Below are 72,089 nucleotides of genomic sequence, written 5' to 3'. Positions count from 1 at the left end.
TGCGCTACCAATAAGCAGAACCACATTTACTTTTCAAACCACGACCAATCAAACAGGCACCGTTCTGCGTACGCTCCTTCTCTACTTCTTATGTTTCTGACTTGTTTAATTTGTACTGCTCACATGTAAAGGGAAATCTTGGGCGCTTATTTGATCACATATTCGTCCTGTAGAGCTACATAACTGGCCTACTCCATTCCTGTTTCATTCGTAGGCGTGGCACCTCGTCTCTGAAGAGTAGACGCCGCAACGCGTGCGGGGCGCTAGCCGCGGCACTCACAAGGACAACTGCGCTTCAACATGTTAAAAAGACGCTGAAAGTATACTTACTATACGTCGTCGTCTGACTGCTAGGTGAAAATTTCGGAAATCCATGATATAGGCGCGTGATGATGATACCAATGCGTCTTCGTTCGGGGATAGAGAGGAACTCTTATGCTGACTTCTTTTATGTCCGAACCCTTTTGTTGCGAACCGGTTACCGCTATTATTTTTTACGGTTCTGCTCCGGTTCGGGTTCAACAGTGTCATGAAAATTTCGGTTCGGGTTTGGGTTCGGTTCCGGCAAAAATAACGGTTCGGGTACGGTTTTCGGTTCGGGTTCGGGTTCGGTTCGACACCCTGGGTTAGGGTGACCGCTTTCCACGCCGAGTCTGGGAGGTGACATGGGTTCGAATCCTGTCACCGGCTGTGCTGTCTGAGGTTTTCCCTGGGTTTTTCGAAGCCTTTCCAGACGAATGTCGGCACAGTTCCCCCTGAAGTCGGCCCAGGACGCGTATTAGCCCCACTGTCCCCCTCTCCTTCCTGCTGTCCTCTCTCCGTCTGTACGCCGCTCATAGCCACAGTTGCTTCGCGGCGCTAACACGGAATTAAAAAAATATAGATAATGTGTACGATAGGTGTGCCTGTTGATTGCTGAACAGGCCGTCTAAACATCGGGCACAAGGGACTGCGACTACAAGAGAACTTAGTTTCTGGAACAACAATGACGAAGTGAGTATGGTTTTTAAAAGACGCATGATTAAGCTGACCAGACGTGCCGGTTTAGGCGTGACGGGTCCCACCTGTGCGGTCGTAGTCCCGCTTATATCATCAGTCTGTTTCTGAGGGGGCGTTTTGTCCCGCTTCGCATGCAACGAATTCCGAATGGCTAGTCCCATTATCCAAACTTCGTCGAAAGCAAATCTCGCTTGTGCACGCTTTGCTAATCAAGGTGCCTCATGCAGTGAACCTGGTATTGGTTTAATGATTAATCATCGTGGCGCCGACGATAATAATGAAATGGCAATGTAAGTTCATCAAGTTCATCCATCATCGTTAGTCGTTGCCGACAAAGTGGCGCTCCTCAAGGTACCGTAATCGCGGAGGCTGAACGAACAGTTTAGAACACAGAGAGAGAGAGATTATGCGTTTAATGGCACAAAGGCAGCAAAGGCCATAGAGCGCCAAAACTATGGTGAGTGTGTGGAAGATGATTATGGGAGAGATGACGTGAGAGAGAGTGTGTGGTAGTTAAAAGCTATCTACAGGTATGGGGGGGGGGGCGATGAGATGGTCCAGGATAAGAGAGAGGAGGATGACGATAACAAGTTAGTATGGCAGTTAAAAGCTATCTACAAGTGTGAGCGATGAGGTGATTCAGGATGAGATATTTACATGAGGAGTTCGGTGATTAAGGATAAAAGCGGAGCAATACTGAACTTCTACATCTGACTAAGTAACCTACACATGGTCAAAAATTGGATGACATTATCAAACGGCACAAGAAGAGCGTCACCCAGTAGAAGGGCTGGGTGGAATGGGACATGGTATCTGTATCTGTAGAATGCGATGAGATACTGTTGGCGTTGATGCTTGTGTTGTATTCGTCCTTCTATGTTTAATTACGTCATCTATACTACTACGTTACAACATATAAGCCCCGCAGATTTTTCCTCAACTGACTCAGGATACAACCCCTTCCAGTTCAGTTTATAATATAATTCGGTGCCTACGCTCTCCCCACTCCCCAATTTCTGAGCTCGGAAGCGCAGAAAGGGCTCCTGCATAACCGACATTACCTACACATGACCTGCAGGGGCCTTCACATTCAAATCGCTTCTACAGGGGCCGTACCTCGGTTCACAATTAACCGTCCGTCGCTACGACATTCCCTCATTGACAAAGCTGGTGTTATGCTCGCGTGCTCGCTTTTCTTTTCTTCTTTGTCTTCTCTTTTCTTCTCTTTTCCTTTTCTTTTCTTCCCTCTTTTTCCTTTTTTTTTTGGAATAGCAAGCCGATCTCCGTCTGGCTGACCTTTCCATTCTTTTTTCTGAATAAACATTTTCCTCCCCTCGTGTTATGAATGTCTGTCTAGGGCATATCCGACAAGGCTGATGAGCTTAAGGGCGTTCGGGTGTCGTTCACTACATCATGGACGCGTTGTACTACACGCCAGAATCCTGAAGAAAAAAACAGTTCTTCCTCTACGTGTCTCACTTAGCGAGATACAAGCCCTCGAACACACTCCCGAGTAAAGCGCCGACATCAGAGAGCTCAGAGTTGCGTCCATCCCCATTGGCAGCCGTAAACACGTGACTTCTTGTACGCTGCCCCACTGGCGGCGGCATGCGCTGTGACGTCAGAGCCGCGTCAGTTTCGGTATTCGCGGAGCCCATTTTCTCTGCTTCTATTACTTTTTTCGCTGCGAAACTTTCAATGCAGGTTCACACTGGTGCAAAGAACCGTCTTTTACGTTCATCTGGGATAACGTGGGATGACCTTTCTCGAGCCCTTTAAATTCCAAGGATTGAGACCTTAGGAAGTGTCTCCATGCATGGAAGAAAACAGACTATTAGAAGGATGCGTGCTACACGCAGTGCAGAATAACACCACATGACGTTAGTTAAACAGCTTGCACTTGCGGCATGCGATTGATCTGAAAATAGCTAGACTTTCTCGGAGCGGCAAACAGAAAGACATTCTTAGGTGTGGAATGTGGTTTTCGTCAGTGTGCTAGTGACGGTTACGAGCGAACAGGTTTTGCCAAATAAACTATTTCCCTTGCCTCGAAAGAAGGTTACCTGCTGTAGGCGAAACTCATATACAAGCGAAGATCGCCACGTCTAGAGAAATCTACCTCGTAAAACCGGATACAGACAACCTGCCGGATGTCAATGCATAAGGCACTCGTACCCTGAACTTGGGCACTGAACCGCCTCCCTTGAACCCACGCTCCAACGCCCCAGGTGTTTTAGACGACTCCGTCACTTGCGCCAACCACATGGATACTTGGGATAAACGTGGCTTGGCAAAGAAAATCATCACGACTTCCGATGTGCCGTGCTCCTGGCACTGCTACATGTAGCTGCTGCGGTACAGGTCAGTGGGACAACCAAGGTAATTATTCGCGTTGATCCTGAAAGTGCAGCATCCATTAACGCGTTGCGTTGAATCTGAAGATGGTGAACCCAGCATAAATTAATCGAAGGCATTCCCTGCAATGAATCGGCGCCTCCAACGTTGGTATCAGAGGCACGACAACGCGGACCAATTAGCATCTGCAGCCCAAGATTGCAAACCCCGGGAGACAGTGACAGCGCGTTCGTAATGAGGTAGTAGAAGCGCGGCGCTTTGGGACAAGGGGAGTTCTGCGGAATCATGGACCAGATTTTCCCGTGACAGAACTTGCCTCGAAATAAACAAAGATGTTATAGTCTACGAACGGGAGCTGAATCCACTAAGTTGCATTTACAGAAGATTGTCCCTCGGGACAACACCGATGGCAGACACTGTCAGCGAACCCAAGCTACCAAAAGGGACTGTCGCCCATACAATGTGGTGTGGGAGAAATACACTGCGCATTCTGGAAGTTGTACACTGGCTGACATCTCATACCCAGTGTTAATCCGCCCAAAGATGCACTAAAGGCTGGTTTACAGTCCGACGCAAAGTTTCGTCAGTCACCGTCGTGTTCCGCGCCACGCCCTCACCGTCGTCGCTTCATCATATAGCCCGACGAGATAGAGCAGAGCGAAGCGACGCGACTGCACGATATCATTTGATGCATTCGTACCACTTTATTTGTCAATGCGTCCATCGCTTTCAAATCGTTGAATAATCTGTTCCGAAGATCCTTGCAATACTTCTTGCATCCGTAGTTGGGGTTGGAATTGGAATTAGAAAAGAAAAATGTGGAAATGGTGGCTCCTACAAAACACAAGAGCCGGCTACTCGAAAACACTTGAAGATAAAAAACCAGTAAGTTTAAAAAGTTAGAGGCGCTGCAATGTCCACAAGAAATGTCATCAAAGCAGATGTCGCACGCTGTCTAAGATCCCTCGGACATTCTCCGAGGAGCTTCCCCAAGTCTAGAGGACGGTGGTGCAGTCTTTCCAAGGCGGCTCTGAGGTCATTACGTTGGACACTGTATCTGGAACAGCTAATTAAAATATATATATATATGTTCAGTGTTCTCCACTTCATCACACGTTAGGCAGTTCGCCGAGTTTACCTTCCCGATCTTGAACAACAGCGGACGGCTGAAAGGTCGAAGGTCGCTGAAATGTAGTCGAAGGCGGTGCAGTAATGATTCAGTGGCACGCGGCGTGCGACACTATGCCAGCCCTGAAGTGTGAAAGGTGAGTTTCCCGCATAGTATGGTATGCGCGCCATTCTGTCATGATATGTTCGATAGTTTCCGGATGATGACAGTGGCTGCAACTGGAATCCTCCCTGGAGCCGATCTTGAACAGTTGCGAGTTCGTGAACGCACATCCCATACGTATCCGATGGAGCATTTTCTGCATGACTCGGGAAAGTCTTCCGCGACACATCAGCAACGACACAGGGCTGTACGTGAACCCAAAGAAGATGGAGGTATGCATGATGGTATGCGCGCATGGCATCGTGAAGAAGGAAGCTTAGCTCCCGTAGTTGCTGCGACGATGGCATTTCACGCCGAGACTGGGAGGTGACCTGGGTTCGAATCTGGGAGCCGGATATGCTGTCTCGGTGCTTTCCCTGGGATTTCGTCAGACGCTTTAAGACGAGTGTCGGCACAGTTCGCTGTGAAGTGAGCCCAGGACAAACGATTCCCCCGAGCAACATCGCTGGCAGATCGCTCGGAAATAGCACACACACACAACTCCATCCCACAAACACACACACCGAAGGAAGAACTGAAGCTGTGGTTCCTATGTCACTGTACCCTTTTTACCGATAAAACCCACAGCGCGTACAGGAAGTGTTATCGATTGCGTCTTCGTCAGGGGCATAGACAAGCTACTGATAGCCAATTCCGCCAGCCACTTCCTCCACAGACCTCTATTGTCCATCGACAGAGAACACCCGCGATGAGCTCATAAATGATATCGCATTTCACTGACAATCTGCACAGCGATGTCTGCCGTAATTCTTTTTAATACAATGGGAAATTCGGGAAGCACCAAACTGCGTCAGTTCTCCAAAGTGTACTCACCGTGAGTATTAGACACCGCTGCCCTCGCTGTGGCAACTCTTCGATGCCATTGGCGTAGAAAGCAGGTGGCTGCTGTCGTGGCCACTGCAGGACACATTTCTGGAAGGCTTCATCTGTGTGGAAAGTCTTTCCTCCAAGGTGCTCTTTAAGGGGTCCAAACAAATGGTAATCGCTTGCGGCTAAATCTGGGCTGTACGGGGCATCACAGGACAAAACCTCCCAGCGCATTTCGACCAGGGTTGCCACCGTCAAATTCCCCGTCTGAGGCCGGGCACTGTCATGAAGGGGAATGACCCTTCCGGACAAAATCCCAGGCCTTTTCTCGCGAATTACGTTTCGCACGGCTCTCTTTATCAGGGTGGAGGAGTACTCGTGGGACGAGATTTCCACTGTATTAATCGTGACCCCTTGCTCCAAGAAGTTCACATGGATGGCACCCTACATGTCCTAAACAGACAGCTCCCATGGACTTCCCAGCAGACTGCTGAATATTACTTTTATTTGGCGGTGGGGAAGTGTTATGGTCGCCATTCCATGCTGGATGCATAGACATGGTCTTCGTTGGAGATATGGACGAGATTGCACAGAGGGAGTTTCAAGAAATGGTGCACATGATCTCTGCGTGCTACAAAGACGTCTACACATCTAGATTGGAAGACCGAGTTTTGAAATCAGCTAACGGAGAACTGAACTATGTGACCGCAGCTATCGTGTACCTCCGAGGAGTTGCATAAGAACGCAGCCGGATCTCATCACCACGTGCACGCTGTCTACATCGTCGGCATGATTACGGGTTTGCTGAATTCTATTTATGCATTGATATGATATCATTAACTGAATAACTGAAGTGTGTAAAAAAGTTGGTTCTAATGTTTTCATTTTGTGAGTGCAGTTACAGAGGGTGAAGAAAGGTTCGTGCACGGGGAAACGGTGTGGTGTGGGCATTAATCCCTCATCACCGCTCATAGCAACAGTTGCTTCGCGGCACTAACACTGACTTTTAAAAAAAACTTCAAAAAATGTACTCAGTACTTTTACAGTTACTTCTCCATTAAATTGATTGAGGTGAATTAGAGAGCTGTTATGAGTTGCATTACGATTAATAAAGGAGATCACCTTTGGTCACATGATGTGACAACGAATAATGTTTTTCATTATTTCTTTTTCTTATGAATTCTGCACACACCCCAGATATGAACCATTCAATGTATTTATTCGAAGAAAATAGGCTGGCCACTGACCGGATAGCGCATATTAACAACCAGCAACTTATCTCAGCTGTTTGCTTTTCTTAAAGGAGCATGGAAAATGGAGAAAAGTCGCCACTGTATCATGTTTTTTAGGGATGTGCCAACCGAATCCTCGAATCCTCGGCAGGGATTCGAGATTCGCGAATCCGAATCCCATTGCCCAAAACTGCGAATCGAATCTTTCGAATCCACCAACCGCGTTTGTTTGTTTCTTTTTAAAATCGGCGCCTCCCAGCCTGCTTGGCCGGCGGCCCCCGGGGCGCGACAAGATCACAACATAAAACTCAGACATTAGAAGTTTAAAAGTAACACGGTTTTGCTTTGATTGTTTCTTAGTTTTATGGTATTAGTTTTAGGTATTCAGACTCCTGAGTTATGTATTTCCTGATGAGCAACATGTTAAATACGTTACACTTAGGAAGGTGTATATGCTTAGACAGCACAAGATGTTGTAAATGTGTTGCATCAATGTTACCTCAACCATAGCCTCCTATATACTACATACCTGCCCAATGATACCGGAATACACAGTCAACGGGTGGCGTCTGTCAGGCGGAGAAATCATATGACATCCAAAAGAGACTGTACCAACGCTAACTGGCACGGCGTCTTTCGATAACCACTGGCTTATCGAACAATGATGTGAGCGCGGCTAAGAGAGATAGGCCAGGAGCATAGCGGAATGCAGATGTTTATTGGCCGGTGGCCGCGGATGGAATGAACTCCGGGTGGAGAGCGTGGGCGGGAGCACGCGCTTCTTCATCGTCGGCGGAGGCCGCTACAAGGGCCCCCCCGCTGAACCAGAGGTCGCCGCGGAACAGTGCGGACCGATGGTGGACCAGACGCTCAGCTGACGCGGTGGGCAGGCAAACGAGGAGGAGGCGCGCTCAGGCAGTGCGAATGCGGCGACGGAGGGTCGCTCGAGTCGTCAGGAAGGAGGAAAGCGGGCTTGACACGGTCGACTGAAACAACCTCCAGACGGTTGGGCAGGCGGATGGTTAACGTCTTGCCCTGGCGGGAGTAGACGAGGAAGGGGCCGTCGTAAGGGGGCTGCAGCGGCTTACGCGTGGCGTCATGGCGCAAGAAAACATGAGTCGCTGTGGCGAGTTGAGGGTGGACAAAAACTTGTCGAGACGAAGGGCGGGTGGGAGGCGGCCGTAAGTCCGTGCAATAAGCCTGCAAACGGATGGCGAAGTTGAGAGGATCGGGGGCCGGCTGCTGGAGGCCGGCTGCATCGAAGAATTGCCCGGGCAGACGCAGTAGGGCACCTGAGACCAGGTCGGCAGGGGAGAGTGGGAAGTCAGACCGGGTAGCGGACCGTATGCCCAGCATGATGAGGGGCAATCGCTCTACCCACTGGTCAGAAGGATGGGCTCGGAGGGCGCTCTTGAGGGTTCGGTGGAGGTGCTCTACGATCCCATTGGCGCAGGGATGGTAGGCTGTGGTTTGATGGTTCCCAGAAAATGGCAGACGTCAGCAAAAAGTCGCGAAGTAAACTGTCGGCCTCGGTCCGTAGTAATAACTGCTGGGGCACCAAAACGGGCGACCCAACTGTGCAGAAAGGCGCGGACGACAGTGCTGGCAGTCATGTCCTGGATGGGTATTGCCTCCGGCCAGCGCGTGAAATGATCCACGATTGTGAGTAGGTAGGAGTGGCCGGACGACGGGGGCAGAGGTCCCACTAGATCCAGGTGTATATGTCGGAAACGGGCGTCGGGTGTTGATACCGTGTGCCGCTGCACCTCCGTGCGCTGACAAGCCAGACATGTTCGGGCCCATTGACGGACGTCCCGGTTCATGGAAGACCAAACGAAGCGAGCGGCGATAAGCCGCTGTGTGGCCTTGATACCGGGGTGGTGGAGTCCGTGGAAGGTGTCGAAGAGACGTCGGCGGAAAGGGAGGGGGACGAGGGAGGGGGACATCCGCCGTCCACTCCAGCCTCCTTACGACGGCCTCTTCCTGGTGCACTCGAGGCAAGACAAGACCCTTACCCTCAAATTTCCGGGTCGTCTCGAGGTCGTATCCATAGACCGCGTCAAGCCGGCATTCCTGGACACTTCTCCAGCACCGACCCCTCGGCTCCTGTCCCCTCTCCCTTTACCCCCACAAGCTGCCCTCCCAGCTCCGCGGTGCGTCCATTGGGCTCCAGACTCCCCGCAAATTCACACCGTTCCCGCTTCGTACCCATCCGGGAATCTGCGGTGACGACCCAGCCGTGCGCGGCCTTCCCGGCTTCCGCCACGTCTTCCGGCCTTGCCTTCGTCAACCTCCGGTCTAGGCGGGGGGCACTTGTAGCGGCACCTGCTGACAACGACGAGCCCTGTCTCTGCCCTGCTCGTGCTGACTGTTCGTGCGATTATTCGTAGTTGAGATCCGGCACTCACGCAGTAAAGTGGTTGTTGCCTCTGTCTCCTCTATTGTCGTGACTTGACTTCGCGACAATGACATAGCCTGCACAGCATGCGCCCATCCAGGCATAGGTGGGCATTTTCCTGCGGCCTGGCTCATCCTCACCTCACGAAGCACAGACTTTATTGGCCTCACTCACCCTCACCAAATTTTCCTCATCAGTAACTAAACCTTAGTCGCCCTCACCCTCACATTCCATTTTAAATATTGCCCTCACAAACCTCACCTCAGGGCATCGGGATCCCGAGAGGCCTCATACTCACATGCCTTCACCTCATGAGGGTCCTCATCTTCACGTGTCCTCACCTCATGAGGGCCCTCATGTCCTCACGGCACCTCACGTACTTTCGCCTAATGAGGATCCACATGGCCTCACGAGTCCTCATCCTCACGTGCCCTCACCTCATGAGGGCCCTCATGGCCTCACGTACCTCCTCCTCATGAGGACCCTCATGGCCTCACGACCCGTCATCCTCACGAGCCCTCGCCTGAATACCCTCATGGCTTGATGTGTCTTCAAGTCACCAGCAGGCCTTGGACTACTGTGTAGAGGACGATGGTCTTCCACTACATGAGCCCCGACCGGCGATGATGGTATGCCACGGAGAGGCGATGACGGTGGCCTATCTCCATGGCCGCGCCGGTGGAACTGAGAAGCGGGTGCTCCAGGCGCGTGGCCATCCTCGTCGTTGTCCAGCGGCACTACAACTGCGCCGGTAGTTGGTACTAATGATACTGCGCGGCATTAAACTGTTTATAGGGTTTCGTGCTGTGCTTGGATAAATTTGGTAACAGTTGTCACTGTCACAGTGAGGTTTAACGTTAGCGTTTCGCATCAGCAAAGAGGAGCCCGGACCCATCACCTCATCCGTGAGGCCCCTCATGATAGACCTCACAGCCTCATTCGTGAGCTCCCTCACGAAGGGCCTCACCGGTGAGGTTCCTCATGAAAGGCCTCACGAAGGGACTCATTCGTGAGCTCATCATGAAGGGCCTCACCTGTGAGGTTCCTCACGAAAGGCCTCACGGCCCCATCCGTGAGGATCCTCACAAAGGGACTCACGGCCTCATCCGTGAGGCTCCTCACGAATACGTTGTACCCTCACGTATTCAGGTATTCATGGCCTCACGACGACTGTCCTCGTGAGGAACATTCAGCCTTGTCTGGACTCACTCACCCTCACCTCATCGGTACCGGTAGAGACCAGGGGGCTTCCGGCGGTATAGTGTCCTTAGTTATGAAGCCAGTGAGAGTCTGGCGTGTCCTCTGCGCTACTGGATAGAAGACGCTTTCAGGGCGATATCGAATTTTACTGGGGAGCGGGGGCCGGGAATGTGAGCACGCAAACGGAGGAAGTGCCGAGCCGTTTCACGTTCACGGAGAACCTCAATCGGGAGCTCAGCAGCTTCAGCCTGTACTTGCCGTGTTTCAGCCATTCTTGGAACTCCGAGGCATCCATGAAGGCTTCGAGCAAACAGGGACCGAAGTGTATTTAATGAAGTTGTTGATATCCTGTGCAGAATAGGAAGGCTGTAAAGCAGAGTGGCCCTCAGCAATGCCGCGTGAACCGCGAGCAGGGAACGCTGATCACAGCCTCATCCTGAGCCAGAAAGATGTTGAATTGCGGGGAGCCATCGCTGCTCTTTAGTTTCAAGGTGTTTAATGTGCCGAGCCCAGCGCAAGTCCGAGTCGATTACCACGCCAAGGAAGCAGTGGAAGCGTACCGGCTCAAGCTTCTTTGTACCAAGCCAAAGAGGGAAATTGGCCATAGCTTAATTTGCGCGTGAAAGGGAGCTCGACACACTTTTCGGGTGAAAGGTCCATCCCAAGGTGCGTGAGGTACGTAAGTATATTATTTAAAGCGAGCTGCAGGCGGCGCTGTATGGCTGGGCGTGATTTTCCTGCTGTCCAAAGGGCGACGTCATCTGCATACACGGAAAACGACACTTTACGAGGAATTACTGATTGTAGGCCGGCCATCACCACGTTAAAAAGTGTCGGGCTGAGAATGCTTCCTTTGGGGACTCCTTGTGGAACAGGATGCTGAGGGCTTTGGCCTTGGGACGTACGGACAGCGACAGTTCGGTCCGTAAGGAAGTCTTGGAGCCAGATGAAGAGCCGAACGCATACCCCAAACGAGCGTAAGGCGTGCAGCACACAAATGTGCGAGACGGTATCATATGCGCGCTTGATGTCGAGGAAAACCGATAGGACGATCCGTCGATGGGCACGAGCATGTTGAAGTGTAGAGAATAGGTCGAGAACTGGATCCATGGAGCTTCGGTGGCGACGAAATCCAGCCATTTCGTGAGGGAACGCCCGTTGTTTTTCGAGCCACCAGTCGAGGCGATGCAAAACCATTCTCTCCATCAGTTTCCCCATACAACTTGTCAGGCTCACAGGGCGAAAGGAGAATAGGGCATTTGTGGGCTTGCCTGGTTTCAGGATGGGAACAACCAATGCCTCCTTCCATGTATGTGGTAAAAATCCTTGTTGCCAAGACGTATTATACACATGAGGGAGGGCTTCGAGTGACCGCCCGTCAAGGTTTCGCAGGGCGGCATAGGTGATTTTATCGGGTTCAGGGGACGAGCCGGCGTTCACATGCTGCAACGCTGCCTTTAGCTCGATTAGTGTGAAGTCGCGGTCCATAACTTCCCGTGGACGGGGCCAGTCTTGGTGAAGTTCAGCTGTCAAACTGTGGACAAAACTGCGGTGTACTGGCGTGGTCGAGGCTGCCGCCAAAGTCGTTAGTACCACACAGAAGTCCGTCGCTAGCGTGTTTTCGTCTACACCCTTAACGATAGCCAAGGCCGCGAGAGGATTCCTTTGAGGGGGCGCCTCCTTCAGAGATCGGATTGTCCGCCAGATCTTCGTGGCCGGATCAAACGGTGAAATGTGATGGCAAGACTTACGCCAACGCTTCCTGTCCTCTTTCTTAAGTTCTCGTGTTACTTTAGCTTTCATCCGGCGGTATTCCACAATGTCCGTAAGTTGCCCTGTCCGACGAGCCGTTCTTTCTGCTCGGCGACGTAATGCTCTAAGGTGGTTAATTGCTGGGGAATGACCGACATGGCCTGTTACCCTTTCAGACATGACCACCTTTTCCTGAATACCGCGGGTAATTGCTTGAGAGAGAGCCTCTGGGGACATAACGGTGTGCACAGATGTTCTGAGACCCGCACGAAAAAGTCTCCAGTTTGTGAAAGAAATCAGTCCAGTAGTTGCTGAGAGGGGCAGTCTGTCGTGCGAAATATCTAGAGGAAAATGATCGCTACCCCTAGTGTCGACGTCCGTAGCGCACGACAAGTGGCGAATTGTGTCGGTTGAGCACCACGAGAGGTCCAATACATCGAGTGACGTTGGGGATCGCATGTAAGTGGTCTCGCGGTTGTTCAGCAGGCACATGTTATTATTCTCCATTGTCTCCAACAACCTCCTTCCCCTACCGTTTGTCCTTCGGCTTCCCCAGGCCGAGTTATGTGCATTGAAGTCACCCAGCACAAGCGCCGGGGCTTCCAGAGAACCAAGTAAGCGTTCGGGGTCACTCCACGTAACTTGTACCGTGGGACGGATATAGATACTGACGACCGTTAACAGCATGGGGCAAAGGCGGATCCTGCAGGTGACGTAATCATAAGAGCAATGACAAACTGACCCGATTTGCACAGCAACGAGGTCATTGCGAACGTATAGCGCTGTTCTGCTCTCAGGGGATTGATGAGATCGATAGATTGTGTATCCAGTGACGCGATGTGTAGAATCCATGCCGTGTTCGCATATAGCTATTAAAGGGAACTTGTACTGTTGTAGATGTAATTTAAAATTAGGGAGCTTGTTACGCAGGCTTCGAGGATTCCACTGCATAGCCATGACCTTTCTATACAATCCCGTCATGCTGATGCGATGATAATGCCTCCAGTGCCAGACGCGCTTGGACCTCGGTCAGTTGCGACGCACCAGGAAAAGCAGAGACAAAAGCAGAGACAACAAAGCGAGTACCGCTGAGAAGAGTCCCAGAGAAGGCATATCATCAGAGGCTGATGAGGGTAACTGTCTCCTCGTGCCTGCTAATTCCGTCACACTGGCATAAGTGTTTGTAATCTGCCTTGATGGACGAGGAGGCGGTGGGTGGCTGCTTGTGATAGCCTTAGCCGCGATTGTGTTCAGCGGCCCTCGTTCACCTGGTGTAGATCGAGGGGGTAGTGCACGAAATTCTTGTGCATTTGTACGAGACGGGAGTGTGGCTGTTAAGGAAAAGGAAGAAGGGGGGGGGGGGCTCGCGCACGCCCTCACTCATTGTACAGCAGTTCTAATCATCTGTTCATTAAAGCCTGTTCTGTTCCCATCTCTGGCGCTTCCTCAACAAATGGTGCCGAAACCCGGCCTGGGCACGCGGGAGGTTCTTCGCCCAGGAAAAGAATCAGGAGGACCACTTCAGGCCAGAGATATCATGGAACACCAGTTGCTTCTCGTGAAGAGAACCTGCACTCGTCGGATTTTGACTGCGATACTCAGCGAGGCCGAACAAGTCATTGCAGAATCACACAACAGTTCGGACCACGTCAGTCACTGTGAGGTGCTGTTACAAAGGATTAGGACGTTCTCCACGAGCCTTGCGGACATTGAGAGCAGACTAAGCACTCTGTTCACAGTTCAAGAGGCAGAAACGGAGTTAGATGCAGCGTTGGAATGGCAAGACCGCATATTTCAAGTCATTTGCCTTTTGAAGAAGAGACTCGCCCAGCATGCGGGAGCGACGTCCACAACGGCGACTTGTGGGTCGACAGCGGCCAATCGGATTTCGGGGCTACAGGGTTACGCTTCACTACTCAGGTTTGATGGCCGCCACGAATCATGGCAAGAATTTTGGAGCCGGTTCGAGGCACTAGTCCACAGCAATAGATGCTTGACCATCGCAGAGAAGATGTCGTACTTGGTAACCGTGCTCATCGGGGAGGCCGCAACGTTCATAAAGGGTCTTCAGCTCACCGATACCACGTACGCCACAGCGGTCAAGGTGCTGGAGGACAAGTATGGGAATCCGGACACGCTGCCATCAGGTGTCACACTTGACCCAGAACATAAGGGCGAAATCGCAGAACCTGAAGCACCGGTGGACGCTCCGCAAGCAACAATAGGTCTGACAGCAACGTCATCAGGCGTGCCTCTGCAGGGACTTCCATTAACTGGACTTGACGAGGAACGTGCATCAGGACGCATCAGTCCAGCAGAGGCCAGGTTGGCTGCGGAGACGACGACGGAGAAATCACCAGCTACTCTATTTGCGGATGCTGAGAACACACTTTCTCCACCTGAAGACGTGCTTCACAGGGAGAGGTCATTTACAGATATTGAACAGAGGAAGGATCTTGCACTGACGGCGTCGCTTGTTGAGACGCAGCGCTTGACTAGGGAGAGCCATAGTACTACGGAAGCGCTGCAACGTAAACTGGAGGAGGCAACATGGAGCAACAGCTGGACTTTCGGAACACTTAGCGGCTCAACTTCGCATGGTACCGTTCCTCTAACTACTGAAGCAGGTAGCACTGTCATACATACGGTGGCTGATGATCAACCTTCTGGGGCTCCTGCAACAAAGACCGTACAGGGTACAGACAATAAGGTCGCAGGCGCGTCAGCAAAACCTGTGGTGGAAGCTGTTGGTCGTCGCTTGCTTCCCACCCCTCTGGACACAGTACAGGAAGAAGCAATGGAACAAAGTCAGGTTGTGAAGCACGACGATAAGTTTGGACATTCTCGGGAGACACGGGCAGCGCCGCATGCATTACCCAAGAGCCGATCGTGCGATACGCCGGTAACGAAACAACGCTATGAAATTGATGAGGAAACTGAACATGATCCATTGACGAGGGCGAACAAAACGCAAATGGCCGACGAGCCTCCTAGTTCGACAACGGTAACCGAAGTCTTGGAAAGCACGTCATCTGGCGCAGTAAAGCCATTGGAAAATCATGAGATTCGGAAAAATGCTGCTCACGATGCCCAACAGCCTTCCGAACGATGACCAGTACCAGGCGTAGCAGCAGCCGTATCACAGCAAGCGGCGAACGCATTGGTGCGAGCCGGTGCGAGAGAAGTTGAAGAATGGGAAGAACACGGTACGCTACCCCATCTTGGGGAGAATAGACTTCTCGAGCGTTCAGCAGACGACCCACCAAAGTGTGTAGAAGCTGGTCGTACAGAGCCTGAACGTGTTTCACCACGGAACGACGAAACTGATGTAGGAGAGCCTATGTGGATGATAACAGAGCATGAGCTGGTCCAAATCACGGAGTACGAGACGCCAGCGTTGACAGGAAAGATCACAGGAAATACAGTGTACGGAATTGTATCAGCCACGTATGTGCCAGCAAAGGCCAACAACGATCAGAGTACGTTGGATGAGAAGCCGGGGAGTCTCACTACATATGGGCCTCACAGACTGGGGAAATAGCGAAGCTGCGGAACTACAGAAATCAGCAGTCGAGCATGCACGTCAGGAAGACGGAACATTATCGTGTTACGCGACGCACCTCGGAAAGCACTTTCAAAGCTTTGACGGAGATTTAAGTTGTCAGATGGGGCGTCAGCACGTGGTTGTTCCACCCATGGCTGCTGGCAACAAGGACATCAGAAATGACATCACCGGATCGGACGACACGGCGGGGAAAAATAGAGAGCACGTAACAGCCACATGGGACCCTGGCGGAGAGAAGGACCCCCGTAGCGAGCCTATACGACCTAGACGCCAGGCTCGCTGTCGGGTGTCCCTGCACGAGTCGTTCATCATCGATCGTCAGTACAAAGTCGAGACCACCTCATCAAGTCGCGGACCGGAGTGTTAAGGAAAAGGAAGAAGGGGGGGGGGGGCTCGCGCACGCCTTCACTCATTGTACAGCAGTTCTAATCATCTGTTCATTAAAGCCTGTTCTGTTCCCATCTCTGGCGCTTCCTCAACAGTGGCACTACTACCCCTAGGAGCGTCATACGGAAGTCGTAGTGTCCGGTCTTGGTGCCTTTTGGTGGCGGTGGTCTCGACAGAACATAAAGAAAATGATGCGGGGTGGCTGGATTTGCACACTTTGGCTCTCTTTTATTGTTGCAGTACGATCTCCGGTGAGGCCCGGCGCAGATGCCGCACTGTGTTGAACCTCGGCAATTTCGTGCAATATGGCCAAATCGTTGGCAGTTATAACACTGTACGGGGCCTTCTATGTACTCTTTGACTGCGAAAGTTTGAAGCCCAAGGGCAATTCGGTGGGGAAGACGGATTGTAGGTTCAAAAGTCAGGATCACGCTCCGTAACGGAGTAATATTGCATGGCAATATTCGTGCAATGTCACTGCAACAATTTCAGCTGACTGGGTGGGTATGTCTTCTCCCGAAATTTGTTTTTCATTAAACAAAGATATGAAATTCTGCTTTGATTGCTTCTCCTTTTAAAGAAAGGATTCGAAAGATTCGTGGATTCGCAGAACCTTCCTTGGATTCGGATTCGAGAAATCCTGGATTCGACCCATCTCTAATTGTTTTTACACCATAAATACTGTATAGCGAACATATTACGCCCACGGCAGACGTTTGAATTCCCTTGCTCGCGCGAAACTCTCCGCTTTCCTGTGCAGACCACGTGACAGGCCAGAGAACGCGCGTCACGATGTGACGAAGCACCCGCATCCACTCAGAGGAGGGATCGCGGAGTGACGTCAGCCGGGATCGGTAATCGACACGGCGGAGGTGGCGGAGGTCGGAGCGTCGTCTGCTTCGTTCGTTTGTTTGTTTGTTATGGGTAGAGAGAGGTCAGCCTAGGGAAACCTGGGTTGCTACTCTTTTATGAAAAAGAAAAACAAGAGGGGACTGCGGGGTGTGGTGAAAGTTTAAGGGTTGCGGGAGGAAGAGCTCATGCAAGGTTCAACGATTGCTCAGGTTTGCTGTGAGTGATTGCACTTAGGTGGTATGAGATTCGCTCATTCCCCGCCGCGCTCATTCTGTCATTCTCATTCTGCTGCGTACGTTTCCCGCAGTTTCTTCTGACAGAGGCCTCTGCTCAGCAGCTCAGGTTGTGGTGCATGTGCTTAGTCTTCCTTCTTCTTCGTGGGGTTAAGTGAGGTCAGCGAATGTCCATGGCTTGCTTTGCCGTTTGCATTGCTCGCTCGCGTCAGTTAAATTTAGCGACGGAGCAACACATCGCTTCAGATAGATTCGGAAGTCGTTGCCAACAGATTTCACGACGCTCGCACTGTTACCATTACCGTTACCCTTCCCTGTTGTACGTTTTGCATGCAGCATTTCCGAGGCACTTGCTCCGACTGCTCCAGTAACACAATGTTTCCACGATCTTGTTATATGTGTAGTTCCCACCAATAAACAATGAATGAAATGTTCGGGACTCACCGTGACGGTCACACGTCATTCATCAATTTGTTTTTGATGACGTGTTCAAATGTTGCGGCAACGTTTCATGAACAAATGGAATATGTTACCACAATGTCACTATACTAGTTGAATGTTGATGCAGCATTTTGAGACGATATGCATTTTAAAAACATTACGAATCTGTTGCTCGGGCAGTGTTTCACGTGCTGCAGTGAGGTAACATTGCAGTTAGTGTGACCATTATGGGGAGAATTAATTCAGACTGTGAGAGACATATTCTGGGACAACACTGCGGACGCACTATGGGAGATGACTATAGACAATCTGCTCGTTGTCAATGTTGTTGACAACAACGTTGTCAAAACAACGTTGCCGCAACATTTGAACACGTCGTCAAAAACAAATTGATAAATGACGTCCCGTACGAAAATTCCTGAATCCGAAACCAATCAGGTTTCTTCGATCAGACCTGATTCCGGACTGAACCCAAAATTGGGCGGGAATGACGATCAGGAATTATTCAGGAATGGGGTATCAGGATCTATTCCGGTAATTTATTCCGGGACTGAATGGGTCCTGAACTCAAAACTGAATGTAACCGGAACAAACTCGCCAGTTATCTGATCATACCCGGATATGCGCCTGATAGAATACAGGATGATCCCTGAACGAAAACGGAAGGCGCCTGAATAACTTCGGAAGAAATGCTGAATCCATGCTAGTGCATGCATTCGCTTGCTATAAACCTTTACTCGAGTGGATCTATTTGAAAACAACAAAAATGTGACTAGACCAGCAAGAGATGCATGCAGGATTAGTGTGAAACCTGAAATCGGGCTACTTGACCATGCGCCCTTGTCGTGCCTTTACATACTACATGCATGAATGGAACACAAAGTGTAAGATTCAATCGACAATTTTATTTCCATGGTTTCGTTTGCATTTCAATTCACTTAATTTGGTCCCAATAGATTTCAGTAGAGCCGGGGGCGACGCCTTCCATTCCTCCCGTCCTACGCTGTGTGCCTGAGTGACTTCTGCAAATAAGGCACACACATGAAGACAGAGAAAGAAGTCCCTAAGGCGGAATCGCGGCGCAAATACTTATAGCAAGACAACTTACCGTTTTGGAAGGAGAGGGCTTGTCTTGAGGTAATCCAAGAGAGCGCTGATGCGATCGAGTTGGTTCCTATCGATGGACGACATGGCATGGAACACAGAACGCACGACACAACACACACACAAACGCCTTCTCAGGAAGCCCAAGCAAATTCCTGTTGCATTCTTCTATTAAAACGTCCATTTCATCCTGGATCGCAGTCTTGTCGTCTGCAAGAAAGAAAGACGAAGTGATGAAGGAAAAAGCGCACACACAAAACACACGCAGTAAGAAGCAGCCACTTACCAGAAATACTCATCAAACATTCTTCTTGCTTGTCAGCTTACTCTAAATCCGCTACCTGTACACGTTTCACTGCTGTAGTTTTCTATGTGGAGAAAAACACACACACACAAAAGCGTTGTCTTTCACACGAGGACGTCTTGACGCCGACGATGGCGAATGAATCCTGTCTGGGCCTAGCACTTCAAATGACTACGGAGGTCAGGTGACCTACTGACGTTGACAATATTCCAAGAATAAGTATGTTCCCTATCAGCCCGAAGGGAGCAGCGGTGCAAAAGGGGAAGGGTCAGTGTATGCTTCCCATTGAGCTCTGGAATTTCCCGCTGACCTAAAAAGTCGAAACCAGTTTAGCTCCTCGTACACTTTTGTCCAGAGGGACTGCAATGTACATGTGGTTTGGTGGATTTGAAGCCAAACGGAAACTTTTGCAACACCTCCGTATTATCATGTTATGTTACCTCCTCAAAAAAACAAAAGAAAAAGTAATGATATATTAAGCTTTATTGCTTTTTGTCAACCTGTTTACGCATTAGTTATCAATCATATCATACTGTGCATTTCCGGCATTCACTGGTGTCCCGTTTCCCTGCCCAGTAAGTTATCTCAGCAATAACAATTAATACTAATTCGTGGTTTTACGTCAAACATAAATTTAACATAGTCCCGCGCTACCAAGGTCACTTCACCTGATCGTCCTGCCATCGCATCATCTCATCGCTGGTTCGACTGGCCATGCACGGGATCTCGAAATGATGTACACAGCACGTGGCTCCAGAAAAATGTTCCCGGGTGCATTGTGTTGAGGGATCCCGAGTACTTGCTCACCTTGAATGTATTTCAGTATCGGGAAAAAATGTTTTGCGGGATTCTGTCGATAACGGTCGTAGATACGCTACATATAATTTAATAATTCCAGACTTTGAGGGCAACGTGATCGGGGATCTCTGTAATCATGTTACGTAATATCTATTGCCGCACTTGAAATATTTTCAAAGATTGTCAAAGGAATCCCGGTTGACGACCAAGTATCAGGCACGTCCTTCCGGTTTGGTTCAGGCGATATTCAGGCGGATTCAGGAAACCGGCGTCCGGAATCCGGCTGGACCTACGCCGGAATGTCCTGATAGTGCCGGAACAGTGCCGGATTCCGCCGGAATCAGCCGGATAGTGCCCGGAATCAGGTCTGATTCAGGTTATTCAGGAAGTTTCGTACGGGCGTGTGACCGTCACGGTGAGTCCCGAACATTTTTTTCATTTTCATTTCATTCATTGTTTATTGGTGGGAACTACACATAGAACAAGATCGTTGAAACCAAGCTCGGTGGTGACTCGTAATCAGTCTCACTGAAGTGTAGACTGCATATTCGGAGTTCCGTGCCAGATTGAACATCCTCACATTGAACCAAGGCAAGCCACCTACTTCTTCGACGGTAGCATCGAGCTTGAGGGAACGAGAGGACGCACAAAGAAGTAGACAGGAGCCTCGTCCATCTGAGCCTCGTCCTGTCTATTTCTTTGTGCGTCCTCTCGTTCCCTCAAGCTCAAGGGATGTTACCGTCGTCGAACCTTCACCAGCTCGCTTGCCTGCTCACCCTTATTTCATCAACCTACTTCTTGCTGGCTCACTTGCCGGAACCTGATGCATGTAAAGTCGCGCGTCCTTTTTGTTTTCATTTGCGCAGCCTCGAACTCCAAACGGCGTCACTGCAGGCCTCCTCAATGAAGCACACACTTGTGTAACACACGTGCACGGACAATTATACAGGATCTATGCTCTATCTCGATTAAATGGAACGAAAACGAGAAACGCATCAAATTGCAAAGAGCCACATTGAACACCGCCACATATAAGCCGCCGGTGCCGACGTACTGTAGGGGACAGGGTTGTCTAAAATCAGCACTCGGTGATTTATCTCATCACAAATCTCCAGGTGTTGCAAGACTATTTCTTGTCGAGTAATAAACACGTGCAGCACATGGTCCACCTTCAAATACGATATTGGCACAACACTTTCAAGCGCAACCGAGGTAATATTGGACGGCGAAGTAGTGACAGGCGATTTTAGCTAACCGTGTCCCCAACGGTACATACGGTACGTACGATTTGTCCAACCATCCCGGGAGGACGGGGGGGGGGGGGGTTCCTCAGACGCTTTCAGACATATGTCGGCACAGTTCCCTTAGAAGTCGGCCCAGGACGCACATTCCCCCAGGGCGTCAGTTGTGACGTTGCCCACCTCTGCGCCGTCAACGACGAGCCCTTTCACCAACACCACAACCCCACCCACCCGGGAGGACGTTTGAGGAGACCAATGGGAGACCTCTCCGCATTATCACGCTTCTGGAGAAGCAGAGGGAGAGGGAAAGCGTGAGCCGCTGTTTCGTTTGTTCATAAATCACGAATGACGGCACCGATGAACCCCGTTCCTTTTGTGTTATAGCATAGATCCATAACACATTACCATAGCTTCATTGGTGTCACAAAAAGGCATGCGTCTGCGTTTCCAACAAACCAGGTTAGATGACGATGTCGCTCGGGGCTTGGAACGTCTTGTGAAGTGAAGTTCTGTTTTAAGGGTCTACTTGCCAAGCGAAAAACGTAAAATGAAATGTGTCGCCAGCCAACGTGGGGGTGTCGCAAATACGAAGCGACGACATCGCCGAACCGAAACCGTTCGTTGTAAACGCGTAAACAACGGAACGAGCGACAGGACGTGTTTGCAGAAGCAGTTGCTGTCGGAAGACGTGTATTCCTGTATTGCTGACAGGCGTTACGACAACAGTTTGTGCACGGCGAAGGTAAAATAAGGTTCTCCGAAATTGCTGGGTTCTCGTGTGACAGCTGTGCGAAAACTTGCAATCTATAGATTCGATCTACAGCAGTCAGAAGACAACACAGTCCCATAGATGGTGTGCCGGAACGCCGGCAGTATTTACAGAAGTAGCAGAGTCGTTGCGGTATACTGGCGCATGCGAGCCGTGAGGCCAGGAATGACTTCTGAAGCAACTGTATACCGAACGATAGCGTTGACAATGAGATAGTTCTTACGCAGCACCCTGGGATCCGGAACATCCAGGAAAATCATCGACTTGATTCCCGTTGAAAGGACTTTCCCGCAATACACAAACCCTGCTCTTCAGGTTGCGAACAAGAAGCGCTTTCACTACATCATAGTTATTCAAGATTGGCTCTCTGGACAACCCAAACTGCATACATTGTCAGCAAATCGAAACTATCGAACACATCCCGCTTCATTGCTGTGCATATGCTGTGGTGCTGGACAAATATCTTGTCCATTGCAGGAATTGTACGGTGGATGGTATCCAACGTCCCAGAGGCTCTTTCACGGAAAGACTCTCCAAAATTCGCAGCCTCGTCTGCTTTCTCCAGAAATCTCACCTCGCTCAAAGACTATGAATACTGCTCGGACTTCTCGCGAATTTTGGCAGTGACTGCCCTAGATCTTGACTTTCGGCCGACATCATTCCTTCATCTGTTATCACATCATCTCATCTCATTCCGGCTACAGTCGTAACGCTGCCCCGATAAGTCAGGCCAACAACAGCAAGCCGGTTTTCGTCACCACCACCACCACCACCATAGCGTTGAAACTAAGTTAATGCTTACATTGAAGAGTGCACTAGATGCGGAAGACATACATGTTGCAGTTGTCGACTGGGTGCAGTTTTCTAACGGTGAAAGTTATTGTTGAGAAAAAGGACTGAGGTCGGTGGAAGCGACTAAATAACGGTTAAACCTAATTTGCAGATTGTCCGGCGCAGGACGGAAAGGGTAGGCGTAAGAAGGGAAGGAGAGGATAATCAAGTTGGCGTGGGATCTGGTAAGTTTGCCATCTTATCTGGACTTTTTCCTTTTTCGTGTGTGGTGGTGTGTGTGTGTGTGTGTTGAGGGTAGAATGGGGTCATTCGTGCAATGGAATAATCTTCTGCTTCACAAGCAACGGTACTCCATAGTTTGCAGCAACGAATTGCGAGCCAATCGAGTGTAATGACTTGTTTCCGAAGGGGGCATTATAGTGTCATTAAATCGTGCATGTAAACCCCTGGGCGGATATTAAAGCGTACCCTAGAAAGCCATTTCTAGATTTCTTTAAAACAATTGGAGTATAGGTTGTGTAGGGACACGGCGTGTGACAGGGACACCCGTGAATACGTGTGAATGGAGAGTTCAAATAAAGATAGTAGTTTGAATGAAATGGGTATAATTTCAATATGGCAGTATTACTTTTGTTCGAGCTTAGTACATACTTATTACCGTAAATGAAAGAAATGCGATAGTTTTACATCATAGTGTGTTTGCTGCAACAAAGTCAGTGAGTGAACGTTACAGCTACAGTCGATCATCTTGATTGGACGAGGACGCAGAGTCGCATGACCCTTCTGTTCAACACCGGACGACGGTACGAGAAGTGGGACATGTAATGGAGGCATTCGACGCTTATATTGCGTGTAAAGTGTGTATAGAGGAGATGGCGTTCCCATACATGAGTCCTGATCGGCGATGATGGACTGTCCCGCAGGGTCGGATGTGCTGGGAAGCTTGTATTGTTGACTCATTAGATAAGGGGAGCTCCTCAACTAGTGAATTCAGTCCAGGACGTTGCCGATAGAACTGACTGCCTTGTGCCGTGGCGCGCGGTAGGGAGGCGAGTCGTCGTCGTCCACGGTACACCACATCACTCCCTCCCTCAGACACGGAGCGGTGCTTGCGGTTGAGGTCCGCGTCGATACCACGAAGAGGAGAGTGAGGACGGCTTGTGAGTGATGGACGACCGGGCACACGGCTTGTGATTGTGGCAGTGGATGCAGCAGAAGCGGGATGGCGTAGACAAGTGTGCTGTTAGCGGGGCCGGTTCCAGTGAAGAGCGGAGTGCATACGTGAAGTTGAGGGTGAGTGGGCGACAGTGGCGTGACTGGTACGAGAGCGTAAACGCTGTATGAGGGTTGTCGCCAGGGAACTGTCGGGGAGGGGGACCATGGCGAAGCAGGTGGAGGCCGAGAACAGAGCTCACTGTGGCCTCCCTGCGGGTCCCCGATGGAACAGTGGTCCCCGTGCGCGTTGCTGCCAGTGGTTGGTTGGCTGCTGGCTTTGGAAAGATAAGGTGGAATGGGAATGCCAGGTGGGAAGGCAGCGCAGGCTACGTTCCTGGACTGCTAGTGTGGATGCGTGCGTGCAGTGCAGTCGACACCGGCGTACCTCGACCGGTACAGGAGCGTGTGGCTCGGAAAGGTGCCGCTGGTTGATGCCGCAGGAGGACCGTCGCGAAGCGTGAGGCGGTGTGCCGTAGTGAAGGTGACTATGGCGCGTTGAGAGTTGTTGCGAGGCCGGAGCGGCGCCGTGAAATATCAGGTCGTTGTTATGTACGAGGACCGTCACCACCTAGCGAGTCCTCGGAGGAACTAGCGACTCTACCTGCAGTGATGGCATCCTGGGTGGTTGTGTGAGGTTCATGCAAAATTTCGAATGGAGAAGTGCCGAATTCTCGACCCGACTGTGGTGTTCGATGTCTGGGCCACCAAATGTAGAGGAAATGGTGTTCCCTAACATCAGTCCTGGTCGGCGATGATGGAATATTCCGCAGGGCCGGATGCGCTGGGAAGCTTCTGAACGCGTGGCTTCAGTACAGGACGTTGCCGATACAACTGACTGGCTTGTGCCATGGTGCACAGTAGTGGAGGCGCGTCGTCGTCGCCGTCCACGGGCCGCCACAAGTGAGATCCACGGCGCATTGCTGGCATCACAAGATCGTAACGACGCCCGTGCAATTAGCGGCGTCACGATGCTGCGATCTTCAGGCGATGCCACCGATGCACCCCTTGACAAGTATTGCCCATTGCCATACCCGTCGTCGTCCGTGTCCCCCGCAATCGAGGTCGAACGCGTCCTCCATGAAACGGACGAGGTGTGTGTTCTGCGTTATGTCCACGTTGAAGTCACCATATACGACTCTTGGTATGTCGGCGTCCACTTGGAGAAACCGATTATGGCTTCCACAGCTACCGGCTGCCACACCGGCGGCCGCAGCTACCGCTGACACTTTTGTTCTGAGGCACGTGACGGCAACGTCACAGCCAACGTGACTCTCAGAAATGACCAATCTGCATCGCGCGTCTTTTCCTCGTTTCTTCGCTTCATCTCGCGCCAAGGGAAAGAAGGCTTTTCGGCGATGCGATGTACGGGACAGGATCTTCACGAAATGTAGCCCATAACAGCTGTCGCTGTCAAATATTTTTGGGGTCGCCTCAGTGCTCCTTTAATGCAGAATGGCTGCGCTACGTTCAAGAACCGGAAGGATCAACGCTATCCGTGTGCGACGAGCCTGTTCTTACTTTTCTTTCTTGTATGCATTATATCGCGAGTCACATACCTGACACTATGGCCTATGGGTGTTCTATTGTACGCATCGACATCGATGGTGCGGTCGTCAGCTTGAATATTTTCGACTACCGTTCTTATTGGCAGACGCGTAAACTCGTGCCCTACGTAAGTGTATATATGCAAGCAACTCGACTGTACTGTGGGCGGTTTATATTTTATAACCTTTTATAATCTTCTCAATTTTCGTAGCGCGTAACTTTTCAAACTGGCATCCCGATTTATGAGACGTATTCACGTCAAAACACGTGAAAGCGAGCACGCTAGATCAGGTGCATGTAACCCTGAATGCCCTGAAAGAACGCCCTTCAGTGGATATACCTGTTCACTTTTAGTGGGAAAATCCATGCCAGTGATGTACAATATGGACTACATACTTGGAATCTCTGAAGCGCTAACACCCGGGTGGCTCTGAGTGTTCGCCTTAAACACGGGGTGCCGTGTGATGAGCTTTCATCGCACGTAAAAGAACCCTCAAAGCAATCCACAGACGGACCGCTGTGGCGTTGCTCATGATCTCAGTTGTCTCGCGACGTAAACCCCCAATCATTATCTGAAGCGCTAACAAATAGGTAAATGCATACTCCAAGCGAAAGAATCGATTCTCTCCTTTTGTTCTGGCGTAACATAATACCTTATAAGGAACGCGCTGGGAACATTCCGTTTGGAGTCAGAATAACAGATTTCGCCCTGAGAGTGCATGGCTCGCTGTAACAGGATTCCTCTGCTAGCATTAGCTGTCGCAGCGGCTTCCTTTCCAACAAGGCGATGCGTTCAGCTTTTTTTCCCCTTGTTTTTGCGTGGATTTTATGTGTTTCCGGTAATTTATGTGGCTGACACTTAAGAACCTTCATGTAACGTTTTGGCGTTACGGTTCGATGTAGGGTTAACGTGATTTATTTTAACTTCCAGTTTAAGTCAATTCAATTAAAATTCACCACGCTTACATTCTGGTAGCCCTCTCCAACGGAGGGAGCCGCCCTATATTTTTTGACACCGTTCTTTTTTGTGATTCAGGAACGTCTCATGTACGCTGACTAGGGAATCTCTATCGGTGTGGTATATTGATCAGTGCACGACCCTATAGATAACACTGCCATGAAACCTCCACACAGCCGCGCTGCTGAGACTGTGTGGTGTACAGCAACCACGCATTTAACAGAACACGCGACGAAGGAACGAGTGCCGTGTAGAGTACGGCGGTAGTGGCGGTGATCGCGTTGACAGCTTGCTGTTTTGTTGGCTGAAGTCTGACCTTGACGGAACGGGAATGTGGACGACGTCGTCATACTCGCTTGAGCTACGTGTGCGCGTGACTGGTGTGTGGTGTGCGTGTCATCTAGTTTGCTCAAGCTGTCCGCATCATGCACCTTACGGCACCAGATTGCCAGTGTCTGTGCTATTTTACCATGTACAGTTGGGGACACAGTTAGCTAAAATCGCCTGTCAGTACTTCGCCGTCCCATATTACCTCGGTTGCGATTGAAAGTGTTGTGCGAAAATTGTATTTGAAGGTGGACCATGTGCAGCACGTGTTTATTACTCGAAAGAAATATTCTTGCAACACCTGCGATAAACCACGGAGTGCATATTTTAGACAACCGAGTCCCCTACAGTACGTTGTTGTTGTTGTTGCTTCCACTGTCGAACCTCCGTGTGCAACAAGGGGATATATCCAAAAACACCGAAACGAGAAAGCGTCATCTGAACACATGGAGAGGCGACTGCAGCGATGTTTCATTGGCTAACCCCCATGACAAGATGCACAGCCCCCATGTAGGTATTTACGTTACATGCACGTGCTACGAGCATCGCAATGGGGAGCGTGACTTAGCGGAAGGGGAACGAAATCCCAGAACGTGACATGTCCAGTTTTTGAATATAATACTACGTGTACACGATTTTGTCCCTCCTCCTCCACCAAAAAAAATGGCACGTTTCAAAAGTCAAACGTTGACGACTTAAAAATTGCGGTGATGGTACCAGATAAACACGATCTCCTGGGGACGTCCTATATGTCCTCTGTACGTACCCGGGAGAATCTTCTGTGTAAGATTCCCCCCCCACACACACACACAAAAACAAGACAAAACAAAAAAAGTGGCTATCTATGATGATCATCCTTCCTCCAGGGAAGCAAACTCCTAGAGAGTGACCGGAACGCGCGATTGTGTAGCACTGCGCGAGTTTGACTTTCGATGTGCCTACTGAATATCTCAAACCAACCGCAGTAGGAAACACAGACGCTATGTTTACGGTGAGTTAATACTTTCCACAAATTCCTCACCCGTTTGTGTGCGTAGTCGAATTAAACTTCGACACCTCACTCTTCATTCTGATTCAGAGGCGAGCAGGACTCACAGATTTCCGGAAGCTCGTCAGACAAGCAAGATATAGTATCCGTTTTCTTCTTCGAAGGAAATACCACTGCCGTTCTAAAGCTTCTTGGAGTTAGTTGTCCTATGAACATTTATATTTCTCTGTATTTGCCGGTTGGCTTTTGTCGCAGCGGCTATTGTCGGTTATGGTAAACAGGAGCGTACAGAAAATGAAATGTGTGGTGAAACTATGCTCATATATACTGAAATCATGTGAGCACTTCTAAAAAAAGACAGCCAAATTTACGATACAGGGTGCTTTTTTTTGTTACAGAATTTTTTATAAAGAGAACCAGCGGAGCAAAATAGATGTCATTTTTGCAGTTCAGTTATACGGCAGGGCGAACATTCTCTCGAAGAAAGTATGTAACTTCAAGGTGACCAATTACCTCAAATTCATTAACTAACTCTTTAATTAGGGGATTTCGCGCAAAAGCGAAATAGCGGGAGGGAGATATTCCTGGTTGAAAGCCATTTCATGTTTTAAAAAAACCCTTAAACGGTATATCCATCGCTGAATTTCGTCATACAAATGAGCCGAATCAAGAACTATAGTCAGTGACAACTTAAGTTCTACAATTGGGACCGCCCACTCATCCGTGGAAGGCTCCTGCGATTGGCTACAAGCCTCAGCACGACGCCCCCGCTTCGCGATGTAGTGCCGGCTCTCCCCCCCCCCCCCCCTCGGTCCCTCCCCAGTTCCCACTTGGCCGCGCCGCACTACGTTCGCGCGCGAGGAGCGATTCTTGTGCGGGAGCGGGGTCAAGTGTATGACTTATGTTGTCACTGACTATACGCACTTCGAGTGGAGAAATAGTGACATGCAATCCACGTTAGAGGGTGACGTGCTATGGCGCGGTGGAGCTGATTGGTGCAGGCGCTATTCTGTTGGCCAGATAGACCGCTCCCCAACCCACCAACCCAGCTAAGGCGAAGGGCGCGCCTTTCTGCGCTCGAAAAGTCCGTAGTTCTTGTTTTTGCTCATTTGTATAGCGAAATTCAGCGATGGACAACAACAACAACTTTATTGTGAGATGATGAATGGAGTTTTCATCGCCAGGGGCGATACTCTACCCCATTGCTGGTGTTGATGTGGGGAATGTAATGAGCCCCTTCACAATAAGGATCGAAGTCCTATGGTAACCACAAAGGTCAAGAGAGCTTTGAGGGCAGAGCGTTGGGGGGCTGGATGTGGCCAGGGACCAAGCAATTTTGTGAGAGAGAGGGGGCGAGAGTCCAGCTCGTTAAGCGATCCGGAGAGTACGGTTCGAGTAGGTTGGTATCGTGGGCAATGGAGAAGAATGTGCTCTAGATTTTCTGCAGCATCGCAGTGACAGCATTGGGGAGAGTCAACTTTTCTCAAGGTGATTGATATTTCAACACACATGAGAGTTTAAGTGTTTTTAAACATGGAATGGCTTTCAACGAGGAATGTCTCGCGTTCTACTATCTCGCTTTTGTGCGAAATCCTCTACTTAGAGAATTAATAAATTTTTGGTAATTAGTGATCTTGTAACTTCCATATCAGTAATGGACGGACGGACGTGGGATCCACAAAACGCGGTCACCTGGATATCCGCTGGACCTCCGTGAGGGAAATGTCTTGTACCCCCATTAAAGGGGGGGGGGGGGGCTTTGGCGACCGTTGAAACCAACTGCCTTGAAAAACGCGCGTAGCGCCATCAATCCCGTATCGTGTGAACCTGTCAAGCAGTGTGTAACAGGGGTATAACTCTCTGGAACATGCCGTTTCCCGTCAAGGGATCTCGCGCGAATGTTCGTACGGGGTTTTGTTACATTTGGGTGTACGTGAGACAACTGTGTGTAGTGGAGCAACAGATATCTGACTCGTTGTGATGCTTAATAGGCACTCTTGAAAACAGTGTCCTAAAATGACGCTGAATGAGTGCAAGGGTTCTTTCAGTTCCAATAATAGCTCCGCTAACCCAAACACGCGAAGCAAGAAGAGCGTGCGTCTGCAGTACGCATGGTAGTTAGTTTGTTTCTGGATTGTAACACCAACCACTGAATATCTCCAGCTGCAAGGGGTATCCTTGGCTGTTAATTTCTTTTTTTTTTTTCGAAAACAGTCTGGCAAACACGTGGTGATGGCACTGTAAAGTCGTGTCACAAGGGTTTTTACAGTGGCAGCCTTTAACGAAAACGAACGTTTCGGGAGATAGCCGTGTCTGTGGAACATATCCGAATATCAAGTCAATAAAAATGATATTGTGAATTCCAGAACTCGCAGTAAACAGGATCCATTTCACAAACCTGCTGATAGGTTTCTGCCATTCCCAGTAAGAGATCGAGAGGGTAAAAACAATTAATACACAGTCCAGCTTGTTGAAACGTCGTCAAGAAAAAATAATAACGGAAGAATGAAGCACGAAGTATTAAAGTAGCACGTATTAAATAGTTACTCTGACTTCGTGCTTCATTCTTTCGTTATTATTTTTCTCGACAACGTTCACAGTCAAAGAAAGCAGCAACGGCAATTATGATACTTGGTTTACAATCTTGCTAGACAGCTTCGATAATTATTATTGTGCGGTTCCAAAAACGTTTTATTGAATGACGCTTTACTCAGGACGGCGTTACGTGGCGAGTTCTCACATAGTTCTTTTTTTTTTTTAGCAGTTGCAGAGGGCGTCATCACCAACAAAAGCAACGAGAAACATTGCCCCGATATAATCTGGGGACGACGAACACAAAAGGCAAAGAATAATTCGTGTCTCCGTCAGTCACCCTCCGGGTTTAAATTTCGAACAGTAATCTCACCCTCGCTCGCTTCTCGGAAAATGAGAGCCGGCCCTCCACGACGTTTGAACATTCTCCATCACGGGCGCTGATGAGGAAAGAGAAGTTGCATTAGAGAAGCCCGCCCGCCCCGTCTATGGCCTCTAATCGTAGTGTGAGCTTTTGTTCGGGGAAAATGTGAGCCGTCAACTCCGTCCGATGAAGCGGGATGTAAAAGCGGTGCAGAAACAAGGCTCCTCTACAGCTGCCCGGAGCTGCTATCGATCGTGTGTTGCTCGGCGACTCCTGGAGACCTCGTGCGCGGGATTTTCTCGGCCGTTTCCACTAGAATGCTTGTCGACGTCGAGAAAAGGCCTTCCTTTCTTTCCCCCCTTTGTGCTCAGTTTTATCCAGAAGACTGCAGCTGCCATGCTTTTCTACCAAGCAGGCCGGTGGTGAATAGTGCGACTTTTTGATAGGAAACTGGGGCTTCACTAAGAAATCTCGATATGTGGGGGTTCGGCGTTCTGTTTCCTCATGTTTTATTCTCCGTTATTTGAAACTTCGGTTCCGCTTTCTGCACTTCTTTGACTATGAAAACGGCAATTTTTTTATTTGCATATTTTCTTTTCAGTTTCTGCGCTTTGCAGTGGCTGAATTGTACAGCCGACAGCAGTTGTCGTTCCTGCCAATCACCGTTTTTTAGCCTCTTGCAGTTGCGATGCCCGGATGCTTGTATGTCTTGTAGTTGCATGTTCCCTCGATACATAATAGGAAGAGCGTTGGACACGAAAAATAGAGGATTAAGAAAAAAGGGGGGCGTGAGAAGCAAACACAATTCAGCACCTTACTACTTGAACATTTCCTGGAGGAGAGTATATAAGTCGTGTATCATGCCTTTGTGAATCGTCGTGACGTCGGTCAGAAGTTCTCGGAACACTTGCAAGGTGAACGCCGCGCATATTCCGAATACACTCCATTTCAACCATGAATGCTGTTCTTCGCCTGGGTGATGATAATGATCAGGATGTGCTGGAATTTTGTCAGCTTCAAAGTGCACCGTGCCATATATTATATCCCACTTCCCTTACCATGTTTTTCTTTTTATTTGTATTTCCCTTCCTTTTTTCCTTTCTTTTCTTTCCTGGTAATAGCAAGCCGCCGTAGCGGTGGCTAACCTTTCCCTCCTATTTTTTTAATATAATAAACATATTCCTCCCCCCTTACCATGTCTTCTATCTCCCTGCATTCGAACCTCCTGCCCTCCCGTTATAGCCGTATATACTGCACTCCCCTTTTCTCACATGCAGACAAACACGAACACTGAACAATGATGGAACTGATGAAAACGCACTGAATCATTGTCATCACCGAAATAAAGTTCTTTTTTTTTGCACACTCGACTGAGAAGTCCACGAAGAGCCACAAAAAGATTCCGCGATTGTACGCCACGACACCATCCATGCTCCACTACTTTGTCTAATAAGCAGGTAGAAAAGGAAAGAAAAACAAACGTCACGTCGTGCGTTACTTAAAAATGGGAGGGGGACATGTTTCTTGTAAAGGAACAATGGGAAAGTTAGCCATACACGTGTAGGCTTGCTACTCCGTTAAAACAAAACAGCCTGATGCACAAGAGTAGTTTACACTGTTCCATCACTGTTCGCAGTTGGTGGGGTCATATTGCCAAAAAGTTCAGTTTCCCCGAGGGACCGTTACTTGGGTTCTACACTTGCCTTAACAGCAGAGGAAAACGCGAAGTCGTCGCGTTAGCGCAATCTCGAAGGCTTGCTACTTGAATAAGGAAACCAGGGGTGCAATAGTCTCTTTGTATACCGTTTATAGAATCCAGCTACGATTCCTTCAGGGATTTATAATTTTCGAAACGGTCAGTTAGTTGACATACTTCGTTGAATACAAGCGGGACATTTGCTAAAGCCCGCACAGGATGACACAGTTGTGGTTGAAGCTATGGACGGATTTGATCAAATCGAGGACGCCTCGGAGAAAACTTCGGAACAACAACAACAATAATAAATGGTGACGATGAGATGGAGTGTTTCACCGCGGTGGTGCACGTGGAACATTATGTGAAAATGATGAACGTGATCATGATGAATGTGAGTGTGAAAACTTCGGAAGTATCATGCAGAAAGCGCAATATTTAAAGTCACAACCACAATAACGCGGAATGCAAGGTCGCCAAAATGCAAGGTCAAGGTCGCCAAAAACAAAATACGCATCACACGGTATTGGAGTACTCTATACAGCGTGTTTATTTTTATTAGAGAATTTTTATTAAAAAGTTGCGAGAGCAGCACCGATGTCGTTTTTCCAGTTATCTAAAATTCATTAATTAGGTCTTTAATTAGGTGATTTCGGACAAAAGCGAGATGGCAGAGTGAAAGACTATCCTCGTTGAGAAAGCCATTCCACGTCGAACAAATTCTGAAATGTGCACGTGCGGTAAAATATCCATCCCCGAATTTTTATAGTGCCGAAATGTGCCGAAACCGAAACCGGGCCGACCGGGACCGCAGGGAGCACAGCGCTCATTTCACGTCAGAGGGTGGTCACGCGATTTGGAGCGATGGAGATGATTGGAGTAGGTGCCGATCTGCTGGCCAGAAGAATCGCTTTCCGGTCCAGATAAGCCTCCGTCGGCGTACATGGTGCGCTCCCGATGGGCGTTTTTCGGTTTCGGGTCATTTGCATACCGAGATTCGGCGATGGATTGATTGATTGATTGAGTTTCATTATAGAAGAAAAAAACGGAAGATATTGAATTCGTCAAATGACAAATTCTGCTACTCCCATAAAGGAAATGAATGAATGGATATTTCACGGCACGCACTTTTTCCTTCCTTTTAGAAGATAGAATGGCTTTCAATGAGGATTGTCTCCCGTTCTGCTGTCTCGCTTTTGCAGGAAACTCCCTAATTAAGGATCTAATGAATTGATTTTAGGTAGTTAGTCGCCTTGTAGTTACATACTCTCTTGCAGAGGATGTCCACCTGGCCGTAAAACTCAACTGCAAAAACACATCTGCACTGTTCTCATAGCTTTTTAATAAGAATTATGTAAAGGATAAAAATAAACATCCTGTATAGAGTCGCTACATAAAGGGTATGGGATATGTTTAATGCAGAAAAAAAAAAGAGAGAAGGGAAAGGTTAGCCATGATGTAGGTTTACTATTCCCAAAAGCCGACCTTCGGTCAGGCTGACCTTTTCGAAATAAACGTATATCCTCACCTCCCAAAAGCAAACAAACAAACAAAGAAGATAAAAGCAGCAGAGACACAGAAAATCACGAAAAATACGGAAAAAAGAAATAGCTCCTTCCCTAATTGTTGTGCAGACAGTCATATAGGACGTATCAGAGAGTGCCCTACATCAGCTTATTTAGTGACTCTAGAGTATTCAAGTGCGGAGAACTAAAGACACAAGCCTAAGGGCGCCTTCCTCTCATTCGTTCTCTTTCTTTAGGTTTTGGTAGCCATCAGTTCCGGAAGGGGGAAGTAATCCAGTCTGAAAATATAAGACAGCCCACTGTTCTAGATAATTACACAAAACCATTCCGTGGGAGTCCCTTAGCTGCCAAATTGCTCGGAAATCTTGACGGGAGGGGGGAGTGCACGACTGCGACATGTCAAATGGATCGTTCATTTGCAAACCCTCCCAGAGGAAAGCCCTCGATATTTCCATGCAGGCATTTTTGGAAGTGAAAGCTTACACTAAAACGGTGAGCGATCGGAAAGCATCTCCGCTAGGTAACCAGACATAGTCACCAAGGAAAGCGCCATCTTGTTTCCGCACCACACCGGTACCATCCCCAGCTGAGGATCAAAGACGACTATCATAATGCTCACTGTGTGTGTGTGGGGGGGGGGGGGGGGGGATATGTTTATTAAGAAAAAAAAAGAAAGGAAAGGTTAGCCAGGCAAAGAGCCGGCTTGCTATTCCGAAAAAAAAGGAAAAAAGGGGGAAGGGATAGAAAAGTGTGTATGATTGTTGTGCGATACTCCATGTATTGTCCACCAGAGAGTCCCGAGAGTGTCAAGGAGAGCTCAAGGTCTTCAACCTTGATGAGCTGCTTGCAAGAGAAAGGAACATTTCACCCGCGTACGATAGATGGGATCGTGCACTAAAGTGCGCGTGCGCGTGGCTACCGCGGCGTGGAAACAAGATGGCGCACGCTCGCTCTGCGGAACGACGTGGACCTCAACCGCATGCACCGCGGAGCGGTCCATGCGGTTGAGGTCCGCGTCGATACCATGATGAGGAGAATGAGGACGACTCGTGGATGGGGGACGACTCGACACACGGCTTGTGATTGTGGCTGTTGATGCAGCAGCGGAATGGCGCGAACAAGAGCGCTGCGATCCGGGCGGGTTCCAGTGATGAGATGTAAATGCTGAGTGCTTGACTGCTTGCGGATTGTGTTGAGTGGCGCTGAGTGCGTTGTGTGGCGTTGAGTGATCGTTGCAGAGAGCTGATTGTTTCTGGGTGAGTGCGTTGCTGAGTGGGCGACAGTACCGCCACTGGTACGTAAGCGTGGATGCTTTTTGTCGGCAGAGAAGTGCCGGGGAAGACCATCGCGAAGCAGGTGGAGACCGTAGACTGAGCTTGCTGTGGTCTCCCTGCGGGTCCCCGGTGGAACAGTGTTCCCGGTGCGCCTTGCCTGCTAGAGGGTGGTTCGCTGCTGGTTTGCCGTAAAATTTAGGATGATGAGTGGCCGAATTACGCCGAAGATGATGTTCGTTTTTCGGGTCACCAAATGTAGAGGAGTTGGAGTTCCCCTACATAAGTTCTGACCGGCTATGATGGAATGTCCCAGCGGGCAGACGGACGTGGCCCCACATTAGGACGGTGCCAGTAAAACTGGCTGGCAGGCGCAGTGCCGCTCGCCAGCAGAGGCACGTCTTCATCGTCGTCCACGGGCCGCCACACTTGTTTTTGGTAACGGTAGCGGTACCCCATTAGTTTAAAAACGAAGTATCAATATCGGTCCCTATATACTTTTTACTCAAGTAACGAGTATCGGTATCGCGATACCATATTTCGGTAACGGGTACAATACTGCCTCTACATCAATATTCCGCACGAGATGTACTAGGAGGCAGGCAATGAGGAGAGCCCTGGAGAGGGTCGATAGCGAGATTTTGACGTCGAGAAGCTATTGGGAGACTGTCTTCTCGCGCGTCCACAAGCCACGATGCATTCATGTAGCATCCTTTACCGGCAAATCCCATTCCGTAGACGATGAGGTCACGTGAAAGATAATTCCTCAACCTTCTGGACCGTGACCTGCGAACGATCGGCCCTGACATCCTCATGCCTGACTTTGAAAAGCACAGCATCTAAGCCTGCTATAGGTATTGAATATTGCGCAGCATCCGCCGAAACGTCCCTCTCTGTTTTTTTAAAGATAATTTCGGCTCAACTTATTTATCTGTGTACGCATAGGTGCGCTCAGGAGAACAACAACAACAACAATAAATGATGGAGAAGTGATGATGACATGGGATGTTTCCTCGTGGCAGCCACAGGACCCTACCCCACTTCACAGAGGATATATACATAATTTCCGTAGTCTCCACTATTTTCCAAATTAAATTTTTTTATATTTAAAAATAAAATTAAAATAAATTGTAATAAAACGAAATATCATTTACATTTAGTGTACAGTCTATTCGCGATGCATTTAAACCTGGCCCCGAATGGAAAATGAAATACGAAGACCATTCTATGATAGTAACGGAAATCTCCAACCAAGGCACAGGACGGGGATACCCGACGTTTCGGAGCCAATTCGGCTCCTCCGAAACGTCGGGTATCCCCGTCCTGTGCCTTGGTTGGAGATTTTCGTTACTATCATAGTTCTCATCCAACCAGACACACTTGTGTCGAATAGGTTCACTTTGAAGACCATTCTGTCCCGTTGATTTCAAAAAACTCTGTGAAATATTATGTAGCTTCTGCTACTGCCTTTTTTGCCTCCGACATCCTGAAGTGTTCTGGTAATTACGATGTTGCGTGCACAACGCAGAGCTCCATATGCCTTCAGAGAGCAAGAATCAATTGCTTCGCGCAACCTACGAGCGCCTGTTTCTCTTTCTGTTTTTTTTTTCTATAATCAAACTCAAACTCAACTCTCCTTTAAAGAAAATGAAGTATTCACCAGAAAGGGGGGAGGAGGTAATGGCAGGATAGACTCGAAGTTGTTGGCCACACAGAAGTGGGCGTCGTCACGACTATAGCAAAAAAAAAAAAAAAAAAAAGAGAGAACGCAAAACAAAACAAAACTCAAAGGAAGGACGGACGGATGGAGGATAGGGGAGGTTGAAGGGTGGGGATGCGGTGAGGTGCACGAGTATTCACCAGAAATACTGATGGCCCCATTGGTTGCTCTATAGGAAGGTGATCACCTGGATCGGTGCTTCTGTGCGTGGGCTCCAGTGCCTGATGGCGACCATACGTGTATTCAGAGATGAAGAGAAATATGGAGTGGCAGCGTCTTGCAGAGGTGCCCATTGTAGTAGTATTTTCCACTTTGCCACTATGATCCGTACTACACAGTGGTCCTAATATATGGCGGTTTAAAAAGAAAGTTGAGCGTTGTGCGGTGGCATGTTGTCCCTTATTTCTGCGCTTATGTCGGTTTTTCTGGTGAAGTGTTCCTTGATTTCCAACTTGCTTGAGGTATGGGTGAAGGTGGCCGTGCTTGTGGTAACTGCAGGCGATTTAGAGGGAGTACTCCTGTACATGCACTCCTTCTACATTTAAAATAGTGTTGTTCAGCTAGAATTACTTGTGCGCTGCGCTGCAACGTCCAACAGGAATTCCACAACTGCAACAACAACTACATGAATGACGACGGGATGAGGTGTTTCACCGCAGCAATTGCGATACCATTACCCAGTGCATAGGGTTAATATATGGTAGGGATGGGCGATGAGAAAGACACACGCACACATACATGACACAACATTACAAAATGAGACTATACATATAAGGGGACGTCGTGACCGTCGACGTTAGCAGTTCATGAAGTTTGTCACATGTGTAAGAATTCTGCAAAGGACTTTGTTGTGTCGGCCGCACGCACGCAGCGTAAAAACGTAAGTGACCAGGGAGGCTTACGTTTTTTAAATGTACACTCTAAGAAAAAAAAAGGTAGAATTTCCTACCCAAAGTTGCAGCAGGACGGTCCTTCTCCCATTTCGTGCCAATCCACACGCGACTTCTCCCCCGCTGGTATAAGCGTCCCTTTCCCTTGATCCTCTCTCTCAGGTTTGCTCTAAGAGAAAATGGTACAATTTCCTACCCAAGGTGGTAGAACGACAGGTCTGGGTTGGTTGTTTCTACTCTGCAGCTATACCTCTAAGGTAAAACTGGTTGGAGTAGAAATGTTTGTTGCAATGCAGCTCTACTGTAATGGGTTGAAAATCATACCTTTTTTTTCTTAGACTGATAGTCTTAATCATCTGGTGAGGGCATGTCGGCGCAAAGGACCTCGTAGGGATCACCGTTCTCAGGGAAATTCCCGAAGTGGCGCCGTATTATTCTTAGCCTACACATTTAACAGACGTGTCTTGACGCCACGATAAAATGTCTATATCTGTAACGTCTCACTGCCACCATCTGTCGATATCTGTCTGTTGAAGTTGAACGATGTGGAGCGCAACCGGAAAGGGACCATCGTAAGGGCAGCGTCGTTCAGTAAAAGCACGTAAGTGTGGTGAAAAGAAGGTGGATGAAGGAGCGGCGAGAGAGGAAGATTGACGCGTGGTCAGCGCCCTTAAATAAGTACAGTACGCCTATATAGAGATGTGAAGCCCCGGAAAAAAAAACCGGAAATTTTAGGGGGAAAACCAGTTTTTTTCGTTTTTTATCCTGGTCTCCGGAAAAATTGACCAAAATTTTTAGCCGACAAAATTGAAAAGTGTAAATTTTCGTGCCTTCGATGCGTTCCAACCAGCCAACAGTGCCTTAGGTGCCTCTAATCCGTCAACAACCATCAACTTAGAGCTCTGTCTGGCTATTCCAAGCGATCGCCATCGCGTTCACATAATGTCGGAGTTCTGGTCGGAGTGGACGGGTTGTTCCAATTACCTATCGCTGAGTAGACAGCAGTCTCATGGGATGCTCTGCTCTGCATTTATGCCTAGAGGGTGAACACTGCTAAGGTTTCTAGCTCATTGTATGTTGTGGCTTGGCCAGCAATGCTTCGACTCAGCAGTAACCGCGTTTGTTTCCATTTTTCAATTTTGTTCGGAAAAAAAAAACGAAAAACCGTTTTTTTTTTTCGAGCGATCCAAAATTTCCGGAAATTTTGCATCTCTACGCCTATATAGAAGCAGGTGAAGAGAGTCCGGCGGGTGTTGTGTGATGGTTGTGGCTCAGTGATGTCCCGAGAACGATATCCGAGGGAGACAGTTAAGAAAATCGGCGGCTTTCGTGGGGGATCGGAGATCTAGGAGAACCAACGGCAAGAGCTCGACCCAATGCGTCGGTCCAGGGTAGAGCGGAGGGCAGTTTCAGCGTGCGGTGGAAGCCCCATATGATTCCGTTGGCGTTATAGGGTGATACGCTGTGGCCAGGAGGTGGCGCGCACCAAGGAATCGGCAAACGTCGGCAAATAGTCGCGACGTGAACTGTCGTCCCGTCAGTGGTGACGGCAGCCTGGACACCAAAGCGCCACTCATGCGTGGAAGAAAGAGATGGTGATGGTTTCAGCAGCTGTGTCTTTGATGGCCTCCGGTCAGCATGTGAAACAATCTATGCAGGTGGATATGTATGCGTTGCCTGCAGAAGGCAAAGGGATCTAAAGAGGCCTAGGAGCATATGGCGAAAATGTGCGTTGGTGGTCGGATAATGCAATGAGAGCGATGCCGTATGTCACTGGACCACAAAAAGAATGAGAAGCTACCTTGCAAGAACTGTTGCTGTTATCCGGAAGAACTTGCAGGCAACGTCTCTATCACGATCACCTGGCGAGACGAACATCTTGCAATGTGTATATTCCTTTATATAGTTACAAGGCAGCTCTCGCTGCGCCCCATCTCACTGTCCGCGTTGCAAGAACTATATAGCTGGCCTATAAAAGAAGGCAATATTTTTCTTACAAACAAACAAGGCAATCTGTATGTCACATGTGCTGCATTGTCCACTTTGAGGGGAGGGTTACCATGATTCACAGAAAAACGAGAACCCTAGGTGCTGGATGCTTTTCAAGTTTACCTGTGCAATGGCAGAAATGACCTAAGGGGACCTAAATGACCTATAGGGCCGCACGGATGCTTCGCTCATTGTTAAAGTGCCACTACAGACTAAATTTCCTGTCTTCAGAGTCCTACCAAAGTTATGTCACTGAAATCTTCTTGTCTCACTTTACATTCCTGCAAAATATTTTGACTCTAAGTGATGCGAAAGCCAGAGAAAATTGATTTTTATTTTTGAGAACTGTGACTTCATGTTAGGCTCCGATGAAGCACTCGGCTCTCATCTGGCAACACTGTTGCCGTTCGCATCTTCCAGGGGGCTCACTTTTTGCACATCGTTAGCGCAGCCCCACATGACATACCCTCCGACCGCTCCGAAATTCGAGAAAACACAAAAAGGGAGAAGACATCTCTCCCAGTTTCCCCTCTTTCGATATGCGTCATGTGACTTCTTCACCACGTGACTCTCCCGGATGCCGGCGTCGTTGCTAGGAGACGAGTGCCCTTTCCAGAACATGACATCATTGCAATTTGTGGGCTTATGATTACGTCACCCGCTCCTCGCGTCATCGAAACTTGTGGAGGCTCAGCAGATCTTCAAAAATTTATAGAAATGCACAGCGTTCGTAAGCAGGATTGAAATTTCGCGTATAGAATCCTTGAGGCACCTTCTTTCCATGGACTAAATAAAATAAACGCTGTTTTCCGAGTCCGGAGTGGCACCTTAATGCAGATGAACCTGGGTCAAGCGGACTCCGAGCATTGCGGAGGCGCACACAAACCAAGATGGAAACAGAAAGACTTGAAACGGTGGAGCTCAGCGGTTGAAACGACGCCTGGAAAATATATTGAAGCGGTCAGGAAAGGTCTGCAGCGGGTGACGCTAAAGATGTCCTATGGTAGCAGCACTAAATAAAATAAACGCTGCTTTCCGAGTCCGGAGTGGCACTTTAAGTGAAGGACAGCTGCACATCGATCTTGGGTCTGGAGAGCGGCCTTCCTCGTCGCGGGGGCTCATTACCCGCTTTGCGAGGCAATATTGACAGAAAAGGGAGCGAACTCCGTCATCCAGCCACCAGAGATCACGGCTTTTCCAGTAACCGAGAGCTTCTCGGTTTTGAGGAGCGAACGGTTAGTTGTGACAGACTCGGATTGCTCGAAATTTTTAGGATTTTGTTTAATACGTCCGAAAAACCAGCGGCATATGGTGGGGGGGGGGGGGGGTTAAGGCGTCCCGCTCGTTGGTGATAGCCGAGGTCGTGGTGAAGACTGGGTGGTGGTGGGTTCGAATCTTGCCACCGGCTGTGCTGTCTGAGGTTTTCCCTGGGTTTTCCGAAGACTTTCCAGACGTATGTCGGCACAGTTCCCCCTGAAGTCCGCCCAGGACACATACTAACCCCCCCTGCCCCCCACTCCTTTCTTCATCTGTCCACATCTATACGCCGCTCATAGCGACGGTTGCTTCGCGGCGCTAACAGGAATAAAAACAAACGTCCGAAAACCCGGAAGCCTATATATATACCCATTGGTTGAAACAGCATCTGAGCTGCTGGCATAGCTTTTTAGTAGATAATATCTATTGGCTAAAAAAAGAAATAGGATGTGCATAACGTGAGCGCGTGGTCGTGAACACATAATTTTATCTACAACCCTAGCTCATATGCGCATGTTTTTTTTTGTTTTTTTTTAAGGGACTGTCGCGTCCGAAAACGTGTGTATGAGTCCCATGTTCGTCGCGACTTCACAGTCAACTTGACAAAGTTTCCCTGCCGAAAACAGCTTACATATTAAATAAACGAGCTTTAAAGATTCGCACTCTTTCTGCAACTAAGCAAGCACCAGCGATCGTAACACCATTATGACGTCAGCGAGGCACACGAATGGGAGCGCAGCGCGGGCGATTGTCTCCGAAGCCGTCTGCTGCTACGTGTTCGCACCGCAATATACTAAGTGAAAAGACCTCGGTAAACACGACGACTGACAGTGTGAGTTATGACGCGACCGTGCGTGTTGCGTGGAACACGGCGTTACTCTCCTAGCTTTACGAACAAGTCCCACGCTAACCAGAAACAACATTTCTTAAGACGATCACAGACTCTCCGCGACCAGCAGACGCCAGCCCCCATGCCTGCCAGTCGGTTGTCAAAGGCCCTCCAGCCGCTCCCTGATTGGTCTTGTCCACGTCAAAGGGCGCTCACCGATGCCTTGTCCGTGTGACGTTTTTCTCCGATTTCCAGAGAGGGAATTCCGGAATCTCCTCAACGTCCGTCGTCTGTTCTTGCCATGCGTTGCATCAAACTGCACAGGAAGAACTCCACTAACTCCACAACTCCAGCGGCGGCTTTTTTTATTTTTTATTTTTATTTTTTTAGGGGGAGGGGGTCTGTTTATAGGAGTAGCCGAATTTGTCCTGTGACGAATTCAATCTCTCCCTGTTATTATTATTTGTTTTTTCGCCAACATCAACATTAACTCCACTAATTAGCGTCGAATTTTCGGCGTTATTGTCAATGATGAACGCGGAATAAAACGACACTACATTTTCGGAATCGACCGCGACGGATGAGACAGTCCCTTTAAACTTATGCGTGTTAAATTAATGCGTCTTAGTGCCGCGAAGCAACTGTGGCTATGAGCGGGAGTACATATACACACGTAGACAGATCTGGAGAGGGTAGCAGGATGGAGTGGGGGACAGGGGAGGGGTTAGTGTGCGTCCTGGGCCGACTTCAGGGGGAATTGTGCCGACATTCGTCTGGAAAGTCTGCCGGGAAACCCAGGGGAAACCTAACACAGCACAGCCGGTGGCAGGATTCGAAGCATGTAACTTAAAGGGCAGGGTGTTGATTGATTGAACGAATCACCACCGCAAATCTAAACAAAAATGTTATTATACTTCGTACAAAACGAGAAAGAAACTCATATGGTGTGTAGAACACCGTAATACCGTAATACACCCTAATACAAGCCTTTGCGCAAGACCTTAACAGACATAGAACATCGAAAGAGCGTCGAGGAACCATTGCATCGCTGAGGAAGAATGAAGGAATAATGAACCGCTCAGGGAAAATGCAAGAGTGCATATAAAATTGTCCAGTACCGGTAGACATAAAATATGCTGAAAATACGCAGCTGCCCCCTTGGACAAACGTGCTCGGTCTCTATTTCGAAAGCTCCACATGGTGAATTTCAAAATTCGAAATGCTTTGAACGACAAACGACGCCACCGGAACGTATCAAAGCTCCGTTCTTTTTTATGTGTCACGTTATTTTCGCTGGCAGTGCCTGACTGAGCGATGTATGGAGGTCTAATCTGAACACATCGGGGCACGTGCATTCATGCCGATATATTCCCAGCGGCGTGACACGAATAACTCCACTGGATCAAAAATACGAGCCGAGCGAAGCTTTAGTGCTGTTTTTCAGGAAGTAGATGCAGAAGGAGGTATTTTCTTTATCACATTGCCATCACCATCGGACGGACGGTAAGTGTGGATTGCCGTTTCAGTGAGAGCCAAACGCAAACAAAGTGATGTAATTGACTCTGCGTTGGCAGTCGTTTCGAATCCCAGTAGGGTGATGAAGTTAGCGCTCCGCGTGAGATACGGCCAATTTGAAGATCTGGATCGGGCGGATGTGCATAATCGCGAGGCGATTCTGGAGAATTTAGAAAAAATTTCAATTTCACTTGTTTCGATTTTCATCCGTTGAAGTCCAAAGAGCGTGTCCAAAACGGCTCATTGGAATGGACTGAAAAGATGGTGGTGACGGTGGTGTTGTAAGCATGCAGTTCGCCGTTGGTGGCCTTACAGCTGTGGGCATGGTCAGGACCATAGCTCGCACATGAGGTGGTGTTTGTGAAAGGAGGCGAGGGTATCAAGAGGGCAGGATTGTTGGTTGTACTAGACGACTATCAATAGTACTATCGATACTATGCATTGTCGTATGGGAATCGAACTATCGAAGATGAAATCAAAAATGAAAATGAAAGCTTTCGATAGACTATGGAACGTACTTCGATTGTCGACTGTCGATAGTAAAAAAACTACCCATGGTACTATCGATAGCCGGCTATCGGCAAACGATAGGAGAGCAGATAAAAATAGAAAAAGAAAATGCATGACTACTACAGGTTTTACTATACAGCTCAGAGCAGCTTTCCCTCCGAAGGTGACCTTGAGCTTCTGATGCCGTTCAAACCACGCACAAGGTCACGTGATATTTGATTGATTGCGGCATTGCAGTCTCATGAGTGCGATGATGATGAGCACCTTATTTCCCTGCTTGCAGTGCACCATTCATACACTGCAGCTAAACGGAAAGAACTTTTGTCGCAAGTGATTCTGTTTTCGTTGTCACTGAGCCACTGCGAAAACGAAGACGGGAACGAAAGCATCGATAGTGAGAACCATATCTCGCTATCGATAGCGAAGAAAAGCAAAGGAACAGTACTATAGATAGTCGACTATCGTAAAAATATCGATGGTACTATCGATAGTCGGCTATCGTAAAACTATCGATGGTACTATCGATAGTCGACTATTGATAGTTTTTCGACACTGTCGATAGTCAAAGTCAATTTATCGATAGTTTAGCATCACTAGGTTGTACCGCAGTCAAAGTCAATTTATCGATAGTTTAGCATCACTAGGTTGTACCGCAGTCGAAGTCGAAACCGAGTTGGTTCTAAGGCATTATAGAGGTCTAAAAGCGATAAAACCCCGGTGCAGGGGACACAAAGAGACAACACAGACGAAGCACTGAATTCAATACTGCTCAACAGTGCTTCGTCTGTGTTGTCTCTTTGTGTCCCCTGCACCGGGGTTTTATCGCTTTTAGATGTACCACCAAACAGCCCGGTTTTTATCGCTTTTTATTATAGAGGTCTCCAAGGCAGCCTAGCTACGTAAAGAAAGCGTCTTAAATTATGGGCCCTCTTGGCACATTGGGGCGCACAATGGCCTTCATGGTCTCATTCTTGCAGTGGAATTTTGGGCGTGTCCTTAATAATAATAATAATTAGAGCGCGTATTTTCATGCAGGGTGCATGATTTCTTTCTGTCTCTATGTCGCTTCTAGACGATGAAGAAACGCTGTTGATCTTAGTTTGGGACCGCCCAGAACGGTTCTGATGCATAAAAATGCATATTTGGCCCGTATGGCATATTTAGCATGAAAATATGTGCATATTGCATATTTGAACGTGAAGTGGGATATCTTTATTAAAAAATGCAAAGGAAAAAAAAAACGTGTCTGGTTGGGTAATTGTACGAGTAGTTGGGATACCGGACCATTGCTCACCGGACATTTGCTCATCACAGAACCGCTGAAACCGGACAGTTCCTCGCCACGAGATAATCACAGCCAGATAAATAGATATATTATTAACATAATCACAAAATAAAGTTGTTGTTGTTATCATTTCTTGTTTCTTTGTGATGTGGTTTTATTTCGCGTTTATGGGCTAATATACATGACTTTTCTATGTTTGGCTGAACCTCTTTTTTAGCCTTCTAAGGACGGATGCTTCCCGCAAACGTGGAGTTCTTACATCCATAATTAAAATTCAGAGACTGAGGAACACATAAACGACACGGCCACAATACGACATGTTGTTTATGCGTCCCTCAGTCTCTCCTTTTTAATTATGGATGTCCGTGCGTCATCACAAGCTCTCCTGCTTCCTTGCCCTTTTGTGGGTTCTGCTTCCTTGCGGATTCTTGTCGTTTTTCGTGGACAAAGCGGAGTTGCTGCTTCCAAAGACAAGTGTGCTTTTGAAACCACGTGGTGTTTATTTTCATCATCCTAATGGCTTCGGAAGCGGATGCATATCTCCACGGCTTCTATGTGTCATGGAAGATCCTGGTGACGCAGGTAGTCCTGACAAAGACGCCTCAGGTGTGCCTGCAAGTTGGCGACCTCTCGGCTCACCCTCTTCACTAGTGGATTTCGTGGATTGATTTGAAGCAACCTTAGGAAGCTAAAAAAAAAAAAACGAAAAAAAAAATAGAAGAAGTTCAGCTAACATAGAAAAGTCAAGTATATGGGGCGCCATATATACATGACCTGCATGGCTTGGTCACAATATAGCTTTATCGGTGCTTATTCCATCTTTCTGGTGAACCTGCGCAACCCGCCTTTACGCGTGCTTCTTTTCCCTCTTTCTGGAGAACCGATGCAGCCCATCTATAGGCTAACTGCGGTGAGCAAATGTTCGGCTTCAGTGGTTCTGTGTCGAGCAATTATCCGGCCTCAGCAGTTTTTGTTGGTGAGCAATTGTCCGGTGAGCAACTGCTCGCGCCCCTTGTAGTTCTGAGCAGAAATATCACCAACGAAATTCCATTTCCGAAGGGACTCGACGTTTTTCGAAGCCCGTTCTCCTTCTTCTTCAGGGGTGACTAAAATGGTCGTGGGGGGATGGCTTTTATTCTATAGCGGGGTGGTCGTTGTGAGGTCAGGTGGCGCAGGCCGTGGACGTAAGCGCGACGGACCGATTGATATTTCTTGAGGTAGATTGAATGCACCGGGATTCCAAGAACTATCTTGTCATGGGGTGGGTTTCACAGTCCACGATTTCGGCATTCCCGAAGTCGATGACGTGATCAGGGCTTTGACAGTATTCTGCCACAGCGCTTCCTTCTATGTCTGCTTTTCGGACATCGTTTTGTGTTGCCTGAATCTTTTGGGGAAGTTCTTTGTTTCCCTTGCGTATGACACATCATACGTGACGCACAGAATTTTCTATACCCCTCCTTGGGCCCTCTCCTTGGGTGACCGATCTTTTGGCCGAGGAATACGGCGACCGATAGTGGTCACTGACTTGTATGAACCCCTCATCTCCATAATTCCCTCATCTCCATAATTCCTGCAAGGATTTTACTGATGCCACTAACGTATGGGATGGTGACTTGTGGCTGGTCATCCGAAGATGGTGGGCATATTCTGCTATATTTTCAACGAGCCAGGGGCGAGAGCCTCCATTCTTCGTTTTCTTAAAGGGGTAGTCGCATCCGGAAGCGTGTTCCGGAACTATTATGGTCATGTTCCCTGTCGTTCATAATGTACGCCGGCAAATTTTCTCCGCACAAATCCACTTGGTTGACTCAGAAACGATTTTTAAATGTTCGCGCTTCCGGCGCGCAGGCAATCCCCGCAAGGCGCCGACACTGGATGACGTCACCCGGATAAACCAACCATCAGGAGGCGCTCCTTCCCGCCGCAGATTCTGTGTGTGTCTGAGCGTGCGTCTGACCCTTTTTCTTGTTGTCTTGTCGCGTTTGCTTTGAAGTACTTTGAACTACAGCGTGTGGCCTAGGATTTCACGCCGTTGACGTGCGATGTCACAGCCAGGAAACCGGTGCTACGTGCTCGGGTGCAGAAAGACTTACAACGCGAATCCCAAGCTTGCATTTCACCGACCTCGCAATGGCGAAACGAAACGAAAGTGGGAGGCAGCGATCGCCAGCCACTACTGTGGTGTGGCCCAAGGATTAAATGTTTCACGCGTCTGTTCCTGTCATTTCGCCGACGACGCCTATTTTGATGAAGATATATTGCAAGTTCGGCTTGGGCTACGGCAAAAACAGAAGCGGCTGAAGATTGACGCCGTGCCTACCACATTCGATCAGGAACAAGGGCAGGAACCAGTAACGGAGGTAAGCGACAATTTTGCGTGGTCACAGCTATACGCTGCGATGAAAAATATCAGTTGTCACAGTAAACATCATCGCAAACACCTGGCCTCGCCGCGGATTGTAACGTCACAGTCACACCGGCTACTAATGTACACAAATTATTACAATGATTGCAGCATCCTGATGCAATAGTACGCGAACTCTAGAGAAAAAAGATTGGTGTGTTGTTGCTTGTCGCCAGTATTATGCAGGAGTAACGTAATACTCCCACATGACAGCATTATTCTAATCTTATTGCAGCTAGTGGATGTTTCTACAGTTCATAGTGTAAGCCTGATGGCAGCATTCAGGGATGTGAAAGCATCGCAATCTGTGGCTACGTCCGAGACACTTGCATCAATATTCTACTGCAGCCTTGTTGCTAATTTCTGGCTCTATTTCAGGCGGCAGCAAGCACGTCAACGGAATCAACTGGATTTGGTATGTTTTGTCAAGCCACGAAAATATTGCAATTCTTTTTGCACGTCCCACAAAATAATGGATATGTACAAGCCCTGAAAATTGTCGAGTTCTGTGAAAGGAATCTTGTGTGATGCGGCTGCCAGTGTTTATAACGTAATGCCGACAGGAAAATAACTGTGCCAGTGAAATAGGGACCGCAAAGGGGAAGATTTATTTGCATAGTCATTTTTATATTTGTTATTGTACCTGCTAGGCCCTCAACGTATTCTTTTGAGTGTTAATACTCGAGGCCATATTTCAGATGTGAAGTTCATGGCTGAAGCAAGTGCTGGCGACCCACTTCACGGCGCATCTCACAAGGGGGTTGTCATCCCCTGATTCCAGGAAGAGGAAAACAATGGACAGACTTGCATAGCGTATTAGTACACCAGATATGGATCTTCCAGCATGAACCCTCCACATCCCTGTGGCAGCATACCTGTAACCGCCCAGACTTCACACCACATTAATGTAGAACCACAGCACAACATAAAATAGCGTAGGTTTATTTGCCTCCCATACATAATGGGAGGCAAATAAACCTATGCTATTTCGTTATTCCCACTCCGTCATACTCCACTGTACAATAAATTGATACAATTATAGGGTCATTATTTATTCCCGTCACTACACCGCATTGACAATCTGCACAGAATTCAAAATATTCCCACCTCGGCACTAACTTAGTGCAGTACAGTCTCGATTTGATGCCAGAGCTAATACTGCCACGTGTAGTAGTTTTTGCTGTACAGATGGGTAGACAGTCTGTTGACTGCAACTGGAGATACAGAGTGACAAGACAAAACATCCCCCACACTGCAATGACGAAAATTGCTGCAAGACGAAAATTTTGCTGACATAGGCACACTTTGTGTAAATGAGCCCTTGGTCATCTCCCTTGCCTCCCATCAGAGGTTTTGGAGGATACTATAGGTGTGTGGTGTATGGGTAAACCTATCCGTACACCACACGTATAGTATCCTCCAAAACCTCTGGTGGGAGGCAAGGGGGATGACCAAAGGCTCATTTACACAAAGTGTGCCTATGTCAGCAAAATTTTTGTCTTGCCACTACATGTCTCCAGTTCCAGCCATCAGAATGTCAAGACACCCTTGCTTCGATGGTCCTAACGCTGATAGCCTTGATAGGACGTAGATGGGAACTCCCTCCTGATGGCTCAGACAACGCATCCAGGAACCTGTCGTCTGTTCCTTGTACCAAGGTATCCCCAGACCCATCTCGTGAATGATGAGTATGCCATGAACCTTAGGCAGCTGGAAAAGACAAATCCACATGACATTTCTTTTTGTTTAGCATTATATCTTGTGGGCATTTGCATACCTGCCAAATCTCCCACAGTGTTGGGAAGACAATGGCCAAAACAGAAGAACAGACACTATCCCAACCTTGGAGTTCAAAGCCTGTGCATTCCTTTCTTAGTTCCGGGGTCTCCTGCATTTTGAATGTGGAAGGTTGGCAGGTGTGCAACATAGTACAACAGAAAAATGGTCCGCCTCTTTCAGGATGAACCCGATTCCAACAGCTAACTACCGAACCAGCTTCCCTCCAATTCTGGCAAAATTCAATTTCTCCCAAAATAAATTACTCTTACATTCTTCAGTAACATGCCCCCCCCCCCCCCCCGTTTATTGGCACCTCAAATGCTTCTGTTTTCAGACTTGTAAGACTATCCTTCAGAATTCCCACTGGATATCTGTCAATCAGGGTTTTGTGTTGATAATCAGGCCATGGCTAACTGGCATAATTGAGAGCATGTCGAGACTAGCTGAGGCGACTGTGTTGCTTCACTTTTCCTAATGGAATTGTTGGACCAGGATTCTGTTCTGGGTCGTTCCACGGCTGTCGGCCACGCTTATGATTTATGGTGGACAAACTTGCGTAGGCCAAAAAGCTGCTGAGAATAGCCGCCCTTTTGTATACAACCCCTGTCCACTTTAGGTTCGACAATTTGCGTAACCAACAACACCCGACTAGCACCCGAGTTTACCCTTCCGAATCTTGATGGGAGTTGATGCATTCCTTCCCCCGAAACGACGACACAGAGAGGTCCAGCAACTGGATTTTAATGAAAGTCGTAATCCCTGGCAGACATGACGATGGACCAGACCAGTCAAGAGAGAGACCATCAGCTCCCGTGCTGCTCGGTTTTTGTTCGTTTCGTGCACGAGCCGCCCGCGTTTTCCCGCGCCCGACGATGCCTGTGATGATGGCAGTAGAGCGGGACCGACGGTAGCGACACAGTCGTGACAACTTTCCCCGCCGATGAAGAGGAAGCCAAGGAGGTGTGACGGCTTGCTGCCGTGACTCTGGAGTGGCTTGATGGTGGCGATGTTTTATCCAATGGCGCAGTAAGGTCCAGGGCCTGAAGGTGGCGGCTTGGACAGTGGCCAATCGATGACGTTTGTTCGATGACCAGGAGGGAATTCATGTATGAAGCCTCCAGATGTAGTTGGGGTTGTGAACACTGCGTGAGCAAACGGAAGCAGACAAACCACCAAAGCACCCCAAGCAGCTCAGGCGAGGCCTAGCCTATACCTTTTAATTGAACCAGGATATGTAAAGAAGAAAAGGTGTCCTATCCTTAATCCCATGAAGGCAAAGTACGTATGAAATCAGAATATCAAGAACGATACCCAAAATAGTAACCAAAGTGTGAACTGCACTTTTATATACAAAAATCCAACAATGTGCAGTAACGAAGTAAGTTTTGATACACCATAGCAAACGAAGGGAAGAGTGGGAGAATGAAAGAAAGATTCTGAAAATGAAAAAGTATTCCAAAAATGAACTCATACTGCGCGGCTGAGAGCATCAGCGTTGCCATTCTCTTTACCTTTACGGTAGCGAACATCGAAGTTATATTGTTGAAGAATGATACTCCAACGTAAAAGTCTAGAGTTTTTGTTTGACATTTGGTTTAGCCAAGTGAGAGGACAGTGGTCTGTCTCGACTGTAAACCTCGTTCCGTACATGTAACAACTAAGTTTTTGAATGGCCCATACAATGCAAGCACATTCCTTTTCGGAAGCACAATATGCCTGTTCGCGTAGGGTTAGTTTTCTACTTATGTATACGACGGGGTGTTCTCTTCCAGCTTCGTCCCTTTGGCAAAGCACCGCACCTATACCTCTGTCACTTGCATCACACTGAATGATGAAAGGACGTGCGAAGTCTGGGGCCCGAAGGAGTGGTTTTGAACATAGCGCTGTTTTTAACTTTTGAAAAGCGCTTTCTTTGGTCGTATCCCATAGAATACGATTGGGTTGATTGTTTTTCAATGCATCGGTTAAAGGACTGGCGATGTCAGCATAGTTTCTGATGTACCTTTGATAGTATCCAGTGAGTCCTAAGAAAGACCTGACTTGGGTTTTTGTAGTTGGGCGAGGAAAATCTTTAATCGCAGCAACTTTTGTCTGAAGTGGGCTGCGGTACCCATGTCCAACAATGTGACCGAGATATGTTACATGGGAGCGTGCAAGTTTGCACTTCTTTGCTTTCATAATAAGCCCTGCCTCTCTAAAACGCTGAAAAACTATTTTAAGGTGTTGAATGTGGTCTTCCCAAGTGGAAGAAAAAATTGCAACATCATCAAGGTAGGGAACTGCAAAGTTTTCGAGACCCTTTAGAACTGTGTCCATGAGCTTCGAAAAACAGAAAGGAGCATTCTTCAGGCCGAATGTGAGCATGACAGGTCTGAAAGTACCGATTGGTGATGTGAATGCTGCGTACCTTTTTGCTCGTTCTGTGAGGGGTACTTGCCAATATCCTCGTACCAAATCTAAGGTTGAGATAAATTTTGCTGCACTAACAGTCTCAATCCTTTCTTCGATGTTCGGAATTGGGTAGATTTGATCCCGCGTTATTGCGTTGAGCTTTCTATAATCAATGCAAGGGCGAGGATCCTTGCCTGGAGCTTCAACTAAAATTAGAGGCGATGCATAATCACTTTCACCGGGTTCTATTACCCCTAAGTCGAGCATTTTCTTAATTTCAGTTTCTAGTATGGCCTTCTGTCTAGGTGCCATTCTATACGGCTTGGACTTAACTGGCTTTTCTGATGTTAGTTCTATGTCATGACAAGCTAATGTAGTTTTGCCGGGCGTATCAGAAAATAAAGTCTGGTACTCCTCGATTAAATGAGTCAGATCTTGGATTTGATTAGGTTGCAAGTCACCGGCTTCGACGATATTAAGCATTATTTCATGAACTGTGGGAACTTTACCCGTTCCTAGAGAAGGGATGTCTAAGGGGATTTCCTCAGGTTCGTTTAGTGTGAGGTTAACAATAGCCTCGCGATCGGTGTACGGTTTCATCAAGTTTGCGTGGTAGATTTTGACGGATGATTTACGTTTGCCAAGCTGAACGACATAGTTGGTGTCGGAAAGTTTTTCTATTACCTGTGCTGGACCTTCCCACTGAACTTGCAGTTTGTTTTGACGACACGGTCGTAATATCATTACTTTTTGCCCCGGTGAGAAGAGCCGTGACCTAGCTGTCCTGTCGTAGTAAGTTTTAGCTTTTTCCTGGGCAATTTTCATGTTCTCTAGTGTTAGCTCTTGAGCTACATGTAAACGATTTAACAATTCTAAAACGTAGTCTACCACTGTGGGATCGTCCCCACTATCTTCCCATTGTTCTCTGATTATTCTCAGCGGTGATCTTAGTGATCTGCCATAGACTAGTTCCGCAGGGCTAAATCCTGTTGCCTCATGGGGAACAGTTCTAAGAGCAAACATTGCTGCCGGCAAACACATGTCCCAATATTTTTTATGTTCATAACATAGAGCTCGTAGAACTCGTTTGAGTGTTGAATGCCAACGTTCAACTGCATTGCTTTGTGGATGATATACTGAGCTGTGGACGATGGTAATCCCGCAGCGTTGTAGAAAGGTTGTTGTCAGTGCACTAGTAAACACGCTTGCCTGATCGCTTTGAATTTCGCTGGGGAAACCTATTCGTGCAAAGACGCCAAGCAAGGCATCCACTATTTCGGAAGAAGTTATTTCCTTGAGAGGCACTGCTTCAGGAAACTTCGTTGCTGGACACAGCAGCGTTAGTATGTAACGGTATCCTGACTTAGTTTGTGGTAAAGGACCTACCGTGTCGATTACTAAGCGCTTGAAGGGTTCTGTGATTATAGGGACTAGTTTAAGTGGTGCTTTCCACTGGTCGGTAGATTTCCCTACTCTTTGGCATGAATCACATGACCGAACGAAGTTTTCTACATCTTTAAAACATCCTGGCCAGTAGTATTCCTGAAGGAGTCTGTCCTTAGTTTTTCTGATTCCTAAATGACCTGACCATGAACATGCATGACTGAGGTGCAGAATATCTTGTCTGTACTTTCGTGGTACAACTAGCTGATCCAAAGTTCTACCTTTGCGGTCGTTGTAATAACGATATAAGAGATCCGACTTTGTGGCAAACGTCGCATTTTTTCTAGGGACACCATCAATGAGTTTGAAAAGTCTCTCTAGCGTTGAGTCACTTTGTTGCTCCAGCTTTAGAGTTTGTTTGTCAAGTCCTCGTAAGCTGTCAAAACTATTTGATATGGGAGGCAAAAAGGAGCACGCTGCAGAGTTTTCTGCGTATTCAAGATCCTGCTGAATACTGTTTTGACCAACATCTGGGGAGGATTCTTCGTTAGGATTCGGAACGGGAACTTTTGGTTCCGTCTCTAGGATTTGCTCTGTGTGGTAATCGTACCGAAGCTTATTCGCCACTTCACGCGCTTTCGAACGTGTGAGAGCGTTCACCTGTTGTGCACTGCATTCTTTCCCTTGTTCTGCTAATAGATTTGCAGACTTGTTCGAAAATAAATAGGGATAATGTTGGGGAATACCTTTAGATACAGCAGCTTCGGTTGTGATTTCACCAAAGGATCCCTTAAGGGTCACCTTAGCTACAGGAAGACATACACTGTTTGCCTGCACAATTTGCCTGATCCACGTTGATTCGCCTGTATAATCCTCGGGTCTAACCAGCGAAGGATGGGCAACATCTATCGTGGCACCGCTATCTCTTAGTGCTTTACACGGTGTACCGTTTACCGTTAAGTCACAGAGGTAAGGTCCTAGCAACTTAAGGTTTTCCTCGTCATCTTTTACGTAGGAAAAAGCTGTTTTCGGTTTTTTATCACAAACACTTGCGATGTGACCTGGTTCGTGACAGAAATAACAAACTGGAGGTTTTCTAGCTTCGAAAACTCTCGCATTGGCAGTTTTTTCTTTCATGGTGGTACTCTGTGCACCTTTCTGACTGCTTTCACGAGGGGTAGCAAGTGGGATGTCTCTTTCCGGTTTGTTAGTAGCAAACTTCCGATAAGGTGTGAAAGGTTTGCGTGTTTTCAAGCTCATGGATGACGAATTGTAGACCCTTCTAGATACATAATCATCAGCCAATTCTGATGCTTTTTCTATGGTGTCAACGTCTGGTTTGTCCTGAATCCAGAATCTCATATCTTCTGGGATGCGATCAAAGAACTGTTCTATGCAAATATGCTGTATGACTTTGTCATGATCGCCATAAGCCTTTACCTCCGTCAACCATTCCACCAAATTAGACTTTAAGTTATACGCGAAGTCTACGTAAGGTTGATTGGGCTTCTTAACATCTGATCTGAATCTTTGGCGGAAAGCCTCAGCAGATAGGCGATACTTTCTCAAAAGACTGCTCTTTACTTTATCGTAATCTTCAGACTCATCCTTTGGCATCCGCGCTAGAACATCTGCTGTTTCACCAGGCAAAAGAGTAAGGAGCCTTTGTGGCCAAGAAGACTTGACAAAATGTTGCCTTTCGCAGGTACGTTCAAAGTTTACTAGATACATACCTATGTCCTCTCCTAACTTGTAGGGCTGCATAAAATTTGTCATTTTAAATGACTCCACCTGCATTACTTGAGGAAAGCTAGTCTCAGCAATTTTATCAGCTTCCTCGTTGCGCGCGACTTGCAATTTCAGCTGAATATCTAATAATTCTTTTTGCTGAGCATACTCTCTCTCTTTCCTCTCCCTTCTGTCCCTTATCATCTGCCAGGTTTCTTCGACTTCATCATCGTCGATATCCGCACTCAATATGGCTTCAATAATGTGAGGCTTTCGCTTCAATTTCGAAGTATCAATACCTAAATCCTCACATATTTCTAACAAGTCATCTTTCTTGAGTGAATCTAGCTTCATACTTGGGTATCTTTGCCTACAAACAATACTATGAGGAAAACGAACGAGGACTCCTCGACAGTAGGGTTAACTAACCAGATTTAGAACACTAGGCTAAATCCTGGTTACAACTAATCAGCAAAGCTAGTACCCACCTTTACATACTCGAAGCACATGAGGTCCGCCGTGCACCGCTGCCACCAGTTGATGCATTCCTTCCCCCGAAACGACGACACAGAGAGGTCCAGCAACTGGATTTTAATGAAAGTCGTAATCCCTGGCAGACATGACGATGGACCAGACCAGTCAAGAGAGAGACCATCAGCTCCCGTGCTGCTCGGTTTTTGTTCGTTTCGTGCACGAGCCGCCCGCGTTTTCCCGCGCCCGACGATGCCTGTGATGATGGCAGTAGAGCGGGACCGACGGTAGCGACACAGTCGTGACAGAGGTCATTTAAACCGAAAAAATCATCACGGTCGTAATCATAGCAAACGGAAGAGCACTGCAGCAGGCTTACCTGTGGTCCTGGGGATTGAGTCGCCTAAAATGTTGATCATAGCGGCAGAATTGAGGCGCGTACACCACTAGAAGCTCCCTACGGAGGCAGATGTCCCTGAGTAATGGGTGTTGTGTTATGCACTGCACGGCGGCACTGTTGAACATTTCTACCACCCTGGCAACAGAATGGCAACACAGGCGCTCGTCGGGCTCCTGTGGGTCGCAGACTCCACACACACACCTGCCGACAACAATTTCAACATTCTAAACTATTTCGCACATCCGACGGCACGGCAACCATGCAAAGAATACGTCACCTGAAAATGTCATCCCGCGGGTTAGCCGCAGCCACATCTCGTGCATGGTCGGCGGGTTCCAGAGGCATTGGGTCCGTAGAGTATGGGTCATCATCCAGCATTAACTCATCGCCGCTACCGCTTACATGTTCGTCAGAATCTCCCCCAGACAGAGAAACATCACTCTCGTTCTCAGACTCCATGTTTGCTACCTTCGCCTTTGCTTCGCGATCGGCAAACAGGCGCGCGGCTCGCATTTACCCAGGGCGCGCGCTGATTGGCCTTATCCGGGTGACGTTTCTTCTTCTTCTTCTTCGTCTTTCTCCGCAGTGGCGCATAGCACGGGGCAATTGGCCACGGATCGTGACATGAGGGCCCAGTTAACGACAGTTACGTGAAGCGACGAGAGGATGAGATGAATGAAATGACTGAATAAAAGACGAGCGGGGGAATGGAATGACGACCTGACAATCTACCAAAAGACAGAATGGAAGATGCCGACAGTGGAACATCGTGGGCACGGAGCGGGACGGCTAGGAACATGGCGCGTTGGGATGAGTAGCGCGAACAATGGAGAAAATGGGTGACGTTTGCTCCCACTTTTAGAGAGCGAGGGCGCAAGGATTCCGGTTTCCTTTTCATCGGATTGCGCGAAAAGTACGCCGCGGATCGAAATGGTATTTTCGGGCCCATTTCAGTGGTCGGCAAGGAATTAGAATTCGCATTAGTTTCGAAATTGACCTCGGAGAATGCGACTGTCCCTTTAATAGAAAGTTTTGCTGGTTTCGGGAAGGCTTTAGGTCCTCTTTCACGAAAAATCCGGTCAGAATGGAACATTTTCGTTGCTGCGGTGTGGTGTTCAACTCTCAGCCTCGCTGCTCCAATGCGGGGAATGCATAGTCAGTCCCGAATGCACGGTAGCCACAAACCTTCGAGACCTTTTCTTACAGCGACGCTCAGGGCCCGCGCCCCCAATTTCTTTGCTGCGCGTGCATGGCCGATGGGGCGTATACTTTGCCTTCGCCTCTTTCTTTGCCGTTACGAAGACGGGCGCCGCTCGCATTTTAATCTCACCGGTGCCGCAGGGCCGAAAGCGAAGTTTTCAGCTGCATGATTTATATGCATTGAGCAGGGGGCCTTTGTTGCGTACTCCTGAACGGAAGCGGCGTTATTTTGCTCTGTGATCTCCAATGAAATGCTATTATAAATTAAATGATACAATCATTAATGATAAAATTATAAATGAAAATTATATAAATGTATATTACAACGGAGCGGAACGTCCAATGCCTGGTTGGAGGGGGCCACGGCCAGTGCACTTTGAGGACACTGAAAGGTCCTTTGTGCAATGCTGCCACTACTGTTTGTTTACAGGACGAAAAACGCCGCATAACACCGCACACATAGAGCAGTTTCGGTGGTGGTGGTGGTGTGATATTTCCGAGTGACCCCCCTCCCTGTCGGTGATCTCTCTGTCGGTGTGACGGCATGTAGCTCGGGGGGATAATTCATCCTGGGCCGACTTCACAGGGATCTATGCCGACACTTGCCTTAAAGCGTCTGAGCAAAAACCAACGAGATAGAGAGGGTAATAGAGAGATAAACCAGCAGCCATATTTGAAGCCACCGTGGATGGCGCCATGTTGACCTCGCCTTGCCTTGTTTGCAAATGGCGGGCATAAGGAACTCGTACGATGAGCATCATTGACGCACGTACGCTTCGAAATTCCGTGGCATTTATTGGTTCCGTAATGCCGCCAACAATTTTTTCCAGGCCTACCGAAGAGATACTATCAGTGGTGGCCAGTAGTTAACTACATGTAGTTAAACTACTAGTTAAACTACCTGATTGTAGTTAAAAAGTAGTTATCAACTACATGCAGAAATGTAGTGTGCAACTACTAGTTAAACTACTATTTCGAGTAGTTAACTACAGTAGTTAGGTTACTGCAGGCGCCAACCACTTCCGATTTTGCCGCAAGCTTTACAGCACGATTGTGCTTCCGAGTTTTACCTTGAGCTACTTGTTTGATGAGAACGGAGGTGCAGAGCAATTGTGCCGTGCCTGTGTACTAGATCTTCACTTTGTTCACTGTTTGTGATTCATATTTAGGTGTCCAAGAATGGTATGGAATGGTATTGGTGTTGATGGACATCGTTAAGTAGTTGGAGATGTAGTTAAAGCAGTAGTTTTAACTACTTCCCCTGAAAAGTAGTTGAACTACTAGTTAAACTACTACATTGCGAAGTAGTTAGTAGTTATAGTTAAACTACTGTAGAAGTAGTTAGCGGCCATCACTGGATACTATGATAGTCACATAACCAGACAGTAGAGAGTTTTAGTACATCTTATACGTTATCGCCTTTGCGTACGTAAGGGATAGCGTTAGTGGTTCTGCGCAGTGCGCGAAGCTCTCTTTGTGTTATGGGCGTGCCATCAGCGCTATCCCTTACGTACGCAAACGGGATAGCGTATGATCTACTAAAACTTTCTTGCGTAATAGCGAGATGTACGAATAAGACCAGCAGAGAAATCATTGAGGCCGTAACGGAATCTGGAATGTGGTGTGTTACCACCCCGCCTTTGGCGCTGTCTGATGCACTATAGTGAATTCAGCTGATTGTTTTAGTGCAGAAAAAGTTGCACTGGCTCGAGCGTGCATTTCCCAGGGCTGCTTCAATCCATCTTGCGTTGCACACTCTCGTTTCATTGGTCCTTCGGTTCGCTCTTCGTTCGTTTTTTGCCTTGACAGAAGGAGTGCGAGAGAGAAAGAAGATGGTCGCCTACTGGCGTCAAAGCTTGGAGCCTCGCAAAGGCGGTTGCGCACTCTATTCTCTCTCTATCTCGTTAGGAAAACCCAGGACACCCAGACAGCACTGCCTGCGCCCGGGTTCGAACCTCCCTAGTCTCGGCGTTGAATGCCATCATCGTAGTATCATTAGGCCACAGGAGCTGGTGCTGAGCAGTTTCGGGGAGCCGCTGTTACCAATCTTGTGTGATAAGCGGCCACTGCAGGGGACGTTGATCCAAGAAGGCTCGCTCAGCAAATATTTCGGGTACATGATAAGGATTGAATAAAACAGAAACCATTATTATACTAATTGGGAGTAGATTTACACGTAAGGTGAGTCAGCCTATTTGCGTGACGTCATGCTGCACGCGCCGCAGGGTAGGACTGCGGGTAATTTGGACCACCCGGGATTCACGTCTTGCTTACGACTGCCTTACATTAATGGCACGTTGCGTCTTCTGCTGGGTGACTCCACGTCATACAACCAATGGTATTACTCTGCCATATCAGATGTTTCGTGTCGATTTTCGGGTTGCTACATTTGAGGCAGGTACCAAGGGAACCTAGTTAAAGGAATCAAATTATTCTGGCTGTACAGGCCGGCGGTAGAGTTTGAACAAAAAGTTAACGCGAGCAAAGGTATGTTTCTTGAGGATGTAAAGTTATCAAAATGCAGCATAAGCTGCTTCTCTGTTTCGTATGACCACAAGTCCGAGTGCACTGGCATACTCGGAGTGTACCGGGAGATTTCGCAGCCTTACTTCGTAAGAATGAAATCGTAATATAGGAAGTAAACTACTCCTTCATGAGGCCAACATTATAGCAGTCTTATAGAACTATCGCAAACACCCCATTACCACAGAGGGACCGTGCCATTACTCAGAAAAAAAAATAAAAGAAAGAGTAAATTGCTTGAACGTTATTGCTTTCGCTTCGAGTATTCACGGGGTTGGACCTTTCGTGGAGACACCCACTTTTGTAGTATATGGCTAAGGTGGGAAGGGAATGTAGCACTTCCGTTTTGTCTGTCACACTTTGTTGATGCGTGACAGAATCGTCTTGCGAATACCTTTTTGGAACTGTAAAGGACTGTGCCACTTTGACACCCGTTCAACGTTTCATTAGAGAGTTCTAGTACATCTTACGCTATCGCCTTTGCGTACGTAAGGGATAGCGTTGGTGGTTCTGCGCACTGCGCGAAGCTCTTTTGCTGTTATGGGCGTGCGTGGAACCATCAACGCTATACCTTACGTACGCAAAGGCCATAGCGTACGATGTACTAAAACTCTCTATTGTTTCAGTGTGGTACATGTAATACCTATGATTGGCTTATGCCAACATGGGGTGCCGCGTTTAACTTGGTACATTACCGGTACGATTTGCACTTCTAGACATTGGCATAAGGCACGGCAAACTTCGGCGTTCCACTACGGGCACTTGTATCGGCAGATATGCTCACACACAAAAAAGGAAGAAGAAGAGCTTCATTATCAAACAGTATCTAAACATATTTGCCCAATCTTGCATGCTTTCCATTACGACCAACCACGAGGGCAGACGATCAAAGACAAGGACAAGCACTCACTTCCAAAATATTTTAGTTTGAGTTTGATTATACGTATATCTAAAAAGGGAAGATATTGAATTCGTCACCTGACGAATTCTGCTGCTCCCACAAAGATCCCTAAATGGAAGGAAAAAGAAAAAGACGAAAAGATAAAAATAGAAAAACATCACCCCTCTAACAATATTTAATGTGCGATGAAACTACTGTTTATACCTTTTTTGGCCATACACCCAGGCTCTTGCGTATCCTATCTAACTCTTGTTTCGTCACACCGACAGACTCCATGCTAAATGGAATATTTATTTCACTTGTCTACGAAATGTTCAAAATATGGCTAATGCAGCTATCAAACCCCCTAATAGTTGATACGACTATGCAGTATCAAACCATCTCGGAAACAACCAACGCGCCGAAACCACTCCTTTACTTAATATACTTTTTGCCTATATTGAGCACCGGGCGCTATGTTGAACCTTTACGCCTCTGGTAACCAGTGTTGTACCCGTTACCGAATTATGGTATCGCGATTCCGATACTCGTTACTTGAGTAAAAAGTATCGAAATACCGATATCGATACTTCTTTTTTAAAGTAACGGAGTTCCGCTACCGTTACTAAAAAAAGTAACGCGAGGCTTTGGGTGATACTTTTGTTTGAAATACGGAGATCACGCAACATAAAAATAACGCTTACGTGAACAGTGTTGCAGCGAAAAGACAGCATTTTTCATATGTAGCTCGGAAACGTTATGCTTGACCTTTATCAATAGCTGGTTCTTGAAATCGTCTTCTGCCATCCTTGCAAGCCGTAGTGTCTCCGGCAGCTGACAGAGGCCAGTGTGGCATTTAGGTTAGTGTCAGGCCAACACATACCATGGAGTCCAATGCCCAAGGAATCCTATCCGAAGTTAACATTGCCACAGTATATGTGAGCGTGACTCAGTGCGAAGAACGGTGAACACGTGTTTGGTATAATTCCATAATTACGATTACGGAGCACGTAGGCGTGTCCACAAGCTACTTGTCGAGGGCTAGGCGGACCATTGACAATGAATAAGAGTGAGAAATATGGTCGGTGAAAAAAGGGTGGGGCACTAAAAAGTATCGGTATCGGTAACGATACAGAGATCGCGTTACCATAAATTTGTAACGGAAATACTTTTCCGATACCGGCTTAAGAAAGTATCGCGATACGTACTCCGATACCGAAAAAGTATCGATTACTTTAACGGCGATACGTACAGCACTGCTGGTAACGCCGCATATGCGATGTTTCTTTTAGGTAGAAAACACGAGTCACCGGTGCTGACCAGCTCCCAGGCATAGTGGTTAGGGTGATTGCTTTCCACGACGAGACTGGGAGGTGACACGGGTTCGAATCCCGGCTGTGTTTTCCTTGGGTTTTCCGAAGACTTTCCAGACGAATGACGGCACAGTTCCCCCTGAAGTCGGCCCAGGACACATACTAACCCCCCTGTCTCCCACTCCTTCCTGCTGTCCTCTCTCCATCTGTTCACGTCTGTACGCCGCTCATAACCACAGTTGCTTCGCGGCGCTAACTGCGAATTAAAGAACAAACAAACGGCCGTTGTTGACACTTTTGTTGGAACTCTCCTATAGTGGCAATGGTCCCATCATACATTAGGTATTGAAGGTACCGAAAGTATGTTTCTAGTTCTCATTGCAAGTAAATATAAAGTATAAGTGCATAAACAGAAAGCAACTATTTACTTTCTACTTCCTATTTGCTAAAGTTGGTATTCACTTGCAATAGTCAATAGAAAAATAAGTTATTTCTCGTTTGGGACCAGTCCTGTGAATGTGACCCACGGGAACGATTCCCTTGATGTCACAGAAAGCGGCGTGGACACAATAAGCGAACGATGCCAATAGCAATGATATATGCGCGAGGCGGGATCATTTTTAACCGATGCACTTAGTTTAATGGGGCTACAAGCCAGATATAGCACCTTATCGCGGTGTCGTTTTATTTGTTTCCTTTTCGCGTTACGCCGGAAACGCGTACAGTGCAAGCCTATAAGATCGTATTCTAAGCAGAGCCTTCTCTCGCGCAGTAGCAAATAGACCAGCCAGGAAGCCTCACGTAGAGGACGAAATAAAAGTAAGCCTGAACATGCTAACAGAGGCTCCGTGCTACCTCGTTAGTACAAAGCCCAATTGGAGGGGCAGCTTTTCTCAGCGAGGTGCCACAAATTTCGACGCGGACGTGGTGCCCAAGCAAATTTCCTGTCTCGAAAGGCGAATGACGCCATATAACAGAACGAGCGCAAATGCCACGCACAAACACGAAACAGCGTATATAGCTGAAAGAGCATTCCGTATGTGTGCCTCCGCCAAAAACGTCGAGAAGTTCGTGAAATAAAAATGGCGCAAAAGGCTTCCTCCGACGCATGATGTGGACAGTTTCTTTATGGGGACATCGTGCTTTTCTATGGGATATTAAAAAAAAGTCAGGAAACCTGTGAGATACGCGGAAAGGAAAGAAGGTTCTTTACGGCTAAGCGGGGAGCAAGGAGGTTCTAGGAATGACTGTTTTGTCGCAGTTTCTCGCGTAAGAATTACCGCTGTCTCATGATATGCGAGGAAAGCAAAATGTGCAGTGGATGGCTGGCACCTTATCTGTGGAGCGACTAGATTCCACAGAGCGCAAATGAAAAGTAACGTTGAAGTACCCGTCCGCCTCTACGCACTCGAGCTTTCACAGCATTGTGCTCCTTGAGAGTATTTCCAAGTACAAACTTCATTGATGAAAACAGCCATCAAAAGAAACAGGAAAAGGAAAGACTTTCAGTTCTAGCACTGCAGACGCGATTGGGGTATTTCGGTTGAGATAACTGAATATATAGTTATAGTCTAGATACTCTAGAGACACGACCTATGACGATTTAGATTGTGGACTTTCATGCTTTGTATGTTTTTTTCCTGGGTATGCCGGACTCCCGACAGAGGATATCTCCATAACAACAGCAAAGACCGTTGTTGTCCTCACACAGGTGGGCAACGTCACGACTGAGCCTTTGTCGTCTTTGCTGTTGTTATGTATCAAATATCAACCGACCCCGTTCGTCCCCTATTGATATCTCTACGTTGTGGGGCCGTATGAATTCTACAGAAAAAGTTTTAACTTGCATTAAATTGCATACTTTGCAGGTCGTGTTTGGATTTATGCTGCACGTTTTTGCACAAATGAGCCACGACGTGCGGAAAGTTTAACAAAAACCTTGCCTGTGAGCACGGCAGTGCATCTGAGGCGCAAAATATTGCAACGTGTAGTGTACGGAAACAGGACAGCGATGGCCTAGGGAGACAGTGCTAGTGCAGGTCCTCAGCCAGCTTCAGTAGCTTGTGACGTATTTCTCTGAAGGTGACCGTAGGAATCCTGATGTACCCCGTCATGTAATCTTTTGGGATACGCGGGAGATAATATGTACCGCAGAGAGATCAAAGGACCGACCGAGACCTGACGAAGGCATGCGTATGCTCGACACGTCCGTACACAAACGTAACTGAGACACACGTGGGGTAAAGATTCAAATCGGTTGTTGTTGACGACCCCTACAGAATGAATGGTATACGGTTGTCCACTGCACGGGTCGCGACAATTGCGCTGAGCTCCTGTAACCACGACGGAAGTTAAGAGGAGCATCTCCGCTTATGAGCTGATCCTATACCAAACGAACCTCGAACCTGGAACTGGAACTTGGAGAACTATAACGCCGTGTGATGAAACCTGAACCTCGAGTACAGAATGACAATGTGTTGCCTCCTATTTCCCAGCTATTATTCGTGTCGAGGAGCTGGTATATTGCGGAGATGTTGCAGTCGCGCGACAACAAATGTGTTTCGAAGTTGATGCTGCATACTTTACAGCATGTTATTACAATTTTCGTTGCATAATTTCATGCATATTTCACGAATTTATAGTGAATATAAATCCGAGGTCCGTTAATAAATGTCTAAAGTATCAACTGGGTGGGTCCTGCTTTGTGAATGCCACTACATCGGCGGGTTCTTATGCTCACTGTACCTGCTCTGTAACCGCCTTGGACACCTTCAAATCCAGCAAAACTGAAGAGATGTTCATATACGTAGGAGGTGACCTCTGTACAGTTGTGCATTTTCCCTCTACCTTTACTTTCCAGCGAAGACCCTCCTCTTTGCAAATGCGGACGTTCTCATCAGTAATGATGAGCTGCAACGCACGTGAGATGTTTTACTATGTACGTACACATGTGTACGATATTCTTGTAACGCAATACAGTAGTTAAGATTAACTATGTGCAAATGTACATGGCACACTGCTTCACGCTCTCAATAAACAAGGTGTTTCACGTATAGCTTCAAGCGAGCTTCTAAAATATAAGGGCGGCCAAATAAATAACGTTAAATGATCTGTTGAGGAACAATGAAAATGAATATTCTGGGAAACTATGTATCATTTTTCTACATAGTTCGCCTGCCTACGTAGGTCCCCTTGTGATCCCAAAAATGGGGAAAAAATCAAGGGAACTTTGCCTGCACTCGCCTGACCTGGAAACTTATTCGGTTTCGCTGACGAGCTGTGACGCCATCCCATGCTTGCTCTTTTCGACTCTGGTTGAAAGTCACGCATATAGCTTTTGTCACCAGTGACTATGTGGCTCAAAAATTACTCTCTTCTGTCTCATGGTGTCTCAGAAGCGCTGTCATGCGACGATACGGCGTTTCCTCATTTCATGTGCCCCTGAAAACTCGTTTCGGGGACACCTTCTTCTTCTTTTTAAGTGTCATGTTCTTTTCAGTATTAAGAGAGGTCAGCCAGTATCTGGATTGCTACTCATAAAAAAAAAAAAGATACACCTTTGCATACAGCAGCTTCTCCCGTATGTTTACCATATGATATCTCGTATGAAATCGGCTGACCCAACAGTGACACCCAATAACTTGGTCAGCTCTTCAACAGAGATGTGTCTGTGCTGACGATTTCTTTTTTATTCCGTGTTAGCGCCGCGAAGCAACTGTGGCTATGAGCGGCGAACAGATGTGAACAGATGGAGAGAGGACAGCAGGAAGGAGTGGGGGACAGGGGGGCTGTGTTGACGAATAAGGTCATCTCTGGCCGGGGACTTTCCAAGCACCCCCTAACATCCCCCAAAATGCAAGTCAGAAAGGCTAAAAACGACACAAAAGCGACAGGTATGGGCATAACCTCCCCCCTCGAGGTGAAAGTCCTGGGAATATCCTTGTCTGTGGCACCAATAGTTTCAGCCGTTACAGCAGTGTGCGAACGGCCAGGTCGTGACAACATAGTCGTGACAACACGCGAGACGTTTGTCCCGCCTCTTGCAAACTTACGCACCCATCCATACACTTGTTGTAGTAATATGCAGGCACTACCATATCGTGTCTTCATTCGGTGGTGGATGTCGATTGATTTTACCCATAAGAAAACGGACGACAGACCGTTGCTCCTTCCTGGTACACACCTGAAATAGGGCAGCCACTTTTAATCAGCTGTCGCGTGCATGCACGTGCCAAGCGGATGTCGCAAAAACACAACATACAAAGTAGAAGACCTGCGTTACCACCCACAGCAATAATATTAGGATCAATTAAATTTTTAAAGTCATTTATTGCACTACCCTCGTAAGTTGTGATGTTGTACGTTGTGCGATGATAAAAGCAAAGAGATTTGATTGGCAGTCGTCTTTGACAAGTCAGCATATTTTTACAATATATATTGCCGTTACACATGTAGGCGCAAAAAGCTTCACATGACGATTTTATGAGGGGCAATGATTTATTATGTAATTCGTACCGGTTACATTCCCAACAGGTATACACTTGTACTGGTACAAGGTTGTCCCCCGCTGTGGGGGTCGTTTCATTGCGGTGTCGAACACACTTATACTGCTGTCCATCGGCCTGGTCTAGAGACCCAGAGTCAGGATGGGTTGAGACGCACCGTACGAGTTTCTGTAATTAATTTATTGAAATTCATTACTCACCATCTCTATTTTGTGCCGGCAGTATATTCCCAACATATCCTATCACTTGAGTCCTTACTAGTACCTGCAACCTTCTAATCTCAGGTGATTTTAATTTGTCACACTTCAATCACGGAACCGTGGTCCTGCCACTTCCAGAATGTGGCATGCTAGCCAGTTCACTGCTAAACTTTTCCCTTCCTTATATGTAACTAATACCCTTCCTAACTATACAGAGATTCAAATTTCTTGACTTTTAGCTTCTCTAGCAACCCCACTTCGATGTCACCGCGGACCTGCTCAACCACCTTCGAGAACGAACGTCCGCCCGGACCTCCAACGCGGCCACTATACGTTTGTTAATTTCCATCATAATGTCGCTGCAACTGGCTTTGGAGCCGTCGTTACTGTCGCAGTCGCTGAGAGCGCCGCTGCTTCACTTACTACTGCAAGAGTTCATTGAAGCATTTATAGATTTGTTCGTGTCCGCATTTTGTTTGATGTCCAAATATCCAGCTTGGTTTCAAAAAGCTACTCGCTTTTATATGAAGAAGAAAACGTTCCACCATCAGCTATATAAAAGGCGAAACACTGAGCAAGAACGAATAATTATTTGCTCACTTTAAGACCCTGTTCAAACAGGTGTACTCATGTAATAAAACTAACTACGCATAGAATCTGTCGAAATGGACCTCAGATGGAAGCCTGAATGCTTCTTGATATCCGTGCACTCGAACAACGACAGTACTGAGCCTGGAGCTTTAAATCGTAATGCGAGCAAAACGACCACTGAATAGACGCATAAATAGTAATGCAGGGAACTTTCGCATCGCGTTTTTTCACGACCTACACACAGTATGTAATGTACGGTTTCTGCAAAATGCCCATGGCTAAATCCGCAACGACCTCCGGTAGAGATCGGATTCCTGCTATGTTCGTAAGAGCTTTCTCGGAACTTACTGCCCCAGCACTTCCTCTACTCACTGCCTCACTTCAGCAGTGAGGCAGTAAGTCCTCACTGTCTGTCCTTACGAAATTGTGCGTTCTCTTATTGCTGGAAGGTTTTTGTGCAATCGTTGCAGTTCACGAGCCCTGTGACACTCTGAACGTTGTAAATTACCGTCCAATCTTCTTTATCTTCTTTGCGCATTCTCAAAAGTCGTCGAACATGTTGTATTCAAATGCACGTGATCCTTTACTAAACGGCAAAAGACAGCTTTCTGACGTGCAGGTCTACAGTTAATAATATTCTATCTTCTTCTTCTTCTTCTAATAATAATAATAATAGTAACCTTTATTTTTCATCTCATATTCATTCTCAGAAAACCTCCCGCTTAAGCCATGTGAGTTTGCAGGTTCCAGACAATGACATAATTCAGGAAATAATGTATGTCCATGTATGATCAGAAATAATTTGAACACTGAAAACTCAGAAAATACTTCGGTTTCGAACGAAAGGGAACGAGTTGTTCATTGTCTATTGCACGTGTCCAAAAGGCTTTTTTCCAGTTTCGTAAGGGAGCTCCTGTTTGTTTTTGCTTGTAATCGTTCTCTTTGTAGTTGTTCGGTGGTGGACAATTCCCCAGGCCTGGCGTTGTTAGTGGCCACCTAAACGAAAATAAATATATTATTATTGTCATCATCACTCAAATTATGAGCACCAGTATGGCGCCAACAACAATTAAATCATGAATCATAATTGTTGTCGCCATATTGTCCTTCATCTGGCGTACCTTTGACCCCCCGTTTTTCGATATGTTCGTCAACGATCTAGCTCTTTATAACTTCAGTATGCTGATAACGTTATTTATATATAAAAAGATATTGTATTTGTGACCTACCTCGCCTGTTGGATTCACTTGCTAGTATACCACCGCGTCACGTATTGAAGCTGTAGAAAAGCTTCATATTACTCTCAACTTGTTCTTGCAATGATACCTTTTACCTGGCGTGTATATTCCTTCAACGCAATCCATTTTCTATGCACCCTTTGTTTTTGTACGAAAAAAGAGAAGAAATTGAACTCGTCTCCCGACTTGTTCTGCTAACATAAATTCTCACCCACCCACCCTCTCCCAAAAATACTTCTCTACGTACGTGCTCTACTCGCAAGTTCGCCAGTCACTATTCAACTTTCACATGTTCACTATGTTCTAAGCGTCGTCTTTTCCATGACAGTAATGTTTTGCTATAAGGTTGCGCACAGCATTTTGGGTACACCTTACCCGTTAAGGCGGTTCAGATTGTCGTTCCTAGTCACCTGACACCCGAATAGCTTGTATCTCTCCCACCGTGCCAAGTCTTTAAAGACGAGCCAATAATCTATCTTAAGTATATCCCGCACTTGCCCACGTCATGCTTCCCCACCATGCCACAGACGATGTGTCGTTTACGCATCCGTCGAAATAGAGATAAACGTCGCCAACCTGTAAGACTCACTTGGGAAACACACGTTAACATTTCAAGCCTCCAATGCACGGGGACCAATGAGGTACTGCAGTGAATGCCAAACCGCTCTTTTTCACTGTTTCACTGTGGCACTGGGGAATGACTTTGTTTTCGCCAGCACGGTGCCGTTAGTCATTGTTGGTTGTTTCGCTCATTTGTCCCTGTTTGCGTGAGTTGTTTGTGTGCATACATGTCACGCACACTCACAACCATGCTGTGCTAATATGCACTCTGAATGCAGAACTTTATCGCGTACGACACTGGTTGCCACCGTGGATTCGCCTTGTTATGCGGGGAAGTTCTGTCTTTAGGGTGCAGAATGCGTTCTGCAAGTAGGAGTCACACGGACGTCCGGGGTGATATCAAACGAAGGGCTCACATCCGTCCCTCTCTCCACTTCGTTCTGATCAGGATGTAAATGACGTCAATGTGGTATCACGTGATGCACACATTTGCTCCCTCTCTTCACTTCTTCCCCGCAGGGGGCATCGGTTTCTGCTGCTGTTTGGTGCGTGACGCCACCACGCACCAGTCCCAAGGTGTTACCTACCGTGCCGAGGGGATGTAAGGCGGAGGGTAGAAGCCTTGAACGGTGGCGGTCGAGCCCCGAACGATGGGTTTATTACACCTTCGGCACCTTCCCATGTGTATGGGCATGACGCCATTTCTGTTACACTTGTGTGGGTAAGATTTCTGTTTGACCGTAGATCGGGGTCGCTAAGTGGCCTCGCACCAAAGTTCTCAATGGGCGCGTTAAGTAGCTGCTCTCAGTAGTACTCCTTCTCAGGCGCTCTGAGTTTTGTACTCCTGGAGCAGCTATTAACCGGCACTTGGACGCTTTAACACGCTCGCTCTGCTGCCGTTTCTTCTGTAGAGGACGATGGTCTTCCTCTACATGAGTCCTGACCGGCGATGATGGAATGTCCCAGCGGGCAGGTGTGCGTGGCCTCACGCTAGGACGGTGCTGGTAGAACTGCCGTGCCAGCGCCGTAGCGCGTGGCAGCAGAGGCACGTCGTCATCGTCGTCCACGGGCCGCCACATCACTCCCCCCCTCAGACGCGGAGCGGTGCATGCGGTTGCGGTTCGCGTCGATACCACGAAGAGGAGAATGATGACGGCTCGTCGATGTTGGACGGCTGGGCGTACGGCTTGTGCTTGTGGCTGTTGATGCAGCAGCAGCGGGATGGCGGGAACAAGAGTGCTGCGATCCGGGCGGGTTCCAGTGATGAGGCCGATTGGTTGAGTAGTTGGGTGCTTGAGTGGTTGCTGATTGTCTGCTGAGTGCGTTGAGCCCTTGTTGACTGCGCTGAGTGCTTGCTGAGAGATTGTTGCCGAGCGTTGATTGTTGCTGAGTGATTGAGTTGTACCAGTCGCGGTACTGTCGCACACTCAACGACAGCGTGAATGCCAGTTGCCGCCAGAGAAGTGCCGGGGAGGACCATCATGAAGCAGGTGGAGGCCAGAAAGTCAGCTTACTGTGGTCTCCCTGCGGGTCCCCGGTGGAACAGTGGTCCCGATGCGCCTTGCCTGCTGGAGGGTGGTTCGCTGCTGGTTTGCCGAAAAATTTAGGATGTTGCATGGCCGAATTACGCCGAACATGGTGTTCGTTGTTCGGGTCACCAAATGTAGAGGAGGTGGTGTTCCCCTACATGAGTCCTGACCGGCGATGATGGAATGTCCCAGCGGGCAGGTGTGCGTGGCCTCACGCTAGGACGGTGCCAGTAGAACTGCCGTGCCAGCGCCGTAGCGCGTGGCAGCAGAGGCACGTCGTCATCGTCGTCCACGGGCCGCCACACTTCCTTTCTCTTTTTTCTACTCTCTCTGCTCTGCTGCCGCCCCAGGGGCTAGATCTTGAACTTTTCGCTATCCCGTAACGCTTGCTAAACGCTCGTGCTCCCCGGTTGACGGCCAATGCGCGTGACGGAATGAGCGCGCAAATTTTGAAAAATAGCTATAACGATCGCTATGTGCACATCAAGATTGAGCCCCAGGTCCTGCGTTTTCTACCTTCGCTTACGTGGAGAGGAGGGAAGAGGTCACGTGACGGAGCACGATACCCCTTTTTCGTGCACACCCCAAAAGCAAGGGTGCGAAGAGTGCGCTCGCGTACGATACTCTGAGAACGAGCGTAACCACTTAACGGCAGGAGTGCCAAACACTCGCGCTCCGGAGCAGCCACTTAACGCGCCCAATGTTACTGCTAAAAACTTCGTCGACAAATACATAGTCCTTTCGTCTGCAGATTCTGTAAAAGAGAAATCTACACCACTTGGCATGAGACATGTGCATCGGGTGGCGTTGCAGCTCTTACATCAAAAGTCATTCCTGCGAAAGAGGTGTTAGTGAGAACAAACATTGAAGTAGTGGTCGTGCACGTTTGTGCTGATCGGGTAATGACAGTTTGCTGTCTATACTTTCCACCATCTCATCCAGCGGAAAGGAAACAATTAGAGGACCTACTCTACCAACTTCCAGCACCTTTACTTTTGCTCGGAGATTCCAATGCTCGCAGCATCATGGGGAGGGGGGGAGGGTTAATAGATAATCCGATAACCGTGGGAAAATACTAGAGCGAATTCTACACTAGCGACATATTTGGCTACTGAACACAGGGATGCCAACGTACATAAATTCGACTACGCAGTCTTTCTCGGCTATAGGGACCGCGCAACACCTAAAGGGGGGCGCTGCTCCGTCGCGACAACGCCGCCAGTGGCGGTCTTGGAAGTATCCGACGAGATACCGCGCTGCCCGTTCTATGCATTCTCAAGTGGAACCGTAGCTTGCATGGCGACCGCCGTAATTAGAAGCATATGGTGGCATATATCCATGACGAAAACTCACGCGACTAGAGAACAAAAAGGGACGCACACGTACACAAGTCTCAAACACAGCTAAGGCATTAATACACAACAAGCAAATATACACGGTGTTTTTTTATCCGTTTTTTTAAACAGATTTTTTACTTTTATTTTTTAGAAAAGCTGCGAGAGCAGCACTGATGCCATTTTGGGGGGCGGGTTGCGCGACCAGGCGGACGTCTTGTGGGAACGTGCATGTAAATACTGAACGACTAATTACCTAAAATTCATTAATCTACTTTCAGTTAGATGTTTTTGTGAAAATGTCAGACAGTAGAATTGGAGACGACCATTATTTGAATCCACCCTCTTTCTAAAAAATCATGAAACGAACAGGTACTTTGAGGTATAAATCGCCAAACTTTCATATACAAGTGATATGAAACCTCAACTACGCTCTTCTCGAGCGCAGAAAGAGGGAAAGGGCGCTCGCTTTGGAGGGCCACGTGTTTTTTTAGCGATCAAGCGGATTGGAATAAACGCTGATCTGTTGGCAGGATAGAGTAACATTTTCTGGGTACTAAAGAGATAAATACTGCTTCTAGAATGTATGTCAGGCTTCCGTATGGGCGAAACTGCTATGGACGGAGTATTGGTGACGCTTGTGGAACATGAACGTGCTTATCATCGTATTACTGCGGCTGCCTTTTTAGATATCAAACGAGCGTATGACATGGTCAGCCACA

At 47.9% G+C, this 72,089-nt stretch overlaps 2 protein-coding genes across 4 annotated transcripts; both read right to left on the bottom strand.

The window, feature by feature from the left end:
- Nucleotides 1-7,554: 7,554 nt before the first annotated feature.
- On the bottom strand, nt 7,555-8,040 carry LOC135389731 (uncharacterized). The gene has a single exon (XM_064619762.1). The coding sequence runs from the start codon at nt 8,038-8,040 to the stop codon at nt 7,555-7,557; it is 486 nt and encodes a 161-aa protein (XP_064475832.1).
- A 40,664-nt stretch (nt 8,041-48,704) lies between these two features.
- LOC135388765 (uncharacterized) lies at nt 48,705-56,025 on the bottom strand. 3 transcript variants are annotated; one of them, XR_010421508.1, is made up of 4 exons: nt 55,771-56,025; nt 55,111-55,694; nt 49,119-50,333; nt 48,705-49,051 (listed from the first exon to the last, which is right to left on the bottom strand). XR_010421508.1 is itself a non-coding variant. In XM_064618542.1 (4 exons), exons 1-3 carry the CDS (start codon nt 56,004-56,006, stop codon nt 49,214-49,216), a joined length of 474 nt encoding a protein of 157 aa, XP_064474612.1. In that variant the 5' UTR covers nt 56,007-56,025; the 3' UTR covers nt 48,705-49,051; nt 49,119-49,213. The 3 variants fall into 3 exon arrangements, 2 of the variants coding, with proteins under 2 accessions (XP_064474612.1, XP_064474611.1); XM_064618542.1 differs by having other exon boundaries at nt 49,119-49,229; nt 55,473-55,694; XM_064618541.1 differs by lacking the exon at nt 48,705-49,051 and having other exon boundaries at nt 49,846-55,694.
- Between the last annotated feature and the right edge of the window lie 16,064 nt (nt 56,026-72,089).

This window comes from Ornithodoros turicata, chromosome 3, assembly GCF_037126465.1.
Source record: "Ornithodoros turicata isolate Travis chromosome 3, ASM3712646v1, whole genome shotgun sequence".
In the NCBI taxonomy this organism is placed as follows: domain Eukaryota; kingdom Metazoa; phylum Arthropoda; class Arachnida; order Ixodida; family Argasidae; genus Ornithodoros; species Ornithodoros turicata.
Note: the sequence above shows the minus strand (reverse complement) of the source record. Positions and strands in the feature narration are given on the sequence as shown.

Bases quoted from the DNA above. Each gene is read 5' to 3' on its own strand.
- LOC135389731 (XM_064619762.1), bottom strand. From the start codon at position 8,040: ATGCTGGGCATACGGTCCGCTACCCGGTCTGACTTCCCACTCTCCCCT.
- LOC135388765 (XM_064618541.1), bottom strand. From the start codon at position 54,976: ATGAAGCTAGATTCACTCAAGAAAGATGACTTGTTAGAAATATGTGAG.